Source organism: Phaseolus vulgaris, chromosome 8 (genome assembly GCF_000499845.2).
Source record: "Phaseolus vulgaris cultivar G19833 chromosome 8, P. vulgaris v2.0, whole genome shotgun sequence".
Taxonomy (NCBI): Eukaryota; Viridiplantae; Streptophyta; class Magnoliopsida; order Fabales; family Fabaceae; genus Phaseolus; species Phaseolus vulgaris.
Genome location: NC_023752.2, coordinates 8,409,241 through 8,481,329, shown reverse-complemented (window position 1 = coordinate 8,481,329; position 72,089 = coordinate 8,409,241). Strand labels below are relative to the sequence as shown.

Sequence of the window (72,089 nt, the reverse complement as noted above, 5' to 3'; positions counted from 1 at the left end):
ATAAAAGTTAATAAAGACTAGAATAAGAAAAAACAAATTAAAAACTATACATAAATATAAAAAGAAACAACTAAAAATTATAAAAATAAAATTACTATTAGTATCTTTCTAAAATTTTTGTATCCGTATATTTTGTTAATTAAATTATTAAAAAAGGATATTTTAAAAATATTTCAATCCTTATAAAAAAGTAGTACTACTAAACTTTGAACATGTATAAAATTTAGAACGATATTATATTAAAAATAGGATTGGCAATATTAAAGACCAAAATAGAACCTATTAACCTAAATTCTTTATAAGTTTCAAAATTCAATAATAAATTACAACTACACACCAATAAAATCATTTACAGTTTCAAAATTCAATAATAAATTACAGCTACACACCAATAAAATCAGAAACAAAACCTTTTAATTTGTCTCACTAAATCAAAACCTTTTTAGCAAACTTAAATTATAACTATAATTTATTTATTGTAGAAGATTTAACATAACAGCCTTTTAATGCTAGTAATATGCAACCAAACACGTTATTTTTTTGTTAGAAACTCTAATTTTTTAATCTTTTTAATGAATTTTTATTAGAACTTGTAAAAAGTGTTAAAGAATAAACACTTCTCTTACTCTAAACCTCAGGATGATTGATAATATACATGTTTTTATTTGCTTTTTAATATTATTGAGATTTTGGGCTGCATATGGCTCTTGAGCCCATTTTACTTTTTTCACCTCTCCTTTAAATATCTTTTACTTGTAACATAAAAATACAGATATAATATTTTCGTTTTTTCCTTTCTTCTTCATCTCTGTCTCTGCCTCTTCGCGTTTCTGTTCTAGGGTTCTTTATATCCTTTTGCTTTTCTTGTTTTCTTGCATTCTCTATTTAATATCAGATGGGCTAATAGAGTAATTTTAACATTAACAATATCTGTGCAGATACACAGCATTAACTGTTTCTTTCACATAGAACAGATATATGATTGGAAATTATTGCTGAAAAGATTTTTCATGAAAACGATCTATAATAAGTTAATCCAAAGAAGCATATGTTTGATGAGTGATTGATGAACAAAAAATTCAAAAAATTCACACAAAGTTCAGATCTTGAACTTAATTTTACGATTGAACTTGATTTTAAATCGGTTTCCATAATTAATATTTGAAAATTTTTAAGTTCTCAATTATATATTATAGGATTCATATCACATTTAGATGATCAAACTTACTCACCAAATGACAGGATGTTTAAAACATCTTTTGGAAAACAAAATACAATGATTCCAATGACCTTTATTATTTCAAGATTCATAAAAACTCTTGTTAAGAGATTTTATCGTTATCTCAAGCAATGATTACTCATAAATAATAACTACAACTCAAAGCTTGACATAAAACTATAACCATTTTCAAAATGCTATCTATAAAGAAAAACAAACAAACTAGCCTAATGTTAATATTATTTGTTTTTGTATTTTTATTTTCTTCTATGTACTTCTTTTTCCTTTCTACACCTTAGTTTTTATGTTTTGGGCCGCACCTCTGTTGGGCCCATGTTTTTATCTGCTTTTATTAAAGCTTCTCTGTGTATGTGTAAGAGAGAGATACATTTTTTAAATTCAATAATATTCGTCTTTTTCGTTCTCCCCTTTCTCTCTCGATTCGGTTGTATTTTGTGGGGTTTCTTCTCTTCTCGTTGCTTCTTCTTTCTCTATGTGCAGTTTTCGTTTTCTCTTTTCACAGCAACTGTGCCATTTCTCATTGAAAACGGGATCTTAATATGGTATCAGACATAAATCGTTTTCTCTATATTAATTATATATGGGTATATATGGGTTTTTTTATGACCTAGAGAACTATTGAAGTCTTCTTCTCCTTCCTTCGGTCGGTTAGGTTACTGAGTGATGAGCTGGGATTCCTCTCTCGTCCTCTTGCTTCTCCTTCGGCACTCGGTCTCGGGTGTCAAGTCAGTAAAGCGGGTAGTCAGCTCTCAGGTAGGTGAACAGTAATAAATGACATAACCTTACTTCTTGAGATGCGTGCTATTTATATTATTCTAATGGGCCTACCTTGTTGGGCTCGCTTATCGGGATGGATATTGCTTAGGATTGTAATTATCTCATTCTTAATGATGAATTAACTTCACTGACCTTGGTTTGAGTGTTAACGGTGATAGGGGTCGGCCGTCGGCCAATTTCCCCTGGTGTCGGTCGTCTCGGCCAAGTCTTTTAAGGTCTCGCACAGGTAGACCATCGGTCTTGTCATCTCGGCCAAGTCTCTCAGGTCTCGGCCAGGCTCCTTTGGTCTCGGTCAGGTAGACAAGATCTCGGGCAGTCACGTGGATCTCGGTCAGGGAGACCAGGGGTCGGCCTCGCCCATATCGGTACACTTTATATTAATTATTTTGAACATTCTATATTGGTTAATGAATTAGTGTAAATGTCACTGCTGTAAAACGTGTGTTTCAACATTGGTTAATAATCAATCTAAAATGTAGGTTTCTATAATAATTGTAGAGTGTCACTGATGTAGAATATTGTGTTTTTTTAAATATCATGTTCTTGAAAATTTTCAGCAGATAGCGAATCACTTCGAGAAAAATGATATCCAAATCTGTAAGAATGATAAAAACAAGAAAAGTCCCAAAATATGCAATAATGATATAACAGCAATCAAATTCCAAATCTGCAGTAAGAAAAATCAAACTCCCTAAATTTGCACACAAAAAAACACATGAAAGTAGTTCGAAACTCAAAGCCTATAAAACATAAACAATGAGAATTATTTAATAGAGTAAAAAACTTGAATTGAAATACATGAGTGAAATAAAAGTAAATTTAAAACAAAGATGAGCATGTGAGATTAAGACAAGATTATCATTAAAGAATTTTTTTGATAGCGAAACATTGATTATATATTAATCATTTTCGTAATGTCATTTTCTCAAGAAACTTGCATACTATCTATCAATTTCACTCAAGCAAATGACTAAATTCTAATTTTTATTCTCTCTTAATATTGGATCTCTGATTTTGATTTTAATATTTGTATTTATACCGAAAAGGAGTGCTCGTGTCCTCGGGATCTTAGTCCCAGCATGTTGGTATGGTCAACTTGGTTATTGGGTCCAAAGGGTGGGTCATGAATTTGGCCCAATTTCGTTGGTAAGTCTAATAGAGAATAATTAAAATGGAAAAAATAATAAGTTTGGTCATATATTAATATAAAGCTGATTAGTTAAATATATATGTTGATATATATTAAGATGTTAGAATAGAATATGTGTGAATATATGCATAAAGTTGTTAGTTGAATATATAAAGTTATTAAATAAGTAGAGAGAACCCGAGAATAAAGATGTACGAGATTCTTTTCTATTGTTAACACTGTGAGTAAAGGTGTCCGTGGACAGAATGTTTTACTGTTGTTAACACCCAAGCATGAAAGATGCATGTAAGCAGGTGATTTTCATGAAAGATGCATGTAAGCAGGTGATTTTCTTATTTTATGCTTTCAGCTTTCAGTAGAGATTATATTTTCATGAGTGAAAGTTGTTAGAGGAATAACTATAAAATAGGCTTGAGACCCCAATAAAGGTACACTGTTTCTGAGACTTAGACTAAAACTGATTACTATTTTTGAATACTCTCACTGACTTAATCGTCAGAGTGTGAACAACAGGTAAAACCCCTATATCCCAACAAAGCCATTTTCTATAGTACCAAGAAGAAATAGATCAGAAGCATAACTCTCCACTCAAGTCAACCGAGATCAGGCAATAACATTATTTTTCAGTAATTTTAACTTGTTTAATCTCAGCAAATAAATAAAAAAAACTCCAACCCACAATTTTGTATACATTTATATATATATATATATATATATATAATTTTTACCTTCTAATTAGTTAAATTATGTTTACACTTCCTTAACGGAATGTGCTAAAATCAGTATTTGGTTTGACCAAAATTTAAATATATATGTAGTATTTTAAACTAAAATTACTAATTTACTAACATGTAAAGACTAAAATTGCAAAAATAAAGTACCACAGTCACGGTTCAAAAATGAAAAGATACCCAATAAATTAAAAAACCTTTCAATTCAATACTTTTTTTAGGCTTTTTGGTTGGAGTATCTATGTATTTGGCCTCAACTTCATTGGGTGGGGACCTAAAACAACAATAGATGGGGTGTCAAATCTCAAGAACTTTCTTTCTAGTTCAAACAAAACTTCTTACTCCAATATTTAAATGCATCAACCTACTTTTTCATTCAATGTAAAAACGTGTCCTATGATTTGTTCGCATCAAGTAGAAACAAAAATAAATAATAATAATAATATGATAGCGTAAAACCACTTTAAAATTGTTATCCCATTCTCGTATTATTGTATGACTAAAAGAAAATAAAAAGTATTATTTTAAAAATAGTATTCAAAATTTGAATTCTAATTATTATATTAGATATAGAATAAACTATATTGGAAAAGAATATTCAAATGTTAGTTCTAAAACCAGTATACCATAGAATAATTATCTACTTCTTTTTAAAAAATAAAATAAAAAATAAATATAGAATACTTTAAAAATGTTCCGATATTATATACTAAGATTATAACGTCAACCTAATTTTCCAAAAAATAAATTTAAAATTTTATAATAAAACCTAAACATCATATGACCAAATTAAACCCTCAAATCTTTAAAAAAAAAAAAAACTGGACTTTAACTCTCGGCCTAAAGCGAATAAAAGATCATGAGAAATCCTAACTAAGTCTAATCCAAAATATAAACTAACAACATTTATAGAGAAGATAAAAAAAATGTTATTAGTTATCAAACAGAGGCTATATCACACAATATTTTTTACGTGTTGTGAAACAGTTAAGGAAAACAACTTGGCTCTGAATTATTCATCATTATACGTAATTAAATATTATAATCATCTAATAACTTAAATATGTGTCACTTAATTAGTCGAAATAAGGAAACAGATGGTGTTCCATACTACTTCCTAATTGCTTTCTCTTTTCTTCATCTATCTCTTATATGACATGTTCAACTATTATTATGTGGACAAATCAGTATACATCTGAAATTAATGCATTAATCCCAGGAATATGCATTTCAGTTACCGTTTCTGTTCTCTACTGATCATAATTTTTCTGCAGTACTTGAAGATTTTTCCCATTTGGTTTAGAATTTTGTTTTTACTGTTGTTAGTTATTCATTTGTACTTTTGACATTGTGAACATGCATCTACATATACCTATACCTATATCTATATCTATATATTATAGCAAGAGTGATCCATGTGCTGGTGGGAACCTGGTAGTTCCTATGCAGACAAAATAGATTAATGAATGATAAAACTAGTGTTTGGTTGTTGGGTATCCCTTAATCTTTCCTTTCTGGCAACAAGAGTTTCTTCCCATTCTTTTGCATCCCTTAATCTATTTCATCCATTATACAATATAGGCTTATATATACTTTTACCATGAAACTCTTAAGGATAAAAATATTTAAATTATCTAGCTTTTTCGGATAAATATAATACTATTTAAATAGTATTTTTTTTTGAAGAACAATGGTTGTGATTGTAGTATACAAAATATATTTCTTTATATATATATACATATATATAAAGAATTACAATGAATCACAACAATTTAATAGCGTGTTTGGTCACACTCTATAACCATATGTAAAGCAATTAATAATTAATGTCAAGCAACTTAAAATCTACTCGCAGCTTCTTGTTGAATGTCACTATGAGACGTGAAACCAAATAAACTTAAGGCAATGTTTCTTTGGTTAACGTTTAAAAAAAATCATAAAAGAAATTTCAAAAATATTCTATGATAGTTTGATGTGACAAAATATTCCAAAAAGCAGTTATAAAATAATTATGTTTACTATTTATAATGTCAAACAAACCTCAATAATGAATTCCAATATATTATATATAAAAATGGTTGCTTGAAAAAAAAAGTAGTTTTGTGTCTTTCTACTAAGATAAAAATCTCGATAAAAATTACTCTTTAAAAACATCATATTTTTAGAAGAGTGCAAACTTAACCTACAATATTTTTTAAACAAATATTAATTATTAATTAATTGATTTTGAAAACCCAAAATTCAAATTCATAAAAAAATTTATCAGCAAAAGAATTAAACAGCACAAAGAGTGCCCCAATCCATGTATAAAAAGGGGTGCAGATAACAATGAATCCAAATATGATAACAAAACACAAAAAAAACTCCCCCCAAATACATAACCCCTGATTTATCCTTGAGAAAGATAAGAGAGCTTCTCTTAGGCAAAAGATTGCAAAAAAATTGTACAAAACCTATTGAAGGACCATAGAAAACAAAAACATAAGTGAATCCACATAGCCTAAAGAAGTTTCTTTGAACCCTGTCGAGCCTATCCAGCTAATTGTGATTGTTTGTTTGTGGTCTGCATAGTTTTGCATTGTTTTTTTTACTGTTTGTGTACTTTGTTCCCTGCATAAACCAACACACATATGCCTTTCCCAGCTTAACAACCACTAAGTATTGATTTTTGTTTAGCATTTTGATTAAAAATCATACGTGGCTGAGAACAAGCAAGCTAAACATATTGGTCAAGTAAGAAGAGTTCTTAGACAATGAGATAGAACCAAAAATCTAATCTATTGTACAACATTGCATAACAGGAATCCACCTCCTATAAAGTGTTAATTACCTAATAGTTCTCAAACATTGAACAGTCTATATTTTATGAGTTCAGCCATATAAAATAGATCTTAACATCTGCCATCCCTTCTTTATTACTCTATTCCTATGATCTCAAATTCTCAAAAAATAGTTACAATCCACAATCTTTTCAACACCATGTTCTGTTTTTGATTTAATTAAAAAAAGTTAAAGTGTAGGAAATGACTCATAGCCATGTTATGGTGGACAGTTTGAATTGGTATCCAACTAAAAAAAGTGTTTCAAATTGTAGATGCTATGTGGCAGCTAAAAAATAGATGTCGAACTATTTCATCATGTTCCTGGCATAAAGGATAGGTAGTTGATGAGTATATATTTATTTACACTCAATAGATTTGATCATATATTATTGGACTATAATAATAAATAAATTTTTATTATTTTAATTAATATTTATATAATTGAGTTTATTTGGGCCTTAACTATTATTTTTGTTAATTTTGTGTTTTTAGAGTAAATGGTCTGAAGGAAGTGTTTAACTCTGTGAATGGACCAAATATTCAAAAGTCCAAGTTACTTCTTTGAATCAAAACAGAAAACAAAATTTGAGGAGAAGAAGGATGAAATAAAAGCTACAATATCTCAAAAATGAAATTGGAAACAAATCTTTTGCAAAATACAAAAATTACAAAAGTTGGAAATTGTTAACAAAATCTAAACTACAATATTTTTTCAAGATCCTTGGAGCATAAAAGTCTATAAAAGGACACAAGCATCAAGGAGAAAGGAAGAGTTTCACAGGGTTTTCTTAGTTTCTTTTCTTCTTTGTAATTCTTTTGTTTTGCCCCGCATGAAAGACTAAACCTTTTTTGTTGTTTCCTTTATAATTTTCCACTGAGTTATGAGGTTTTATTCAATAAAAGTTTTTTTTTTTAATTCTCTATAGCAGTTGTTTTAATATTCTAATATCCTGGAAAACTGATTTTTGAGAGAGGTTGTACCTGAACGTATGATTTATAGTCTTCCTTATCTTAAACTTTGGTTTCTTAGTTAGTTCGCATTGTTCTAACTAATTTCTTGGGCTCATGATTCAAGAGAGAGGAGATAAGCATTATCATGGAGTATACGCATGGAACAAAGTGGGTATTGATTAAACCAGTAGGCGCATTCGTTACTGGTGAGCTTCAGTTGAATTAGATTGACGCATGTTCAATCTGGTTTAGCTTTGTTGGAAGATTGAGAAAGGATTAATCTTTAGGAAACTTGTGAAGAATTCAATGGTGAAAGAACTTAGGGATCAATAACTTTTTAATTGCTATTTTAATCTCTTTTTATATTTTTTGTACAACTATCTCAACTCTTTTTTATTTTTGTTGTTATTGCTAACTTTTATTGCATGCAAATAGATTCTAAACACTGATTTTTATTATTGGATTTGTTGGGAGACGACTTGGGATCATTTGGCTACAATTATACTATGTTCTCTCCACGTTAAACAGGTATACGTTGGAATCATTTTAATTTGACAGCAAAACAATAGACAACTATCAATAGTTCTACTTAAGTTGATCCCTCTCCTGACTAAAATCATTTTTGTGGCATTTTCTCTAGCATAATCCTCCACACTAGGGTTTGGGCATTGGTTATGCTTTAATCGGCCAAAAAAATATTAAAACCAGTAGTGGTATCAATTCTGCTACAGTTCTGCATAGAAACATTGGCAAATTTGACTAAGTTCCATCTTCTTCTCCTAGTCATGTCCATATGTCTTGGTTATCTATGTTTAGATGTACCCTGTTAATTTCTTCCAACAATTCTAATTCTTTTACACTTTCCATATGAAAGTATTTCTTCTCCATGTAAGGACCACTCTAATCCATTCTCTGACCAAATAGCTAGTTCTCGTACTGTTTTCTTTTGACAAGTTTAAATCGAGTAAAACCTAGGAAACTTATGCATAAGACTAAATCCTCCTAACCACTGCCCACCAATCTTCCACACGCCCTCAATAATAGTAAACCCCTCTCCATTCTTTTTATTTTACCGGCAAGAAAAAATAAATAAATATGAACCACTTTAGGGGTGACCCAACCCTTATACAAACCATAACACAATAAGTCCCCGCACCCCTTCTAAACAACCTAACCCTCACAAACTTAGAACAACAAACAGCCCAACCAAAGGATTAAACCTTACAAAAGCTCACTTAATTGAAAACATACAAGACACAAGATAAATGCACCACTCAAAGTAAGTAAAACAAGCATAAACAATTTTAGATGTTACCTAAGGTCAAGCCTTTAATTGTGCCACAGTGAACACTTCTGAAAGGTTGATCACTCCACCTTGGAAAATATGTTTATTCCTGTGCTTCCGGATTTCACTAACTACAACAATCCAAACACTACTCCAAACAACATTTACCTGGATAGGAGCATTTAACAAATTAAAATGCAAGAAGTGAGAAACTGGATCAACATGATCAACCGACGTTATCCCCATCCATGCATAACACTGATTCCAGACTAGCCAAACAATCTTGCATTCAAAAAACATATGTTTTGTCGACTCCACTGCCATCCTGCAAAAACTACATATATTGGTATCAACCAAAACCCCACGCCTTTCCAGATTAACTTTCGTGGCAATCGAATTAATCAACACCTTCCAAGTGGTAACCTGGGTTGAGGGCAAAACAGTAGTCTTCCAGAGGGAGACAAACATACTATTTCCCTCAAAGGGGCCTCTTAATAAAGCATAGACAGATTTTACCGAATAACCACTATCCTTACCAACCTTGCAAACTCGACTATCTTCAATATTGAAGACAAGGGTCTTTCCATGCACTTCTTGTAACAGCTGGACTTCCTGACAAATTTCCCAATCAAACATACCTCTCCTCCAAACTAACTTCCACTCCCATCTATCATGAACCCATTCCCCACAAGACTCTATCTAAACTACCTTCTTTATTACCACACAAAGAAAACAATCTTGGGAATTTACTTTTCAAATCTTCGTTGCCCACCCAAACATCTTTCTAAAACAAGACATCATTCCCGTCTCCCACTCTCCACTCGCAACAGTTCTCAAAGGTTCTACCCCATTCCTCCATCCCTCAAACCCCCTTCAAGTCTCTCCACCAGCTAGATTCCTTAGCATTACTCCTTTGTTCTTGCAAATTTCTCCAACCTCCGTATTTAGACTCAATGATTTCTTTCCACAAACCACCCTTCTCAGTCTCCAGACGCCAAATCCACTTTCCTAGCAGAGTCGCATTGAAAAACCTTAAATTCAAAATATCAAGACCACCACCTTCTCCACAAGCATTTTTCCATGAAACCCACATACGCTACTTTCCTTCCTTCAGATCCCCAACCCCACAAAAACCTTCTATGAACTTTTTCAATCTCCTTAAACACAACAGCAGACAACTTATACATGGATAAATAGAACAACAGAATAGCAGAAAGAACCAACTTAATAAGACAAACTCTCCCGACCAATGAGAGAAATCTACCTTTCCATCTACCCAACCTGCTCTTAACTCTTTCTAACACACCGTCCCAGAATGAGACTCTCTTGTGACTCCCCGCACGAGCAACCCCAAATATTTGAAAGGAGTTTTCATCACTTCGCAGTTAAGGATTGCAGCATACTGCTAGATCACAACATGGTCAACCCCCACCCCTCCAATTCTACTCTTCGAGAAATTAACCTTCCAACCAGAGGCTAATTCAAAACAATGCAGAATGACTTTCAAATTTAATCCCCACCCCTCTTCATTCCTGTGATCCGTCAATTCAAAAGCATTCTTTTTTCCACATAGTTAACAAACCTCCTCCATTATTTACTGCTCTATTTTCAATCCAATTGATTTCATTAAACCACCATAATTGATAGCAAGTCTCCTTACTTACTTGCTCGCTTTTAGTCTCTTGGAGACATACAAAAGAACTTCTTCCTTACTAACAAGATTGCTTATATATTTTTTCTTTATATTATTGTCCAACCCCAATTATCTTCATCAGAGACGCCTATCCCTCCCTTACTAAAAGACTCCTTTCTAACGGAACTTATTTGAATAGATTTTACAACACCTTCATCATCACTCATATATGTAAAGTCTAATTCTTTTTCTATATTCCAAATTCTAGCGGTCTCCTCATGTTCATTTTTAAGCCAGAATAAAAGATTACAATTTTTTATAGCATTATCGGAAATAACATTATTGAAAAATATGGATTCTAAACTTGTTTTTTTGTCTCTACTTGTCTTTTCGATCCACGACTAATACTTTTCTAAATCCTAAACCCTAAATTCATAACTAGTATTTTTCCATACACTCAATAAACCTTAAACTCACCTTGCTCATTGCTGCAGCCACCCCCTCCAGCGGAACCAATTGCACCCGCCGCACACTATTTCACTCTCTTTAGGGCTTTTCTTTTGTACTTTAACCTCTAAACTAATCTTATATCTTTTCTAACCTAGGATGTAAAAGGTGGTTGAGACCTGCCATTTGCATCTGCATTTTACGGTATACTTGACAGCATAAGCTGTCCTAATTAAATTTCCTAGAAAGAATAACTAACTACATACAAAAAGTAGTTACTGTTGGCGTATCTGACATATATAACAGACTCAAAGGAGTTTCCTTAGCCGAAGTTCACCCTAGTTATTTATTGCAGAAAAGGGATATATATATATATATATATGTATATATATATATATACATATATATAGACACGTACGTATATGACTAAGGATATTTTGTGTGTGAAGCTGTAAGACACGAGAAAAGTTGAAGCAAAAAGGTAACGCTAATACACAATTGCGTCCTTTACCTACACGACACTACCACAAACGATGCCACTTGAAACGGATATCATTTCAAATGGAGCAGACTTCGTCAGCTTCTCCGGCCAATTTAATAGCATGATAGTTACTTTTACCTGAATTTTCTTTTTGCAATGAATAATCACGTTGAGAAAGACAAAATGACACGTAGTTTATATAGAATACAAATATTGGCCTTATTTGGGAAAGAGAACAAAATATAAGGTTTTTTTTGTCAAAGATTGATGTTTCTTCTGTTCTAATCCGTTTAGCCTTCTGAAAGGACAGCAAATGCATATATAAAAGCTCTCATGCAGCTATGGGAAAATCTTCAGATTTTCTGCTACATACCGATTTGTCTACAAATGAGATTGCTGATTTTGACCCAACTCAAACTCATCATAAGTGTTCTTAATTATAATCTCTCTATGATTAGTTAATTACGTTTTATTTAGATACTAAAAATGAAGAGATAAAATAATTTCCTCTTATAAACTACATTCGTTTTGTATGTGTCAAAATTAACTTTCTTGAAAAAGTTTCGTAGCCTTTTAAAAGTATTTATTTTACGTTATTAATTTTAGTTCATTAAAAAACTTATTTAAACATTTTACCAATAGAGATGAAGATCTTTATTAGAACAAACTCCTTATTGTCACAAAACAATAACAAAAGCCAAATCAACAATAAGCCATAGATGATGGTGTTGTTCTTACTTAAAATTAAGGTCCATGAATGTTTTGCCACATTCTAAAGGCGAAGAAAACCAATATTTTTTTTTAACTGCATTATATGCTTAACATGATAAACCTGAGAAGCAGAACTTTTATTTGAAAGAAACAACTTAAGAACAGTTCTATCCTAAAAAATTGGTTGCTCTTTAAACATGCATGAAGAGAAAGAAGAAAGAACATTTACACATAAAAAACTCTAACGGACAACACAGCACCTTGGCCACTAGTCTTGAAGCTGAAGCTATTGTGAAAATTAAAGGCTTAATTACAGTGAAATTCATGACCTCCTGCTTGAGCCTCGGAAGCTAGCCAAAGTGCTTGTGGAACGAGAAAGGCCGAAGCAAAGTGTTGAAGTGGGTGAAGTGGCACCCTCATCTTCATCCTCTCCCCTAAAGTCAAAAGATGAACCAAAGCTTAGGAAACGCTTCCTAACATGCTTCCCAACCGGGACAACTTTGGAAGAATCTGAGGGTAACCACAGAGAGGTTGATGGAGCAGAAGATGAGGAGGGTGAGAGGATGGTTTTCTTGAGATTTAGCTTTGGGAAGAGTGCTAGGAAGAGATTGGATCTTGAACGCTTCTTCACTGGCTTGTTTTTCTTGGTGGATTTGGCATAGTAGGAAGGTGGAGGAGTGAGAGGAGGGAGAGTGTCCTGAGAGAAAGTGTATTTGGGAGTGCCAGGTTGAGACTCCCACACAAAGGGTACTGCAACAGCCATTCTGAAAGAGGGTTTCGACATTGAATTTTCCTTTGAGAGAAGCCTGCTGAAGAACTTGTCATCTTGCTTGATTTGGAGCACTGTCTTTTGGGGAAGCTCAGTTTTGCCACTGAACATCTTTGAGTATAACTGTGTGGTGGTTTCACTGAATCTAAAATGGGTTTGCTGAGGAGAAAAAGCAAGGATGGAGAGGTTTTGGACCTTGGTTTTTATTTGAATAATAGTATCCTATACATATAGGGTGAAGTCAGCACTTGAATAGCTTTTAATATCCCATTATTCACTGGAATTCATTATATCATACTCTTTATTTTATATGACCAACCTCATTTTTACTATTTTCTTTAGCTTATTAACTTTGAGTCTTAAAATCCTTAAATGAATGCATTATTTAAGAAGATTAATTCTTTTAAATAATTTACACTTGTTGGCTAACAGTATAAAAAAATCCACTAACATTCCATCAAATTCTGCAGTAGGCATGTGCCTAGAGCAAGTAAATTAATTAACAAATTTAAACTCTAACTTCAATTGGGTCAATTATGAGAGCCTCCTTAAGGTTATATATATATGCATATATAGATATAGGTTATGTGGACCTTTACTTCCCGAAATGAAGTGCTTGATCAGGCACGATACAGCCACAAAACATGCTATATTTACGGCTGCAGATCTTCTACCTCCCAAGTCAAACTTGAAATTGGCACTAGAAAAAGCATATAGCCCTTAAGAAGTGAGACATTGTTTCAATAAGTAGTAAATAGATAGACCTAACATGGGGCACACGTGCCACATTAAGGGACACCCTTTGTATTGTGTGCATTATTGTACTGTATTTTTCTTGTAGTACGAGCTATCTCACATGCTGGTTCCAGGAATTTACGTAATTTATTGCAAAGTGGAGAAACCTATGGCCATCAACAGTTTATTCAAAATAAGGTAGAACAGGGTACTAGACAAACATGTTTAATAGGAGTGACTGTGAATGGGACTGAACTAAATGAATTGGAAAGAAGATCACCTACCTGTGGTCCATCTTCATCATTTATGACAGAAACTGTGTCCTGTATCAGAGAGTATTATATAGGGTAAAGGGCATTGCTCTTGGTGTTTGAACGTGACACGATTGTCTTTAGGGTTCTTTCAAGTTGTTGAGTGTGAATGTCATTATTAGCTACCTCAACTTCATAATAAATGGATGGGGATATTTAAGAATCCTTCACCACAAATCTCTTTCCTTTTCAAAACAAGACAGACACAATGTAAAATTAATCACTCAAATCAAATCTCTTTCCTTCTCCTCAAACACTTCTCTCTCTTAAATGTTGCAATTGATGGATTTAGTGATTTGAGATTCAGGTGAAAAGTTAATTACTTAAAACTATCTTCTTCCTGGGAATTGGTTTCTAGAGAGAAAGAGCACTCTACTAATGAAAAAATTCTGGACTTGTCTACTTCGTTTAATTTTATCATGGGTAACATGTAAATTGTGTTGGTTAGCGAGATTTAGAGTCATAGAAATAATTGTTGTGGTTGACCATTTTGAAGTTTTCTTCCTGACACAGGTTAAGCTTTGGTCTTAAATCTCATCAAAGATATTGTCACCTAATTTCTCATTTTCTGACAGGTGTCTAGAACTCTTGGTATGTATGCACTCGATATAATATTTTTATAAGGATTGATAATTTATATTCTATTTCTCTTTAATTGATAGAGTTGGGGTACACAGTAGGAAGTCATATTGGTTTATATGTAGATGGATAGATACTTTTTAAAATCTAAATTTCTGAATAAGGGTTGGATCACCCATAAAATAAGCTCATTTAATTTCATTGTTATTTGCTGATAAAAAAAAACTCTAATACAGAAAGTTAATTGTGTATAGAGAAAATAATTAGTGAGTTTCTTTATTAGAGAATTTTTTTATTGAATTACCTAAACTAAAAAATAAGATTATTTAAAATTATAAAAAGGTATAATATTGTAAAAATGGTATTTAGAAACACAATATAAAAAATATTTATGGGAAATGAAGCTTTGAATTTAAATTTAAGAGTATTGAATTAGATAAACTAGGGTGAATATTTTCGAAATTAATGCTCTACAATATATTTGACATGCCAAATACTACTTTGGAAGGACATATGCTGTGACATGTCTCGATAATGTCATATTACTCACTACATTATTTTTAGTGCTGATAAAAAAAAATCACTACATTTTTAGTATTTATAAAATTTAATATAAAAAGATAATATTTGAAGAATTAAATTAAAACTTGCGATATTTAGAAAGACAAAATCTATACTAAATTGACTTGTGAAATCCTAGATTCAGAGGGTGAATGTTTCCATATTTGTGAAGTATTTTATCATGAAAATAATCCCTTAAAAAAACACAAGAAAGATCAGCAGACAATGAACTATTGCCTTTAGGTGTTAGTATCATTAGTTTAAAAGTGCAATAAAACAATTGACACCCTTATTTGTTACCTTCCAAGTGTATTGCATTGATCCTATTTCATACTCGTAATTATATTGTTGCATTAGTTATTTGTAGCTTCTCATATGATAGTCTAATTCCTTTGAACTGTAGGTTTTCTAACCATTGTTGCCATAATGTATCTAATATAGCATCTATACATTCTAGAATAAATTCTACACTATTTTAGAGCCCATCAGATTATGTTTTCCATCTCTAATTAGGGTTGATTTGGGTTAAAATTTCTCATTCTAAGGTACTATTATAGTATAGTTTGAATACATGATTTCGGACATATACACCATTTTGAACCATTTTGAATATGAGAAAATTTATTTTGGACATATAGAATTGATCAAAATATTGTATTGTTTTGTTATGTTGGATTGTTGTTAATCATATCTATTTATTGCACAGGTTAAACTAGATACCTTACATTCATAAAATAAATGTTGAATTGATTATTCAGTCGATGCACACATAAGATATTTGAATCCCTCTATATTCTAAATTATTTTTTTGGCCACACAATTCAATCTTGTTTTCCATAAACCCTAAATTTTAAACCCTAAACTCTTCCTACAAAATGTAGTGCAATTGGAATTGCTTTTATTTTTCATATTAATATGCAAAAGTCCAATTGATCCCATTATTGTTATTTTGTATAATATTATATGTATAGTTAAGTGTAAATTCTATAGTGTCCTCCCCTACCTCTGTCATGTATCATGTCCCTGTTTTGTTGGAATATTTTGTGATTACTCTAGCATCATTACATTGGCATATGGTGTTTCCAATTTAAGTCATTCCCTCCTCCGTATCATTTTCCATTCTCATTTATTTTGATTCCAATTACTCATCTTTGACACCCAAGCTTGCTTTAATTTCGAGTTATTACACAGTCTAGGGTATTTTTGTAAATAAGTTATTTTCCATTTTTCCTATCATGTCAAAGTTTAATTTGTGTTTCATTTCCTTATATTCATTTTACATTATTATCAAACTAGCCTAGATTTTCCTTTGATCTTGCTATTTTCTTTAAATCACTTCACCGCACCGATTCATATTTAGATTTAGTAGCTCTGTTTAGTTGTCTCCAATCTCCATTATATTGTAATATTTCCATCCACATTCCATGGTTTTCAGTTGCATATCTCCACTTCGACCTTGCTAAAAGTGTATTATTAAATACTTCTACATCATTTATTCCTAACCTTCATATTTCTTTTGTTGCATATTTACGACCATTTCCAATAAAGCTTCATATTAGATGTTCTGTCATTATATAAAAATATATTATTAAAAAAGAAAAAAAGAAGAAAAAAGAATAAACAAGTATGGGAGGACCTCAACCAAAACTCCTACATAAAAAAGAATTACAAATCTAGCATTTCACTCATGCAATTTTCTTTTCTTATGATCTCTCCCCTAAAATTGTCTTTGTGTTTTCTTAATGTCTTTAACACCAGTTTTGGGACGTTGATGGCAAATAAGAAGAACAATGGTATAATAGTAATTACATATTTAATCATATACTAACCCTACTAGGAAATGATAATTGTCTACCTTTTCATTTTGACAATTTTTTCATATTTTAGGGATCATAATTTCCCACATCTTCACAGTGGAATTTCTAGATATGTGAATGGTAATGTGAATTTTTCACAATTCAAAATTGTTTTAAAAAATGTTTTTTCTATTAGTAAAAAAAAAAAAATAAGTATGACTCACTTTAGGAGCCAACCCAGTGAACGACATACATCTCTCCTAACAAGACACTACCCAACAAAATACCTAAATCTATCTATCAAACAAATAATTCGAACCAATTCAAAATTGCAGTAAAATGATTCAATTGATTATTTGTAACTCTTATTTCTCCCAATTTACTCTTATAAAAAATCACTCTTAGCCTTAATACTAATTTAAAACATCTTAAAATACATTTTATAATAATAATAATGTGAATGTTGTCCTCACCTAGTATAATGTACAAATTACAACATATTTATTTATTTTTCTCTCTCTCCTATATTTTACAGTTTGTCTTACTATTCTTACTAACCCCTTAACAACTATAAAAAAAAAAAAAGGTAAACTGTAAGGGAATTACCTTGTCTAAGTCACATGACACTAAAATAAAATACTGATTTATATCATTTTAAGCATAGAAGGAAAGAACAAAAAAAAATGTATTTAACCTTTTACTTTTATCATCTTGAAACTCTTAACAAGTGTCTGAAAACATTAGTTAATTTTCTTTATCTTCTTTAAAAATTAATTCATACAAAACAGTAATGACTTGCTTACTGGATTGTAGGACAACACAACACCTAATGCAAGATATTGGGAGTGCCAGTGAGGCAAATGTCAGAAGTGTCCTAGAAGGGTACCCAGCAAAGGGCCCCCAAACAAGTCCTCAACTACATTCAAATTTAATTTGTAACACTTTCCCATAATATACAACCCACATGAGATAGTACAAGACAAAATGTCTTTCCAACACTTAATTTATTTGCAGTTTATATTTATCACACAGATATTTGTGTAAGTATTTCAGAAAATTTATGAAAATGATTATTATATGTTTACAAGTTTTTTTTTAAAAAAAAAAAATCAATCAATTATTCATATATATTTTGCATTGTCAGCAAATGGAACTTTCTCCCACACATAATTCACAATTAAAACTACATAAGGAGTAACATTATTATTTATTCTTTTGTATTTTAGGTCACTTTTCACATATTATGGGTGGTCCGATAGCGGGTGGCCTGATAAGTCCAACAAAATACTCGCTAAGATAGGTTCGAAATGGTTTTGATACCATATTACGAAGTGGACTTTAAATCTAACTCAACCCCATAAAACTGGCTCATGAGGTTGAGGTTTGCACCCACTTATATACAATGAAAGGCTCTAATCTCTAATCGATGTGGGATCTTCAAACAGACTAGAAGAAATATTCTACACATGTTATACTTTATAAAAGAATAGCAAAAGAATATTATGAATTTATGAATGGAACAAATACATGGCATTCCTAATACGTGGTATTTACAACAGGAATGTTTGTTATTCTGTCATTTTAATTGCATTTTGCATCAGACACAATACATTCCAAACATTCTAGTTAAAACATATACTATATATTTACAAAAAAGACTTAACAGGATTTTAAATTGACATGTGTTTCTAATTGATGTGTTGCATTTAGTCATATTTACCCTGTATTTAGATGCATGCATATACTTTTTTTTTGTAAATTACATATTTTATATTTCGGAGTTTATATTGCTATTTAATTTCTATTTTTTATGTTGAAAAAGAAATATTAATCTTTGAAAAAAAAATAAGGTTCTTTAAGATCAACAAGAAGAAAAAAAAAAGGAAGTCAGAAATCATTACATTTTCCTACAGAGTGCACAACATTTTTGTGGACCACAGAGATTAATTAGAATAATTCAAATTTTTATATTTTATCTTATTGGTCTTTATTATAAACTATTTATGTTTTATTATATTTGGACACTCTTGTGGAGCCTATATATTGTTTATATAATGTTTTAGGTTCACTCTAGAAACCTTATAAAGTAAGGCTTACAAAGACTTTGGATTTGTTTGATTTCTATTTCCACACCAGTAGCATTTCTAAACCTATACAATCTATTACAATTATTAATAGAATCACAGAATTAGAACACTAAAAAAAATCATTAAAAAAAATTAATTTTGAAAAAAAAAAATTAGTTGCTATATTAACTAAATTAGATATTATTCTAGAAAAAAATATTAATTTTTAATATTGATAAATAATTTTTAAATTGATATAAATTAGTTAACAATTTTTTTTATAAAATTTAAATAATTTAGTTATTATTAAGTGTAATTTTGTGTCTAGGTTTTAAGATTTTTTGGGTTAATCTTTAATTATTATATTTTTATTTAATTCATCGCTATAATTATTGTTTCTTTCAATTGCCTACTCAAATAATTCCTTCCCCCTCCCCTATTTTTTTATATTTTATAAAAAAAAGTAAGTTTTAAAAATCTATTATTCGTTTTTTATGAAAAAATTGTATAATCTGTTGGTTTAACACTCATTACCTTCTTTTCATTGTTTTAATAAAAATACTACGAGCTTAGTTTTAAATGTTTATATCAACTTAACAAGTTAATTTAAAAAGCATATTATTAATATAACTTTTAATAATCATTTTAATATGTTTTTATTGGAGATGTCATCATATAACTAGAAATAAAATTATTTTATAATATAAATAAATACAAATTTTACTTTAGCTTTAGCTTTATAAGATTGAGTTAAATTTAAAATTAATTTTTTAATTAATTTTTTATTCTGTAATTTAAACTTTGGAGTCTTTAGAAAATTGCAGTATTATTGTTACTCCTTTGTCAAGTATTATAATATTCTTTTAGCATCCGAAAATAATAATTTAATATATAATACATATTATACAGAAGCACAGTATTTTATTTATTTTTTCTATTTTAATCTGCATCTAAAAACATTCATAACATTCTCTATGAAGAGGGCTAAGTTTTCCATAGAAAATGTTGAGTTGAAGTTTTATATATCTTAAATTAAAATGAACTATTTAATAATTAATTCTGAATAAGGTGTCCTTATTAATATGTGGTGGAATACAGAAGAAAGTTTGAATAGGAGAAAATCGTGGTCATGCACCATCAGCACCTAATTTCACACTTCAAAGTTTCAGAAGCTCGACACGTATCATGCCATTATTAATTATATCTTATCTTTCAAGTTATTTCTTCAATCAACATTATTGATACGAAGCTGGAACATAAGATAGGACAAAACATAACATTTGAATTATAAACAAAATTAATGGGACAAAAATTTTATTTGTTTCTTCAAGGTTTTCCTGCACCTCCATATCTATATCTTGTAATAGCCCATAAATTTTATAAAAATATTATGTGATAGAATATGAAAAGAAAAAGTGACACTACTAAGAAAAAAAAATCAATTTTATATTAAACTTTTTTTTTTATCGATAATAAAAAATAAATTAATAAAAACCACTTCCGAATAGTTCAATCCTTATACATGGTACACAATATCTACTTCGGCCAAAATTTTCAAACTAACTAAAATTCTTTGCCCTAACTACATTTAACAAATAATTTAAGAAAGCAACCTCATACACTCCACAAATTCTAAATATCAATAAAAAAAAATACAAAATAGAACGAGTTTTTGCATAAACTCATAACCCAAAGTATTACTTTATTTGAAAATAGATAAGATTTTTGAGTCCAAATAATAAGAAGGTATTTTGACTTCACACATTACTTAAGAAATGATTTATGTATTAAAAAATGGTATATTATATAAAATTTTGTTGAGCTAATCGAAGTTCCATTATCACAAATAGTGAATTAGGGAAATTCCATAATAAATAAAAAGCTTCTACGTCATGTAGAATAGTTTGGTGGTGAAAATTATTAGAGAATAGAATTTGTGGGTGTTAATGGTTGTGAATGAGTGGGACCTTCTCACATGCATGCTCTTCTGCAACTAAATCACTCACTGTGCCTTCATTAAATCGTTAATTCCCTTTTTGTTTAGTTTTTTATTTAAAAAACAAGGATAAAGATATAAGTCAATAATCAAGGGTCCAACTCAATTGAGTGACATATATGAATTCTCACAAACATTAAATAAATGTGTTCAATTTCTATCCATGGAAAACACACAAGGATATAATTATCATGTTGCATTACAAATTTAATTTAAAAAACTAAAAATTGTTACACACATATATTACTTATTAGTTTGTATTAGTTCGTATGTAATTATATATGGATCCAAAATCCGTATCTAATATTTATTTATAACAGTTTTATATATGGATTTTTGCTCGTGTGTAATCTATATGTAACTTTGTTTTACATACAAATTTTTGATCTTACATACAAATGTAATTTCAAATTTTCTTATAGTGTAAAACTTTAAAAATAGTAATAGTATTCATCATCTTATCTTATGTTACATACGGATATTACATATATATTAATCTGTATGTAATTATATATGAATCCAAAATCCGTATATAATACTTATTTACGACAGTTTTATATATGGATTTTTACTTGTATGTAATTCGTATGTAATTATGTTTTACATACAAATTTTTGATGTTATATACGAATTTTGACTGTACATAATTTCAAATGTTGTTGTGTAAAACTTTAAAAATATAAAAGTATTCATCCTCTTATAATTAATTACATTTGGAACATATGGTTAATCATATATTTAAATATCGTTTTCATTTGATCATTTATATATTTTATTTTAACAGTGACACGCGACAGTTTTATGAATAAAAAAGTGTTTCATTGGTATAGATAATAAACAGGAGTGAAATAAATCAAATATATGATACATCTTTTTCAATTTTGTTAAAACTTTCTCTATCTCCCATATATGTCATAATGTCCCATATATCCCATGAGGTCAAATGTCATAATCTCTTTCTATAAAATATGGCTATGAATAATTCTAAATCCACGTAATTGACATCACATGACATATAATCCATCATAGAGAAGGCTGATATTTATAGTGTTGCAACTTTCACAAATATAATGACATATGCTTAAAAAAAGTTTAAATATTTCTTTAATATATTTTAACATCTTAATCTATATTTAAAATTTGTTTATTACATGAAAAAATTATTGACAATAAATTATTGTTTTAATTTATTTATTACAAATACTCATCCTAGTCCATACTTAAAATCTGTTTGTCATATAAAAAAATTCACAATAAATACATTCTAATAATTGTTTATTACAAGTATCCATCCTAGTCATATTTAAAATTTGTTTCTCACATAAAAAATTTGACAATGAATCATTTTAATAATTTATTTATTACAGGTATTCATTCTAGTCCATACTTAAAATTTGTTTGTTACGTAAAAAAAGACAATAAATCATTCCAATAATTTATTTATTACAAGTACTCATTGTAGTTCATACTTAAAATTTGTTTGTCATGTAAAAAATTTTAACAATACATCATTCCAATAATTTATTTATTACAAGTGTCCAGGAGATCTAAAATTTAAACTAATTACAAGAAACATATTTAATCCTTAAAAAAATAGGTCTATGTTAATAAACTTCTTCACAAAAACTTTTAAAGATAAGATAAGGACAAAATCATTTATAGAATTTTTTTCATGAGTTGATAAACAAATTATGTATAAGTTTATTTTAGTTTATGAAAAAACTATTTTATTTTATTTTCGTAAAATAACTTTTCAAAAATTATCTAAACAAATTTTTAGTTGTTTGGTAGGCTTGCCATGACTTGTTGATAGAAGCACGTTCTTACTTAGTCCATCATCTTTCCGAGAAGAAAATTGACTTGTTTATTTGAGCCGATTCTCCCTTCACCCGATCAATTTAGACTGGACCCAATTGTGTATGCGAAAATACTAAAATGTCCTTAATGAAATTGAAATTAGGTTAAGTGAAATCTGCCCTCAATCACAGCACCCAACCCTCTTCATTTTCGCAGGCAATGCAGCAGCCGTCACCGCCTCCTTCGTTTTCGTTCTCGCACTCAATCTAGCAGCCACCGTCGTTTTCCCATTCTCTCGTTTTCATTTCTCCTATGAGGCAGCGGAAGCTTCACTTGAACGAGCCCTTCAATGAACACGAACCCAGGAGAGAAGGATGTCAATTGTTGTGGTCACTGAGACATTGTCTGTGAGGAAGTTCAACAGCGACAGAGAACGAAACTACCGGAGAAGAGAAGGTGAGTTTTAACATGCCTTGTGCGTTCCGGATACTTTTATGCGGAAGTGATTTTTGACTTCTGGATTTTCTTATCCAAAAGTGATTTATGTGCTGCGGATGGCTTCGTCCGAAAGGTTGTGTGTATACTTCCACATCCCCATATCCAGAACACATTTAACTCTTCTGAATATGTACATCCAGAATGCAAAACTCTATTCCAGATGATGATATCCGTAAGCCATTTTCCTTCTACAGACATGGGCGTCCGAAAGCTTCAATTGCAAATGTTAAAAAAGACAAGGGCAGAATGAAGTTTTAAAAAGAGTTTGTCAGGTGCAGGAAGCAATTGATTGGGTGCAGGAAGTAATTGCCGTTTATTTGTATTCCATATTCAGAAAGCATTTATTATTGTTTTGAATTTACTCTTGTCAACATGGTTATACTATCTGGTGTATATAGTCTGGATTTCCCATAGCTTTAACCAAGATGAATGAACTACAAGATCATGTTTTTGGAAAAAAAAGTGTTTTTAAAATTGATGAAATAATGTTGAAATCAGAAAAAACTGTAAAGAAACTACAGATAATAGTTGACAAGGATGTTTAAAGTATACGCAAGCATACACTTGGCATGCTGCATTTTAATTACAAGTACCATTGAGAAACATAAAATAGTGAGCCTCGTTTAGAATAAATCTGAATGACAAATACATGCCTAAAAGAAAAATTGGTACTTGAGAAAAAAAAGTACACCAAGGAGAAAGTGAAGTGAAGACAATAAATTGAAGAGAAAAAGAAAGGGACAAGTTCAGGGAGTGTTGGATGTTAATGATATGTATCCTCAGGTAAATTCCCCAAAACCCATTTTCTACAAATGTGTAAGAATGTGGAGCATTTGGATAGCTGCACTTGCAACTGAACTTCTTCTCTATTTGGAAGTCTGGTGTGAAAGAAAAGCATTCAGCCCCAACGAACAATTGCTGAACCCCATGTCAGACCGGCGCCGAAGCCGGCAGTTGCAATAGTCTGGCCTGCCTTAACCTTACCACTTCGAACTGCTTCATCTAAAGCCAAGGGAATGGAAGCTGCACTTGTGTTACCATAGTTAGCCAAATTTGATATCACCCTTTCTGAGGGGAGTTCTAACCGAGTGGCAACTGCATCAATAATCCTCTGGTTTGCCTGCACTTATTATCAAGTAAGGCACCCTAAGTGAATGTAACATCACAAAATTAATCTTACCACTTAGCAAAAGTGATTATATAGATAATTTCAGCGTACCTGATGGAGAAGTAGCCAATCGATGCTAGAAGCAGGGAGACCAGCTTTTTCAAGGGCAGATTCAATTGACTGTGGTACACATCTCACAGCAAAGCGAAAGACTTCTTTGCCGTTCATTTGAATGCATGAATATGAGGATGGCTTCGGAGGAAAGCCAAACACAGAACCGTTTGATTCCAATGCATTACCTGACTCGTTTTCTCTAATGCCAGCATTCAAGTGCCTACTCCAAGGAAGAGTCTGTGCTTAGTTACATAGCTTATAGGAAGACAAAAACTCTTTTGAGTAATGTGAGAAGCACAAACCTTTGACCATTGCCATCACTATGCAAATCAAAACCTAATAAACCATCTTCTTCACTGTTGCAGCCCTGCAATGCAATGATGGTACCAGAGCAAAGGCGTCAATTTATATCCCTTAACTATAAATGACTTCTTCATGAATAAAAAGTATCAGTTCATTGTCCTTCTTAAGAAACAATAAAATCTAGAGAGGATTTAGGACGGAAGACTTCTTTTCAGAAAATTATCTGATATTATATTTGCAATTTTGAACTTTAAATAAAGATAAGACAAACATAACCAACAAAGCTAAGTGTAATAGTCAAGAAACAAGATACAAATTTCTAACTGACATTTGCCACAATGTTCAAAAATGCCAGGAAGATATATAATTACCTGTACCAATACAGCACCAGCAGCATCCCCAAAAAGAATACAAGTCCCTCTGTCAGTCCAATCAACATATCGTGAAAGAGCGTCTGCTCCAATAACTAGAACATTATTAAATCCACCTCCTGCATTTACACAATAAAGAGCAATGGTTATTTTCACCATATTTAGGAATTATTAAGCCAATAAAAACAACCAATTCATACCCCTAATGTGACAAGCAGCTGATATTAAACCCAAGACAAATCCACTACATGCAGCTGTAATGTCATAAGACAATGGATTTCTTTTGCAGCCAAGTTGTTTTGAAATCTGCAAGTTGTAAAGACAATAAAATTATTGGAAATTTCATAAATGAAAAGAGATACCCAATCTTGGAGAGACAAGAGTGCAATAATATACTATAATCCTTTCTGGAGCAATTTTGCAGCATCATAATTGCTCAAATATGCCACTAATCCTTAACATGTGGCTATGTATACACACACACACACAGAGATTACAAGGAAAGGGTAAAGACGACAGCAGAATTGAGAATTATTCTCAACACAATACATCTTAACCCGTACCTGTGGAGCACTACCAAAAAGATCCTCTGGTGTTGATGTGCACAGCAATATTAGGTCAAGATCATCAGAGTCTACCTTTGCCATCTCAAGTGCTTTCCTAGCTGCCTCTACTGCTAAAGTTGTCAAGTTATCTTTGCCTGCAAACACAGCATCAAGCAACAGAAAGCAAGCACATCACTATACTATAAAACTTCCAAAACCAAACAAGTTTCGACAGGATTATCTTTTGAAAACAAGAATTGGGTTTATACAGAAGGCAAAGCAACATAAATTGAAGCTTCACCCTCTTGAGATGCTAAACTTTGCCTTGCCAATTTATCATAAAGAGACTAAGTTGAGATCAGCAGCGTAATCAAATCAAACTCTAACCAATGTACTGTACCTATCATCTGTTTCTAGCAACTATACTAGAATGAAAGATGGGACTAATGCCACTGCCATTTGCCAGTGACTAGCCTAAATTGCATGTGGCATGGTGAAGGCATATGAGACAAAAATAAAAGCACATAAAAGAAAACCTCTTGAGTCACATCTCATCTTCATGCTTCAACAGTTCAACCAATATCAGAAATGCCTAATAATAACTATAATGTAAAGTTCCCCCAAGTACAAAAAGTATGACACTTTCACTTGTATTTAGCATCCCTTTCCTTTTCTCTCCCTCGTCTATCTGATCCCAACCAATCATTTTACTTCAAAACTTTCTCTTCAGTCAAAAGCACCTTGGATCACAACCACTCATACAAAAGGTGGCTCGGGCACTGTTTTCAGATGAATACTTAAAAAGGGCAAGTTGATTGCCATTACACGTGTTGTTTCCCAGTAAAAAGCCTCAAAAAGAGCTGCAGATTCTTGGAGGATTAAAGTCGCCATTTCTGATGACCCTTTTTGGTTACAACGTGGAAATTGCTGTATGAGTATATGCCAAATAGAAGCTTGCAGGAGTCCCTATTTGAACTGGTACTGGAGAATAGAAGGAAGTAAAGAATTATGTAGTAAAAACTATGTTATAGGGTGGACAGGAGTCATATTTGTCCACCAAACACTGATTGGGATGTTAGAAAGAACAGTGTTCATGAGAAAATAGCGACATAAAATTCAAGTCCTAATGATAAAAGACCATGATGCTATTGCACCCCAATATAAGACATACTTAGTGCAAGAAAGTCTTGAAAATGCTCCATTTTTTAGTTGGATACAAGTTTGAAACTTTGCAGACATAAAAGAATGGAGAGGAGGGTTGATATGAAGAAGGCTGGGTAATGGCAAGGGTGGATAGTTGGTTGAGAATGGAATCAACTTTTTCTGAAAGGTCTGTCTGATTGATTTCGGGTAAGATTTTCACAGTTTCTTCCTAATGAGGAGAACAAGTGTCGTCTGCCCTCACCAAATTGAGATGAACACAGAAAACAATCCTTGGTTTCAAGGACAAGGAACCTCTAAAAACAGAATTGAAATCTACTGATATTTTCTCTGCCCCTTCATTTCTGTTCAAGGCGTATATATGGGTTCAATACATCAAGCATTGCCCGTAAAAGGAGGAACAGAATAACAGAATACACATGCGGCAAAACAAATATAACAAACTAAGAATCATAAAAAATTTAATCTCTATAACATATGGGCCTGACTATGGTTCTCTTGGGTCTGTTTTCAACTTCAATCCCAACACTTCAGTAAGTTCTTCAATATTGGCGACAACCATCTCTCTATCAAGGGTGATAATGAGAGTGATCAAGATGGGGAGTTCAGCTTCAGAAGAGACTGGACAAAGAAGCACTTATTCCATCAAAAAGGGAGAGGAGAAGTAGAGATTTTTTCAGCCACAAGCTCGGCAGCACAACTAGCATGAGAGGAACACTGAGTTATGTCGCACCAGAATATGATGGGAGATATGTATAGTTTTGGAGTTTTATTTCTTATAATTGTGTGTAATGGTCCACGTCATTGTGTCAGGCACGAGACTAAAACATGTTTTTGCATCACACATGATACTAGAGAAAGCTAACTTAATAAGTTGGTATACACACTAGGTTCAAGCTGGCAACATTATAGAACTAGAGAATGAGCTTGAAAGAAGATTACAAGAAGGATAAAGCGAGCATTTTTATGAATTTGGAATTCACTTGCTTCTAGAGCTGCAGCTAGATATTGGGGATATTGTTAAGATGGAGATGGACCTTCCACCATATCCATTTAGTTCTCCCATTCTCCATCTTCCATGTATACAGCAAATCAAGGAAGAAAAGATAAGGGCATGGCAGATAGAATTGTAATGATGAAGGTTTCTTCATAAGTCCTCCGCTCACCGTGTTAGATCAGGTAGGATGAATGCACTATGGGATGGATCACTCGGATATGTTTGTATTTGGTGCCTGAATACACTTGTATTGTTAGATTTATGTTGAATACATACAGATAAGTTATTTGTGGTTTTCTACAATAGAAATTGCATTAAAATGATTTGATGACTCAATTTCCACTAATTTCGTCAGAGTGGTTAGTACTAGACTGCCTCCCCTTATGGCACATGGTTGCGGCTGAGCTGTGTATATGATGGTTACGGGTTAGCTTAACTCTTTATCGTGATGGATAAGGGGAAAAGGGTATCTCTTAGTTGCAGTTAGTTTTTAAGAGGCTAAGTTGTTTGGTAGACTTGCCTGGACATCTTGACAAAAATGTATTCTTAAGCTGTAGCTTATCAGAGATGGACTGACCTTGTTTATTTGTTTTCCATATTCAGAAAGCATTTACTTTTGTTGTGATTTTTACTCTTGTCAACATAGGTGTCCTAGTTGGTAAATTTTAGAAGCAATAGTTCATTTGAATCAAGATTCTAATATCCATGATCCACCAAAGATTTAACCAGTTCCTATTGATGAAAGAACTAGAAGATTGTTGAGGCTGGAGGCCAAGCATAATTTCTGTTTTCTTTTTAAATAATAGTTCCTTCTAAGAAGGTAGACTTTAAACCTAATTCATCTTACAAAACCAACTTGTGAGGTGGTACTATAATTTAGTCATATCTCTATTCAAAGTAGGATCTCCAACACACACTCTCATGCCGAGGATAGAACTTTTTGAGCATGAGACTAGATGTATGTGGATTGTCCAGTAATAGTCCAATAGCGAGTAGCATGATAGACCCCAACAAACCTCACTAGGATAGGTTCTGATACTATCTTAGAAAATGAACTTTAAATCTAACTCAACCCTAACTTCAATGCCATCTTATCAATGAGGACAATACAGCCCAACATAAACCAAATTTAATTAAAGGTTCAATAAGGACCCATTTCACATCGCAATCTTTTAAATGTTCAGGAACCATCTAACATCAAACCGATATCTCCCCTAGCCCCCACAAAGACACAGGACAACATGAAGGGTGGACCCCTTCTGAATATTGTAATTAGCAAGGTCCTCCCATCCTCCAAATGCTTCCTTGCAAAGATCAACCTTTGTTGGTCCGGTGGGATGCCCTCCTTGTACTAAATTTTCAACTTCACATTGTCAATGGTTTCAGAGCTCTCCACCTCAAGGGTAATGGTCTTACCCGTAAGAGTCTTAACCACAACAGTCTAAACGATAATCTACATTCCTCCCGTGAGACGGAGGACAAGGTAAAGGGTAGACTCCTTCTGAATGTTATAGTCAACAAGGGTCTTCCCACCCTCAAGTTGTTTCCCAATGAAGATCTACCTATGCTAGTTCGGGGAAATACCCTCCTTATCCTGGATCTTGGCCTTGACGTTGTTTGGAATTGAACTATATTATTCCATTAATAAGATGGTATCCTAGCAAGGGTTAAGTTAAGCTTAAAAATCATTTTCTATGACTATGAAATCAGCAGTTTATGAAACGCCAGTTGTGACAAGTGGACAAAACAGTTCCATTGCACCACATCACTTTGAATTTGATGGCCATAAAGCAACTAGACACAGATTCATTGCAACACTGATCTGTCTGATATAGGAAATCAACAACTAAGCTGGTTTTTCCAACACCTAATAAATGGTATGAAATTGGCTGACGTTAAAAGGCTAGGTGTTTATAATTGATTTGTCGCAAATTAATGGAGCACATAAGTCACAATAAAAGACGAAAGTGATTGGAGCAGCACCATTAACTCCCCTGCCCTCACCCCCAAAGCTGTGTTTGTTCTACTCCTCAGTAAAAGTATGACTCATAACATCGTTGACACAATTCTCTTTTCCATGATTTTGCATGACATACGATTGAAGTATTGAAATCCCTAGACTTCCCATTTCAATCATTAGATAAAAACACAAGCAACTACAATAAAGTATTGAACACGGTTGTTTAAAGTACAAGCAAGCACACACCTGGCATGCTGCATTTTCAATTGCAAGCAAAGCAGGCAGTGTAATCTAATCAAATCCTAACCACTGTACCTACCTATCCGTTCATAGCACTAGAATGAAACATTGGACTAATCACTAACGCATTGGCAATGACTAACCTGAAAGAACCCGTCGTCTACGAATCCCGGTTCGAACAGATATCCATTCATCAGAAGTATCCACAATTTGCGAAAGCTCATCATTAGAAATCTCAAGAGCTGGCACAGCAGAGCCACATCCAACTAACTTGCACCCTTTGCTGACAAGCCTGCACACTTCAATTATACGAATGATAGGAAAAACAAACAAAAAAATTATTGTGATCCCAAACAGCATTAACAAACCTAGAACTAGAACCAACGTTTCAAAGTCAAAAATGGTGCTAGCCTCAACAGATGGCAAAGAAAACCGAGTTGGGTGTGATTCAAAATCGAAACTTTAACAGAAATAGATCAAGCAGAGGGTAAAAAGCGACCTGGGTATGGAAGATTTGGAAGTAGCATGTTTGTCAGCTCCTTCGATATTTCCAAAGCAAACGACTTTGGCGGAGAATCCAATGGCAGTAGCGAAAGGCCGAACCTTGACTCTGAAGTGGGGAACCGAAGGCGTGAAGAACCCAGATGCATTCGCCATTTACAAGAAGACGAAGAAGAAGCAAGTATATGTGTGGAACACCAACAAGAGAATATGCGTGATTAAATGTGTTGAGATTATGGCTTCGTAGTATATAAATGAAGCGGTGGAGAAGAAGGAATAAATGAATGCATCGCAGAGAAAGAGAGGGGCCAACAATGATCTTCGGCAGCGAGCGATTAAGGATGGGATTTGAGGAAACTCCAATGTTGTTTCTCTATTTTTGACGGTAACTCCAATGCTCTTATTCTCCTATTGTCTGCCAATTTTATTTTCACATCTAAGAATTTCTGCTACTATCTTTTCATCAATTATATTATAATTATAATATTATCAGTCACATGAAATAAAATTAAATAAAATAAAAAAAGTCATCACAATTATCATCCAAATGAAACTCACTGAAAGTTTTAAGTTTTTTCAATAACTATGATACTCATACCAATTTTTTTATCAATTTGCTTGATAATTATATCATCAGGTTATGGTTATGCAGTATTATGAAGTTTTCTAATTTGATTTTAGTTCACAAATCTTTTAGAAATTTAACGTTGCATAAAACTTATATATTTTAATTTATCTTATGTTATGGTTGCTCTTACATAAATAGATTATTTTCACCCCAATAAATATATATTTATTATGGAGATAAAATCAGAAGAAGAAAAAAAGTACTGAAAAGAAAAGAATAGTTGTATTGGCATATCCTAAAGTTGGAGCTTTACATTAACGGGAACCAACTAAGATGGCAACTAATTAATGAAAATTAAACTGACCGAATTATTGGTGAGTGAGACTTTGAAATTAAAGTTTAGTTAAATATTAAGAAAATAAAAAAGGACAAGAAGTTGGTGAATTATAAGACATTAGGTAGGTTAAAAACTGAAGAAATTTGAAAAACCCAAAAATTGTTGAATGGTGTAAATTAGGTGAATTAAGTCACAATTGAATCGAATGTTTGAGTTACGTTCTTAAATAGAAAGGGTTGTGTCTGGACTATCAATTATAGTTTTTGACTTAGTGACAAGCGTTCAATCAAATAATTGGTATTAAGGATTTTTTTTTTTATATATGAAAGTTTTTATGTTAGTTATCATTATGCAACTTGACATCTCAGTTAGGTTGACACCTCAACTAACAACAATCATCTGTCATCACATGAAAAAAAAGTATTATAAAAAAAATAATAAATAAACAAAATACAAAAATATGGGGGGATTATACCAAAACTCGTATGTTAAAAAAACGATACATAGGTAGACTATACTTATTCATAAAGAATTATAAGAATAGAGTAGATGAAAGTCTATTATACCAATAAAATGATTCTTTATGAATAAATTCTAAATTAACCAACTTATTAGCACATGCATTCCCTTCACGAAAAATATGAGTAACTCTAAACCTAATTGTCCCTAAGGACGAATATTGAACTCACAAGGAATAGTCGAATTCTCAAGTATAAAATTCACTAAATAGAAAACAATAAGTAAAAGTTTGTTGGATGTTTGTTGTGTATGAGATTGCAAGAATGTAAATAAAGCAAATTAAAGAGTTGTTTGATTTTATTGGGAAAATTGATATTCGGGTTCATCCTTCTCACTCTTTTGTATTTTGAAAAACATGTAATATTCTATCTTTGATTGATATTGATGCTCATATAATCGATTCTTTGCATATAAAATTATTAAGATAGTCTCCTAAATATCGATTATTCGCATATTTATAAAAACTCCTTATTGTTACAAGCAGATGTTTATAGCAATTAACATTTCAAATTCATTCCTAGCATTCAAATATGTTAAGCATTATCATTTAGGTCAGATGCTTAAAAGTACTTTTCAGTCAAATCTAAGGATCAAAATCATGATAAAACAAGCATTAAGAATAAAATGACAATACCAATCATCAATCAAGAACAAACTATTATGTTTAAATATCACCTCAATGAGTTTGAACATATTACTCACAATCCCAAATGATAGAATTAGCCACTCATGTTGGCCATTACAAGCATGGAAAGCAAGAAAATAAAATTCATGATGTTTCTCCTTGACAATTGTCTCCTCTAGGGTTTTATATCTCCTTTTATTCTCCCAATGATGTTTAGGGTTATGCCTCACGCCTTATATTTAACTTAATTGGCCTTGGGCTATGTGACTTCACGCCTAGGCGAGTTACAACTTGCTTGGACGAGTTGGACGAGAAAAAGCCCAACCTCTCTGGAGTGATCTCGCGTGGGTGAGATTGGACTCGCTTGGGTGAGTTCCTCTGGAGTGCTTCTAGCTCAAGCAAGTTTGGGTGAGTTTTTTAGCATTCCAGCTTTTCCTTTTCATATTGTCTATTCTCCTTTAGCCATTTCATCTACATTTTCCCATAGAATCCTGAAATTAACATAAATTTGGGAATAAATCATTCTTATTCATATTATAATCACAAAATATGTAAAAATGTTTGAATTCATAAATTATGGGTTAAATTATAGTTATTTTATCAATAAATATTCATAAGTGATTGTCTTTTAATATGAAATATTACTGAAATATGACACTTATCGCATACTAAGGAGACAATATGCTCATTTTATAACATGAAAAGTAACGACTAAAGTAAATTCTCCCATATGTAAGACTTCTTTTCTCACATTCTACCACTTGAAGATTTTGATGAAATTAATCAAATTTTCACACCATACTTTATTATTTACCATCATGTTGCTTATTTTCCTGACAGGTCATAGTAAGATAAAACCCACATAAATTTATCAATGTTAACCGACTTTGTCATAACATCTGCTAGTTTTCATTGGTGTTGAATCTTTTGTATATCCACACTCCTACTACTTCTCGGAAAAAAATGGTAGTGCGTACATTTGTGCTTTGTCCCGGAATGAAAGGCATAATTCTTTGCATTGTGCAAGACACTCTAACGGTCATAATATACAACAAGTTTTTGTTGCTTATGCCCAAGTTCCTCCATTAATCAATCTTTGAATCCAAGTAGCTTCCTTGTAAACACATAACCAATAGTAGATCTCATGTTATCAAGATCACATGTAAAATCATAACTAGCATAGCCTTTATAGACTAATTCTAATCTTCTGAAACATAATGCAACACCTAAGGTTCCTTTGATGTATCTATGGATCCTCTTAATAACACTCAAATGCCTTCCACCTGAATTTTCCATGGATATACTAGCAAATCCCACTGCTTGTGCAATGTCTGATATTGTACAAATCATAACATACATAAGGTTTACCACTATTAATGCATATGGTACTCGAGACATATCCATCCTTTATGCTTCATTGCTAGGACTCATACTTGAGAATAACTTACAATGGGTAGAAAATGGGGTTTAATTTGTCTTATAATCTTGGATTTTGAAGCTCCACAATATTTTTAGTAAGTAATTCTTTTGAGAAAGCCAGATCTTCCTATCTTTTCTGTCTCGATGAATTTGCATCCCTAAAATCTTAGTTGTTGGTCATAATCCTTCATATCGAACTCCCTAGCCAATTGTGCCTTCAATTCTAGGATTCGAGCTTTCTTGGGGCCTACACCAACATGTCATCCACATACAATAATAAGATGATAAAATCATTCTCATCAAACCTATTGTAATAAGTATAATGGTTTGAACTTAGTCTGTTGTAACCAAGGCTACTAATAAAGGAATCAAATCTCTTGTATCCACACCTAGGCGCCTATTTTAGAATGTATAGAGATTTGGTCAACCTATAAACCAAGTTTTCTTGTTTTTTAAAGCCTTCTAGTTTGAGAATATATATTTCCTCTTCAAGTTCTCCATTAAGAAAATTAGTTTTTACATTTGATTGCTCAATATGCAAATCAAATGCAGCACACGAGGATAAAACAACTCTAATTGTTGTCAATCTAATAATTAGAGAGATTATCTCATCATTGAAGTTAATGTCTTCTTTCTAACCAATGGATTTATTACCTTTTGGAACTTCAAAGATCTTCTAGGTCTTGTTTTTGTCAAGGGCTTCTACTTCTTCTTGCATCATTGTCATCCACAATGAAGCATCTAAACCACTCACAACGTCTTGGAAAGTTGAAGGCTATCTTTCTTCATTTAGAAGACAATATACATCATGTTTTTTCGTAACATATTGTGAGTGCTAAGATGCTTTAACATTTTCTCATGTTCATGCCCTCCATTATTGACTTCATTTGGCTCTTGTTCTTCATGCTCCTGGTCTAACTCAAAAGAATTATTCGAAAGTTTTTTCTCTATCAGTACTATTGTAGTTCCCTTTGTAAAGTTGTCATTTGTCTGGTTATTTTGCAATTCATTTTCTACAAAAACTACATCCCTTCTAATAACAACCTTGTGCAGAGTTGGATTCCACAAACGATACCATTTCACATTATCAGCATAGTCCAAGAATATACATTTCCTAGATTTTGGATTCAACTTTCTTATTTTTTAGAGTTGTACATCATGTATACAAGACAACCAAATACATGTAAGGAAGAATAATCAGTCGGTCTACCATTTCAAATCTCCATTATCTTTAAACCTATTGTTGATGGTGATTGATTTATCACATGACAAACGGTTTTAACTATTTTTGCCTAGAAAGACTTAGCCACTCCGGTTGTACTCAACATAGCTCTTATTTTATCCAACAAAGTTTTGTTCTACACAATTCTGTTGAGGTGTATGTGGAACAAAAAAATTTCTCATAATACCCTCTAGCTTGCACAATGCTAAAAAAACTTCATCTACATATTCTCCTCCATTATTTGTCCTCAAGCACTTAATTATTTTCCCAATTTCAAGTTCTACTCATGTTTTGATTTTCCTAAATAATGAAAACACATTTAACTTTCTCTTTATCGTTTACACCAACAATCTTCTAGAGTAATCATTAATGAATGATACAAAATATTTTGCTCCTCCGAGGGATAATACGATGATTCCCACACATCAAAGTGAATCAAGTCTAATATGTATTTGCTTTTGGTAGTCACTCTGGCAAACTTTAATCTATGTTGTTTGTTTATCACACAATGCTCACATAAAGGTAAATCAACCTCTTTCACCCTGGGTAAGAGATTACCTTTCGCAAGAATTTCCAGACCTTGCTTTGAGATATGACAAAGTCTACGACGCCACATCATTAATATTTCTTCTTAAATTATTGATGCAATTTTTGCATTCGCTTCTTCCTATGCATCTCCCAAAAACACATACAAAATTGCATGATCTTCTTTACTTTCATTATTACTAGATTCCCGCTCACCATCTTTAAGATTTCACCTTTAGTATGGATAATACACCCGAGGTTATCTAATTGTCCAATAGACAATAAATTCTTCTTCAAGTTCTTTACATGTCGCACCCCTTGAATTGTACGAATAGTACCATCATACATTTTTGTTTTGATAGTATCGACTCCAGCTATCTCTAAGGAATGATAATTTCCCATGAAGATTGATCCATCTGAGATAGGTTCACACGTGCAAAACTAATCTTGATGTGAAGTCATGTACCAAGTTGCACCTAAATCAACTATCCATTTATGCTTTGCTCACCAAAATATCTTTGTCTTCTAAGGTACTTGCAACACAACCTTGTCAGGTTGATGCTTCAAAGTTCTTTCCTCCATTCTTCCTATGCGAATAATATTTCTTTACATTTCCTCTCTTGCCATGCGTCTTACTTTGAAGCTTTGATCTACCATGAGCTTGACTCCCACTAGAGCCACATTCTATTGATCTACCTCTCATCATCATCAAAGCCTTCGCTTACTTTGAACTTTCCATTCTTTCTACATTCCTTTTTTTGCTATTCTTCTTAAAGAATAACTCTGCAACATTCTCAAAGTGTAAGTGCCAATCAATATTGTTATTTTTTATATTGATGATGAGTTGATCAGACGAATCAAGTAAACTCTGAAGTAGAAGCTTCACATGTTCATTTTAAATTATGTTGATATTTTCCATTGAAAGTTGGTCAAATAACGTATTTTGATTGTTGATGTGGTTCATCATTGATGTAAATTCACTCATTCAAAGAGTATAAAGTTTCTTTTTCAAGAATATTCTTGTGTGAAGTGACTTAACCTCGTACAATTTGATGAGAGTGTTCCAGATCTTCTTCACAATAGTTTTCTCCACAATGTTGGCTAAAACCACATTTGTCATTGCTAATTAAGTGCAAATTTACTATAGAATTCTCATTAATTTATTTCCATATTTGATCCGTTATGTCTAGAGATTTGTCTTCAATTACATCTGCATAATTGTCCTTTCTCAAAATATCCTTCATCTTCAATTTCCGCAATGAGAAATTATTCTTATTGAAGTTTTGTATCTCAGTTTGTTGTCATGGCTTTAAAACCGACTTAAGTACTTCTCATTTTGAATAGTACTATCTACTAGAACAAATATTATAGACCGTGAATCAATACACTAGTTTAGTTCATAGGAAAAAAAGGTGGATCACCAATAGACACACTTAAATATCAAGTTTCTCCTTGTCAACACTTTTCTATACTTGCACTTTCACACTACCACACTCTATATCCAGTAATAAAAATAACTTCATTTTTTATGTGAAAGGTCATACTAGTTGTAATCATAGACCATACTCGATTTTTTCTATAGTACTATTCTAGTGAGAATAACAATAAAATACAATTAGGAACCAGACTTTGATACCATTGTTGGGTACCGAAGTAACACCATAAGAACTCATAACTAAAATAAAAGATGAAAAGAGTAATAAAACAAATAATAGACAATAATGTAATTTACTTACAAAAAGAAAATTACAGTACCTTTCTCTTTAACTCCAAGGAGAAAACAATGACACCTTCTCCTGAAAATAGGAAAAACAACTACAAGAAGAATCTTAAAGGAGAAATTAATTTCCTCTCTTAATTTTTCTCTCAAGCATAGAAGCAACATGAAAGTAAATGAAGAGATTTTGGTATGTCCTACTAAGGAAACATTGTGCGTCTTTTATAACATGAAAAATAAGCACCAAAGTAAAAAAATTCCAATGTGAAACTTGTTTTCTCGTAAGTCAAGTCATAATCAAAGAATTTGATTCCAAGTGAGACAATTACTAATTAAGGAGAAAATTGTTGCAAGGTGCATCAATTGTCCCGTGGCGTAGGCCAGATGGACCAAGTCACAATCATTTTGTTTAGTTAATTAAGTTTTCTATTATGTTGATATGTAGTATGTTACAATTGTAATTAGTTTAAATATAAATGGGAATGTCTAACTTATTGAGAGTTGAATTAATGTGCCAGTGTAATTCATGTTGATCATAATTATTTCTTTTCTATTTGAGTGTGTGCTCTAAATTCTTTATAGTCACATTTGTTTGTTCTTGTATATGTTCATCAAGAAGGTTTTTTGAGATCATCTTTATTTCTTGTAGTCTCCTTGTCTTTCCTTACTTGTTATTTTGTGTTCACTAGACCACCCAGTATTTAACGTGTTTATGTTCGTGAACTTACCTAATAAATTGTATTATAGTTTTAGTTCTTCATGCAATTTCGCTTTACATTTCATGTGTAGATCTACTTCTTCAATATTTTTTATTTGAAATTCTTATACGGTAAATCACACAAGAAAACCACTAAATAGCAACAAAATTTAGAGACAAAAATGACTAAATTAGATACTATTTTAAAAACTAAAAAATTATTGGTATCTAAAGTGATTTCTATTATTAATAAAAATTTATAAAATGATTTCTAAATTGGTATCTAAATTAGCTACCATAGTTTTAACTACTAATATTTTAGTTTATAAAAGACTAATAGAGACTAATTTAGAATATGAAGTAGTAAGTAACTAAAACATTGGTAGCTAATGGTTAGATACTAATTTAGAAACTATTTATAATTTTTTATTAATAATATAAACTACTTTAGATACTATTAATTTTTTTAGTTTATAAAATGGCCTCTATTTTAGTTAAATAGTAACTAATTATTTTTGTGTATAAAATTAGTTTTTATTTAAAGTTTTTCTTAGAATGAAAACATGTAAGAAGTATAAAAAATTTTAAGAGGATATAAATATATTGTATCCTTATTTTCTCATGTTTCTAAAGGCACAAAATGTTAATGATATCTAGGTTATATTATTCTTCCATTGATTTTTCGTCCAAAACTATGAAAAAGTAAATTTTCTTCCATTTAGATTTGGTGTCACTATTTCATGTAATTAAGTTTTTTTTTATTCAATTATGAATTGTTTTGATTGAATAATTGAACAAATTATGTAACTTTATAATGTCAGTTGTAATTGGAAAACTCCTTTAAATTACAAACTATCAAAATAAATAATTATTTTTATTTTAATAATTACTTTTATACATAAGATAGGGTAAACACATTTAATTATTGTTAAAATTCTTTTCCTTAGTGCAATTAGTTGAATTACTCAAATTCAAGTAATTAATATTGTAATCAAGATAAAGTTATTTTGATTATCCTATTAAGACTTGGATAATTGTGATGGATTAATTATTTTTGTAGTTTAATTTTCCAATTTATAAATTATATTTGAATAATCCAAATAACATACAAGTTCACACGTAAATAATTTTATTTATCACTTTTGTTATTTGTGTTTGTCACTTTGTCATAATAAACCTATAATCAACACAACTATTTAGAACATATTTGGTAACAATGTGAGTTATACTATGAAAAATTTGTTGAAACAATAAATATTTATTTTTGTAATCATTTTACTATATTTTTTATTTTTATTTTGACTGGACTCTTGTTACCAATTACTTCATCCATCCAATAAAATTTGTTGCAGTGAGAAGTGACTGTAAAAATGTATTATGAATTTAGTATTTTGAGATCATTTTTGGATTTGAGTTTCTGTAACACTTTTTTATAAAAGTTTTTTAAACAATTTTTTGGAATATGTTTTCAGATTTTTGTTTTCTAAAATCCTTTTTAATATGTTTACTAGAATGAGATTTTAGTTTCTCAATCTGAAATTTCATTTTTGTAACATAAAAAATTTATTCTAGATTTCTGAAATGTATTTTTAATTTTAAATTTCCAATTTTGAATTTTTAAAAATTAATTAGATGCAGTTTAGAATTGATTGGGTACAAATGTAAAAAATGTGGGATTCCATAAACTCATGTTATTATAAACTCACACGAAAGTACAAACAAGTCAATTTCACTTTTTTTTTTCGTTCGTATCTTTTTTTTCTAAAATTTATTAAGAAATTTGCCCAAATATATCCACAATCAATTACAATAATTACACATTATTCACTGAGGAAAAAAAGTTAATGTGCAGCTATTTTGTTCTTTTAGATATAATCAATAATACTTAGGGAAGTTTGTTTCAATTAACACAATTATATCATCACGAATCATATATCTAGGCTAAAAATATTATACTTGGCAATATTATTCTTATAAACATGTTTAATTGATGTTGAATAATTATACATAATTAAAAATTTATGTCACTACAAGTTGAAAAGTTAAATTGAAAAAATGTAAAAAAAAAAAGTGAAGATAAAATATTATTGTATTCCTATCTTTCTCCATTATGAGTTATAGTTGAGCTTGATAAATTAATTTGAGGACTCAAATTAGTTAATTATATTTATATACTTAAAATTTAATATTAATAAAATTATATTAATTTGTACTTGTAAATACACTAATGTCAAAAAAAAATGTTCAATATAGGCCATAATCTCTTAACTACTAAATCAGAACTTTAGTAGAAAGGACTAGTAACAAAGACTCTTTCCGTAAAATTTTACAAAAATAAACAAATTTTATATTTTCTTTCATTGGATATAAAATCAAATTGAAATTAAATGAAGTGAAATAATAGCTAACATTATTATTCTCCTCCTAAGAATTATTTGATCCATCAACTATTCCGTTTAGGAAAATTAAACAAATTGTATTAGAATTTACATCATATTATATCTCTATTTCTAATTTAAATACAAATTTAAGTTTTTCCTTTACCAATTTAGAGTTCTCAATTTTTTAATAATTAAGTATTTTTTCTAATTAATTCTAGTTTGTAATGGTGTTTACAAAAGGAACGCACAATATTAACGATGGAAACCAATTTTTTATTTTTTTTTTAAAATGAACTAAAACAGTGTCTTTTTAGACAACAACAAAAGCAAATTGTAATTCATCGTCAAAGCAATGAACATAATAAGCCTAAGAATTGTTGTAGAAAAATAATGCTTTTAATCAATTTACCCAACTACAATTTTAACAAAAAGATATTTTTCAAAACTTACGAACCAATTTACCCAACTAAGTTTAATTGGACAAATTACATTAACTAAGATTAAATCTAAAAAAATGCAAATTTTCTCCAACATCTAGTTTATATTTTGATAAAGTCAATATCACCATAAATCATTCGTTCATGTTTTGGTTTGAGAAAAAAAAAGAATACCAAATCCGAATACACATTTATCAATTAATAGATACCAATTAAATAAAAACAAAAACCATCACTCACCAAACTGAATTCTTGTGGACTAATTAACTCCAAATATATTTAATTAAAACAACAATGTTTCTTAAATATAGGCTCAACTAAAAAAAATGAAAAAAAGTCAACTTTTAGAATTGCCACTCAGCGTTGACTACAACAATTTGAATACCAATTTTTAATTTAACAATGAAAGCAGCGTAGTCTAATTTTGAAAAGCACGGAAGCTTTAAAAAGTTGCAACGTCAAAATTTTCAAAATCAAATTCAACTAAAAAGTAAACATGCAGTTCTATGTTAGTTACCGTTCAACTCTTCAACTGTTCAGTTCTATGTTTGTACTAAATTTAGATTAATATAAATATTGGATGTGATAATTATTTTAATTTAACTTCATTATCAAGAGAATCAAATACATATCTATAGGTTGACTAATATTAAGTCAATTTACATATTTATATTTATCACTTCTAATTAATAAATATTAAATACTAACTTTAGTATTCAAAAATCTACTAACATTATCCCATAAAAACCAATAACTAAAATTTATTAAGTGTTGACACCACCGAAAAGATAAAGAATACTAATGACATAGAATAAGAGATCCAATAAAAAAGCAATTATAAATGGTATCATATTTAAATTTAAATTTAAATAATAAATAATTTCTTTATAATTAATAATTCCTTTATAATTTTACTACAAATAAATAAGAAGTGATCGTGTGGTAAAAATAAAAAGTTGAATTGAATAAAATAAATAAATAATAAATAAAATAATATAATTAACCCAAGATATTCCTATCGAGTGAAAAGTTATATTAATGAGAACAGTTATGTCAACGGCTAGATTTTTGTTAGTAAGTATAAATAACATGAACACACAAATATAACAATGTTTCAATGTGCACTAATTTAAAATAAATATGTTTTTTTTATGTATTATATTCATTTAAATTTAAAGTAGTGAGTAAAGAAAGTTACCGTTTTGTCTCAATAATCAAATCACCCATTGCTGTTATGGGTATTTTGGGAAATTCAATGTGAAACGTTCACTTGAACTTTTTTTCTGATTTTCTCCCTCACACTCTGATTCACCTGTCCGTTCCCAAGCACTTGACCGCGACACGACAACATCTTGTGTACTAAAACGCAACACAAACACTAAACTTAGTTTCTTGTCGCTTTCCTTCTACCTCTGTTTTACACTTTGTGTTCTTTTGTCGCGTGCTACAAATTCTAGCAAGGACGAACGAGGGTGTGTTTGTGCTGCTTTGCTTTTGCTTGTTTCCGTTTGTTTGTGCTGGTGGCCATGGAAATGAGAGGTGCTGACGTGGCCGAAACGACTACGAATCAAGGTGAACAGAGTTCGGAGAAGAAGAGTTTCAGAACGGAGGTTGATACTTCAGCACCCTTTGAATCGGTGAAGGATGCGGTCACAATGTTTGGGGGTATTGGTTACTGGAAACCCCTTCACAGTAAGATTATTACGTGTGTGCCTTCTCATTCTGAGGTACTCCCTCCCTCTCTCTCTCTCTCTCTCTCTCTCTCTCTCTCTCTCTCTCTAATTGAGTTGCGGCATTGCTACGTATAACACCACACTAGCTGAAATGCTGCCATTTCGTTGTTTTGGTTTGCTCCTCCCCCTTTTCAGTGGAAAAGGGGGTATCTTTGTGGATGAAATTTTGATGGGTGTCTCTGTTGTTTTACTTGTGTGGAGTGGGAGAAATGGGGTTCTTTTGTTTTTTGTTTGTTGTTCGTGTGGTAAGTCGTGATATGTTCGGTGTATGGACCCATTTGTGCTGTTTCTTTATTGTATGATGTCGAAAAATTTGTTTTTGTTGTGATTATAGGTTGTTTCTCTGCTGTCCAAAGAGTTAGGGACTCTTTCAAGATTAAGGTTTCAAATTGTGGTCGCAGTCTATTTTTGTTGTGTCTTGGTATTGCAGGAAATTGGGCTACAATTGTGGTCGGAAACTTAAAAAACCTTGACATTGCGGCCAAAATTGTGGCTGTGGACTGCTTTTTAAAACCTTGTTCAAGGTTTAGAAATATTTAGAGACTCTTTCAAGGTTTTAAAAATGATTTGTAGTTGCAGCTGCTATTGTGGCACAATTTCAAGGCTTTCTGGGGTCTCTGGTTATAAATGTAGCTGCATTAGGTTTATTTGTTTTTAGTTTTCGGTAATGTCATGGATTGGGACAAAACCATGACTGTAATTGCAATTTAGCACCTTGGAGTTACGGTTTAGTTCCGAGTGAGGGGAGGAACTGGAAAAATAAAAGCATAATGTTTTTTGGAAGAAAAGTCATAATTGGAGGGGAGGGATTTAGGGTCCTCATTTTCCCTTCCCTCTCTCCTTCCTTGTTATATTTCTGTTGTATGAGGATTGGATCCCATGAATGAACTGTAGTTTAAGTCATTTGTGGAGAATGCTGTCAAAATCTACGAAAAAAAGGATAAAAAGGCTATCTTTGTATTAATTTCTTGATTGGTAAATTGTAATAAAACTCTTGGTGTTTTATGGACAAAATTTAAATACATCAAGTGCTTCTGGTGTTGTTGGCCAATTAGGATTGAAGTTTCACTTCAGTAACTTGTGTTGATGTTTAACCTAAACCTTTATTATGCGGATTACTAAATTGAAACTTCTATTTTGATCAGAGAACACCAAGAGCACTTACGGATTTGTATCTGCATTTTGTCCTTGGCATTATACTTACTTTATTTGTTAATATTGCATTTTGCATTAAATTTCCTTTTCCAGTATTTGGTTGAACTAAATTGTAAGTTTCTCCTTATCCCCCCTTCTTTGGTTAGCAGCAGCACACAGTAGAGCTCAGTGCTGAAAAGTTGGAGGAGCAGGCTTCGGTATTGGAGAAAGAACTGATCTTGAAAGAAAGGGAAACTCTTGATGTGTTGAAAGAATTGGAAAGTACCAAAAAGCTTGTTGAAGAATTGAAATCAAAGATACAGAAGGAACAGTCTAAAGTGAATTTGAATCTTCAGCTTGGCGAGTGTGATAGAAAATCAGTTGTTGAAGAGAATGAAGAAAAGGAAAACCAAATGAGTCAATTGAATGTTCTTCAACCTTCCAACCAAGGTTTTGCTGCTCAACTTTCATCTACACCGGGTTTAATACTACAGGAATTGAAGCAGGCCAAGTTGAATTTAACCAGAACTACTATTGACCTGGCTGATGTCCGGACTTCTGTTGAATCGCTTAATAAGAAGTTAGAGAAGGAAAGAATCTCACTTGAGAAAACACGCGAGAGGTTAGCTCAAAATACTTCTAAAATATCTTCTCTCGAGGAAGAGCTAAACAATACCAGATTAAGGCTTCAAATAGCAAAAGGGACTGAAATTAAAGATGCTTCAGATGATCCTTCAGTTATTACTACAGAGCTCCAGCGATTGAGTTCTGAGGCTGAGAATTTCAAAATAATGGGAGAATCTGCAAAAGCAGAAGTTATGAGAACCATGTCTGAGATTGAACAGACCAAAACCATGATAAGAACTGCTGAAATCAGATTGGTTGCAGCCAGAAAAATGAAAGAAGCTGCTAGAGCTGCAGAAGCTTTTGCCCTTGCAGAAATTAACGCATTATCTAATCATGAGAGCGAGAGTTTACCTGGAAATCAGATTACTCTTTCATTTGAAGAGTATACCGCTCTGACATGCAAAGCCCAAGATGCAGAGGAACAATCTAGGAAGAGAGTTGCAAATGCAATGCTTGAAGTTGATGAAACAAATTTGTCAAACATGGACATTTTGAAAAGGGTAGAAGAAGCTACAGAGGAAGTTAAAACCAGCAAGAAGGCCCTTGAAGAAGCTCTGGAAAGGGTAGAAGCTGCAAATAGAGACAAGGTAGCGGTTGAAGAGGCTTTAAGGAATTGGCGCTCTGAGGGTCACAAAAGACGTTCTATACAAAACTCCACCAAGTTCAAAAACTCTTGTTCATCTCATCATTGGAGAGATCCTCGGTTACTCGATGTCAATGGATTGCATCTGGTAAACGATGATGCCAAGCCCGTTCTAAAGTCAACCCTATCAATAGGACAAATACTTAGCAGGAAGCTGCTTCAACCACAAGGGTTTGAAGCCGGAGAAAAAATCTCAATGCAACAGAATGTGTCTCTGGGTCAGATGCTTGGTAAACAAAACACTGATCCACCAATTGATAGACAAGTTGAGAAAGGAACTGGCCATAAGTTGTTTTCTACCAAGAGAAATAATAAATTTGGATTTGCGCGATTCTCTCATATTTTGTCAAAACAGAAGAAGAATAAGAAGCCAACCCTGAATTTGAGGTGATAGATTGTTTGAACAATTTGCTCAATCTGGCAGTGCCAAAAGCTAGAGTCTAGTTGCATCTTTTATCAGTCCTTGTCTGATTGATTCTCTTCTTCTGCTTGCTTGAATAGAATATTGTATTTTAACAGTATTTAACTATTTTTTAAGGTTGCAATCCCTGCTTGTATCATGTATATGCACTTCTATTGTTATGCTAGTTGTAGAGATGATTCATATGAATTCATAACCTCTAGTATTATGGTGTTATAGTTTTCATTTGCCTAATGTTTTTACTACTATATTTATACGCACTTCTACACAAGCTGACATTGGTTAGCAGCAGCTGCTTACAATGGATACTTACGTATCATATTACAAAATAGATTTTAAACCTAACTCAATCTTATAAAACCGGTTCATGAGGTTAGGTCCAACATAAACACTCGTCACTTATATACAATGAAATGTCTTCATCTCTAGTCGATGTGGAATCCCGATAGCGGGTGTCACGGGTGGTCCGATAGCGGGTGGCCTGATAAGCCCAACAAATACTCGTTAGGATATGTTTGAAATAGCTTTGATACCATATTACGAAGTAAACTTTAAGCCTAACTTAACCCCATAAAATCGGCTCATAGGGTTGAGGTTTGCACCCCATTTATATAGAATGAAATGTCTTCATCTCTAGTCTATGTGGATCTCCAACACATCATTCTCACAATAATGTATTTGATTGAAAAACGAAACGAAAGTAAAGATGGTGAAATGGCTAGTGCTATTAGAATATGCTTTACTTTGAGATTTTTCATATTTAGAATGAAAAAGTAATAATAAGGGAGAAATAACGTTTTCAATTATTTGGTTTTGCATTACGTACCCTATAGCTCAAGATGAGGTCACTTTGAATAAATTGTTTGGCCAGTTTGCAAAGGTTTCAATGGATAAATACCCTAAAATTTAGACGTCAATAATTTATTTTATTTATTACGTTTGTATTACGTCGTTTATAATTTGATGTTAAGTATAAATTAATTAATCTATTTACTTTTATATATTAATTAGTTTTTTTAATAATTTAATTATTTTGAATAATAATTTAAATATTCTAATATATGAAATTAATTGCGTTTAAATTTTGTTATTTCATTTCTAAATCAAATTTAAGAATCACAACTTTTTAAAATGATTTAAATGGATTATATTTGCATGAATACTTGAGTTTTATCCTCGTTTCCAATTCAATATATATATATATATATATATATATATATATATATATTAAATATTTATTTTTTTTTCAATTATTCTAACATTATTATTCACTATTTAAAGAGAATTTAAATATACTCTTTAAAAAAAGTATCTAAAGACTTATTAGTAATGTTTAATATAACATAATTTTATAAAGTTTTTTAGTCACATTAATCTAAACATAACATTAGTGAGGACTAGATATATAACGGTAAAAGCACGTAAACATTAGTGAACTGTAATATTATTTTAGTTCAAAATTATTGTCATATTGTCCCTTATTTAGTTATTTTTCTTTTTTAAGTTTTCGAACAGTAAATACTTATTTTCTAAATTTATTAGTTTTTTTTTAACTTTGTGATAAACAATATTTTTATTACTTTAATCTAATCTTTCCATTTTTTATTTTTTTTAATATTTTTTTATGTGATGATAAATTATTGTTGTTACATGATATGTCAGCATATCTGACATGTCAAGTTACATAGTATTATTTAACCTAAAAATTTTTATTTATAAAAAATTAAAATTTAGATTTAATAGACGTTAATACAATATAAAAGTAAAAGGAAATATTAATATCTTCTTAGAAGAATATGAAGCAAAACAAATAAATTGTAATAGACGTTCAATAAGTTTTGACTAATATATATACATGAAATAAAGTGTGGAAAATATTGTAAAACTTATTGTGGCTTTTACTGCCTAATTGATTTTGTATGTACACTTTTTAAAGTATTTGTTTAATTAGTATATATATAGTAGGGGGGGATTGTACATTAACGATTTTAAAACTTGTGTATTCATTTATTGATCATCATCAAGTCATTTAGGATATTTATCAAAGAAAATATCACATATAAAAATTAAATAAAAATATTTTATTTTCACTTTTTTCTGTTTTTAATTTTGAAATTAATTGAAGTCAAAATGAAAAAGATATTTTTATAATTAAAAATATTTTTATAATTGAAAGTATTAAAATTCATGCGTTGATTTATTCTATTTATGATTTACTTTTCAAAGTATAATATTAAAAAAATTGTAAATTAAAAAATAATTAAAGTTAAAAATAGTAGCTAGATGTAAAAATAAAAAAATCTCCCCATATTAGAGAAACTTCACATTTTACTTAGAATTGTTTATTTTTACTTCATATTGTTTGAAAAAAAAATATCATTATCTAAGCGTTATTCTTTAATGAATATTAAACAAGTCTTTTTGTAATCAATATTTTATTTCAACAATTAGGTAATGTGTTTTGAAACTGGATAGGTAATCTATATGTTATAGTTTAATGAATAGTTGAGAAGTCTTTATCATTATAATTAATGCATTTTGTTTTTAATATGAAAATAATTTACACACTGAATAATTGAGAAGTTTATAAAAAATATTTTAAGAAAATGTGAGCGGTTGTAATACTTAAAATATATATATATATATATATATATATATTAGATATTATAATTAGTATTCCATTAGAAAATGAGAGCATCATAATAGTTGAAAATTTTTAAAAGGTTAAAATTATCATCATTTTAAGATAGAGAGAGTAATTTTTTTATGCTGTTGTGGATTTTTTCTTGTTTATTATAAGTATGAATGTCACTTATGATATTATGTGACTTTTGTTTATCTAACCATAGAGGAATTAAATACAAATTTTCAGTACATAAATCATCCACAACATAATTGTAAAGTGTCTAACCATGACCCAATTTTTCTTATAAAAATATTTTATCAAACATATCTTAGATAACAAATTTGAAATTTATTAGCATGTGTTTATAAAAGATAATTAATTAATAATATCTTTAATGTGTGTGTTTTTTTATATATAAAACAGACCCTTAATTTCAAGCAATTTAATTATTTTTTTTAACTTGAATGAATTTAATTAATTTTTTTTTTCTGTAATGAAAATTTCTATTAACAAATTATTTAACTCTCAAATATAATTTTTTTAACATCTCACATTCTCTATCTTATACTTCATATAAATGTTTAGCATTACAAAAAATAGTTATTTATATAAAGAGTTTTCTATAATTTTAAACAGCTCAAAATTATTAACGGAATGAAAAATAATATTTATTAATAATCAGTTCATATATATAGTTAAGCAACTTTTGTTCTATCAGAACTAATAATAAAATTTGAACAATGTTTCTCATGTGTTGGTATATTATATTAGGCTAAAACTTTTCCATGGTATTTAAAAAAAAATGAGATTGGATCAAACCAAAAAAGAGTAACGAGTAAAGCATACGACAACAAACCCTTTGATTATGAAAAAGAGAGAAAACAAGAACATTTCAAAATTTGAATTAAAACATATAAGAAATGAAATTTTAAATTATTGTTTGTAAAATTTCATTTTATTTTTCTCTTTGATAAAATAAAAAACCCAATTTTGTATCTCTATTGTTTTTCCTCAAATCCAAACATTGAGAATTAAGTGGAACCAACATCCAAATTTTAAACTTTGCTAAAAAAATTCACCAATTTGTAATTGGGAAACTGAGAAGGGTGCTTTTGCACAAAAAGACCAAGTTTGGTAGATTTCTCATGTTTCATACTTCTCACGATGTTTCCTTTCGTTGTTTGAACATTATTTTTTTTTCACAGCATATTTTAGTGAAAAGTACTAAATATTTTTTAAATTTTAATTAAATATATTATACTATCAGGCATAGTAATATTATTAATTTTTAGTACATCATAAAAGTTATATCTAGAATAATTTTAGTTATTCAAAGTATACTAAATAAGACCGATAATACATAAAAATATATAAAAACTAAATTCTTATTTTTGTTATAACGTTACCACATTAAATAATTTATTCTTATAAAATATTAAAATAATTACAATTTTTTATCCTTTTAGTAAGGTGATTTTTTTTTCGTGGACGTACACATTTAAATGCATGGCTTAAAAGTACAATAATTTGTTGTTTTCTTCTCGACATATAAAGAAAATTCTCACCTTTTAAGCTTTGATCTACGTATACTAATTCAATCCTGTGTTTCTTAACACATTACCTATGGTTTTGTCCATTTACATTGGATTCTGTTAAACAATGAGGGACAAGTTTTCTATTTTCGAAAAAAATAAGGTGTACATTTTCAAATATAGAAAATATCAAAGTAGAAGGAAACCCCACTACCTGTGATTGCGTAGGAGTTAAGATCAATCATGTTTTTTTTTTCTTTTCACCTTTTCAGTTATCTGGTAACAGTCTTACACAGATTTGTATTTTTGCACATGAACATAGTAGATCATGTCTCTTGATTTTGTTCATCAGAGCTAGATTCCCTCCTTGATTATGCCACGTGATGATGAAGTGCTGAGGCACACAGTCTTCTCCTTGGGGCTCCCCACACTGGAGTTTTTATGAAGAAACTCATGTTGCATTAATATTGCTACCTACCAGTACAAGGGAAGATAGCAAACTAATCAACCATTCTTTGCTGCACCAACTAACACGACACTCCAAATTCATTCAAGGAATCACTACCATTTTATTTCCATTCACCTCACTTTGTTTTCAAATATAAGGTAACCTTTCTTCTCTTCATTCCTTGCTTGCTCTTTGCTTCTGAGGAAACCATTAAGAAAAGTAGTTATCTTTTTTCCCTTTAGTTACCACCCACTAATGACTAACCCTCAAAATGTTTCATTTCCCCCATTAGTATTTTCTTTTCTGTATGCATAAACTATTTTCGGTTGTCAAGTTAATTGGTCTTGCTTGTTGTTACTACTTCAGTTTTCTATGACTGTGTCGGATGACAACATGATTCAGCCAGATTGTTTGGTTCTTTTTCAGTTTCGATCATTGGTTTATGGTTTATCATTGCTGACAAAATATTCTCAACAGGGATTTTTCTGTTATGGGGGGAGGATGAATTGAATTGCATGTTTTGTTGTCTTCATTATACCGACTTTATTAAGAATTGTGTTGTCTATGTAACTTCTGAAGTACATTCAAGAGTTTCACATAAAGAAGGTTTATGGTCTCAGCTCTTGATATGCCTTTTTCTGCTTGTGTGTGTGCAACTTTGTGGTAAACATCAATATGATATATATTTTTGCAAGTGTCCGAGTAAATTATGTTTAATCCATGCTTTTGTTTCATCAGAATAGCATCGTACTTTGATATGCCCTTCAGTCAGTTCAATGTTTGGAATATCAGACCTTTGTCATTTAAAAAATAATTGTTTTGCTATAGGAACCATGGAAGGGAGGATGGGACTCTTGTTTCTTGTTGTATTGGGTGCTGCTTGGGCTTGTGATGCAAGAGAAGTGCCCAACCTTGATCAAATGAGAAATTATACAGCAAACACTGGTATTTCTGGTAACATTGTTCACTAATTTCATTCTTAGCTTTTTTTGCCTTGTGTTATTCTGCTTTGGCAACAGATTGGAGACATGTATTGCACATGTGAATTAATAGTAGTATAGATTTTTAGTTCAAACATGTGAATTTAAGTGAACCTCTTCAAATCCATCATTGCATAAAGTTTAAAAACCCATGGTAGTATGATCTGCTAATATAGTGTATACCTTAGATTTACCTATCAATGGATGACACTATTCAGAAACCGAAACCAGTTGATTCAGTTAAAGTAACTTATGTTTACGGAATAACTGGAAAGTTTATGTTATATTGTTTAGAGTAATAGTTATATGACACTTTTTCAGGGCAACTATAATGACAGAAATGATAAATAACTATGTTACATTATTTTGGTTGTGTGTGCATTATAAATCTGCAGAAATATCAAGTTAACCATCTGTGATAGGATAAGGAGGGATCTAAAGAATAAAGGTCTTGAATGAGCCAGCTCATATATGATCTCTTGAGTCCAGAAGCTCTTCCATTAATGAGATGGAACACCTGGTGTAAAATCAATATGGCTTTTCTTCCTCTGAGCTTGACTAATGAGCTTCAATTTTATTAAAAGTCTTTTCCATGAGAAGACATTATGTTCAAATCTTTGGAACTTTGTTTTGAATAATTTTCTGTTAAATATAGTTTTAAATGCAAATGTGGCATAAATCATTTCGTTGACCTAACTTCAACTTGCAGAACTAAAAACAAAACTGGATATGTGTGCACTTTGTGAGGAATATACTACCAAGGCACTTGAATATATAAAGCAAAACATGACCGATGAAGAGATCATTGATACCCTGCACAACACATGCCACCTGCTTCCCTCTTTCAAGCAGAAGGTTGGCCATCTTTTGCTTCTCTTATGTGGGGTTTAGATACTGTAGTTGTTCTCAATTGCTGTGGAAAATCAACTTTGATTTCTCTCTGTGCTCTCTAATATTTAAAAACATTATTGGCACCTTCATCAAGCTCAATGGATGATGGCCTCAAAATATGATACTCATAATAACTTGTCATATAGAACCAGATCCAATCCAATGAGCATGAAAGAGTTAAGTGCCTTAAGACGATATTCACCTGGCCAGACAACTGTCAGGCACATTTTAGACTTCAAAGGGAGCATAAGTGAATAAATAACAAACTATCAGATGATATCCTCTATGAACTTAATTGTTTCTTCTGTATCGCACAGTGCATTGCTTTGGTAGACTATTATACTCCTATTTTCCTCTCGGAAGTAGCTTCACTTAAGCCTAGAGAATTCTGCCACAAGATCGATATCTGTCAGCTCACTGAACATATTTCTCTGCAAGTTCAAGAAGATGCCTGTGAGTTTTGCGAAGAAACTGTTTCAACTCTGTTGGTTAAGTTGAAAGATAGTGACACTAAGGTAAGCAATTTCATCTTCATGCTATGAAGTGTGACCCTGGTGTGAAATTTTACTTCATCTGTCCTGGTATGAGCAAACTTTTTCATAAGTTTCAAGTTTTACACACCTTTCATCTTCTACAAAACTCTGATGGGTGTTGCGTATTGAATTGCTTCCACAGTTTTAAAACCATTGTATAAAGATTTTGAATGCAAATTAGACTCTTTTTTTTAATTTGAGAAACCATATGGTTGCAGAAAAATAAAAAAAAAGAATTTTATTATAATGGTTGCAGAATTAGGACGTATATGCACAATATTTAATTAGAAATAAAAAAAAATTATCCCAGTGGAAAAACAGGGGAAAATATATGTAACATGTAGATTTCTAAAATATATGTAATAGGTAGATTTCTACCATCTTTGTTCACTTTAGAGTCCTCTGCTATCTTTACTTTGACCCCTCCAAAGTGGTAATTCTAGCACTACCCCTGCTTGGTTTAGATTGTTTTGTTGAATAAACTGCTAACCTTTTATTTCAAAATGTCAGCTAGAGATAATTGAGACACTACTGAAGTTGTGCAATGCAGTGGAGAAGTATGCAAATAAGGTGAGCAAAATCTGACAAATTCCTCCATTTTCCTCAATTTGTTTTCAATCATATTAAGTTTCAATTTCCAACTTCTATCCTATTGACCAAATTAGAAACTTTCATTCTTGGAAATCCAGTAATTTCCTTGCATTAATAATAACTTCATGGACTAGACAACTTCCTTACCATCAATAATTGACTCTAGTGTGAAAATTTATTTCTGGATGCTCATTGCACCTCCCAGAGAAACAAACTCTACAGCAATTATCTTCAGATACTGGGAGAAGGACTTTTTGAATTAAGAATAGTGATTATAGTATTTGGATTGCGGATGTCATGGTACATAATGAACTAGGCCAATATGCATTCACAACTAAGAATTTGCAGTGTTGTATAGAAAGTGCACTAGAGCATAATTTTCCTAATCCCATTTTGACTTTGATTATTCATTTGTCTTCCAAATTGTTTGCAGTGCAAGAGAATGGTTTTCGAGTATGGACTCTTGGTTTTTGACAATGCTGAGAAATTCCTGGAGAATGTAGATATATGCACTGTAGTACATGCCTGCAAATCTTCAGAAGTAGCTAGCGAGCAAGCTCTTCTTTCAGACTCTTAACTATAGAAACAAAACTCTACCAGATTTATGGCTCCCTTGTTACTGTAAGATTTCCATATACAATGTAATAAGGAGGAGGGAGTGTACAATTTCGAAGCATTGTCAGTGTAAAGTTTTTAATACTAGTAATCATGTGTCAGCACATTATCAATAAAAAGTTGAAACTTTCTGTGTAGTGGTTGTAAATTTGTAATACTCAAGCTTGTTTAATTATTTGGAAATACGTAATCTTATGTTTGCATGCAGTTCTTCAGAAGAAAAACTTTATATTGCAGCAAATATTCTGCTTTTTGCAGTGGGCTGAACGATAATTTTGTTTTTTGAGCTCCATCAGAAAACACTAGAACCAATTATGAAATGGTAGTATGAAATATTTTTTCATATCATCAACCAAAATCTCCATAATAAGAGAAATTATTAAGTGGCCCACCTCTTATATGGTCCTAACTAATCTTTATTAAGTAATCCACCACCTTTTATTCATGCTCCTCACTAATCTTTAAGTAATACAGTTGAATATAATTAATTATTTTATCTTATATTGGTAAAAACTAGTCAATGTTAGAAGCAATGATTACTATAAATGGTTAAGGAACCATCACTAGTTTTGGTACCACATTACCAAAATCAATTGAGTAAATATTTAAATTGATTTTTGAAAAAAGAAGAGGCTGATTCATATGTTTCTAAATCATTTTTTTTTATAAATGAGTCATTATATCATAACTTTGTTGGCATATTACTCCTTCTCTTAATAGACAATGGTAAAATATTGAAACTTTATATAATGGATGATGTACTAGTTTGATTGAGAATATACATTTAACGTGCAGTTTAATTGTGTGATATTTGCATAATGACACTCAAACTAAATTTTATGTTGCACCAAGGTGGAAAGTTCATGAGGAATGACTTGGTCCTTTGGAGTACAGTGAGAGGGGTGGGGGAGGTTTGTGTGTGAGAAAATTTGGATGAGAATTACATCAATAATTGGCTAATGAAGTTGTAAAAGTATCATGAAGTTGAAGACATGTACTTTTTCATGGCAAGAAAAATATGAAAGATGACTTACATTTTATTATAGATTATGTTGATATTATTGTGCTTTTAAATAACTATTTAGCGAATTTAGGAAGATGAATAAATTGTTTTGATAATAAACCTGATCCAATACCTAAATTTTACGGTGAATCGGTTGATGATGAGTTTCATTTACTAACTATATTAGAAGTAAATGGTAAAGAAGAATAATGTGGTCAACAACCTACTAAGAAGTGAGAAAAAGATGGCCATCAAGAAGAAAATATTGCAGATCAAGCTATTAAAACTTGTCTAAGAGGACCTAGTTGATGGAGGTTTGGATGGTGATGAAAAGTATAGTGATGCTCTCAAATTCTTATGACTTTTTGAACATAGTATATACAAGCCACCACTTGGAATGGTGTGTCAGTGCTTTTAGTTTTTATAATAAGAGTAAAGTGAATGATGAATGAATATGAAGGCATATGGTTAGTAATAAGAGGAAGCAAGGGATAGAGATCCCAAGCATAGACCAGTACAAAACATACTAGAAAGTCACATAATGTTTGATTAAAACATTCAAAATTATGTATTATATTCCCTGTTATGTAACATAGGTAAGTAACCTATATTCTATTTATTCAAATTGAAAATAGAAAGTAAGAAAAAAGGTTCCTTCATTACTTAGGAGTTAAGACTAATAAAAGACTTTCCTTTTCACTTTTTCGGTTCTAGTTGAAGTCTTTGGCAGATTTTTGTTTTGGGAGAGAGAGATGCACAGAGCATCAAAGATGAAGCATCTTGATTTTGTTCATGAAAGCTAGACCCCCTCTTTCATTCTGAACCATTCCTTGCACCAACCACAAGGCACTCCCAAGTTCCAGCAAGGAATCACTGCTACCACCTTCTTTCATCATTCTGTTCATCGTTTCATTTAAAAAAAAATTAAAGTTTAGAAATCCAGTGTGAGATTAAGTTAGAATCCCTGTGAATCTCCTCAAAAGGCTCAACAAAAAAGTAATCTCTCTTCTCTTCATACCTGGTTTAATTTGTTTCTAATGTAAACCACTAAGAAATTTAGTATTTTTTCTCTCTTTAGTTATTTGTTGATTTTGGCTTAATCCCAAGTCCCACATTGGTGGGTTCATTGTTTGGAAAGGAGGTTTGAGGGTTATAAATTAAACTCTCCTCCAATAAAATTGGACTGTTTGGAGATTAGGTTAAATTGGCTGAACTTCGTGAACCATTTTCTGGTGTGTTTTTTCTCTTTTATTATTCCTCTGTTTTAGTGGGAAAATTACCCGTTTTTTCCAACATTATCACCCTCTAGTCCTCGAAATTAATGTTTTCTCGCTAGTCTCCCCCCATATCATGTCAGGCATTCAACTATTATAGGTTGTTATCTTATCTGTGTTGGATAACAATATGGTTCGGCCAGATTCAATTTTCTGGTTCTTTTTCACTTCTGATCATTGGTTTATGGTTGACCATTGCTGACAAAATTATTCTCCATCAGGATTTTCTTTTCTCGGGGGTGCATGAACTGAATTTTATGTTTTTTTGGCTTCATTATATCAAACTCAGAGCTGTGCCTTGTAACTTTTGAAGTACTGAGGTGATTCAAGAGTTTCACTGCATAAAGATTTATGGTCTTAACTCTTAGCACGCCATTTTCTGCTTCTGTGTGTTCACCTTTGTGCTAACAACAAATATGATATATATTCTTACTGGTGTCTAAGTAAATTATATTCAGTGTGTTCACCTATGTTCTATCAAATAACATCATGTTTTGATATGTTTTTCAGAAATGGTGTTCTTTATAATAGCCCTGAAATTTAATTAATTTCAACTTTTTCCCTGATGGATGTTATCATTTTTGAAAAAAGTTTTGTTATAGGAACCATGGAGGGGAGAATGACACTCTTGTTTCTTCTTGTATTGGGTGCTGCCTGGGTTTGTGATGCAAGAGAACTGGCTAACCGTGATCACTTCATCAGTAATACAGCAAACTCTGTCTTTTGAGAACTTTTTCACTAATTTCATTATTCATTTTCTTTGCTTTTTTACTATCCTTATTAGGAAGTTAATTAAGTGGAGGCATGTATTGTAGATGACATTTTCAATCCCCCATTTTTAGTCTATTGCTTTGGTGAACGTGAAAGTGGCAGCTAGGTTAAGCATAGATTAACCAACACTTAAAACAAATGCTGGCATTGACACTTGTCAATTGTCAAAAAGTATGATCAGATTGAAATAAAGGGTGGTATGAAAAATTTGTAGTGAAATTATTGAGGTATACTAATTTTGTGGGATAATATAAAATGAGACCAGTGACAAGAAAATGGGTTGATGTATTGAAGCGATAGTACTATAGGTCAACCATGTAAACTTCAGTGACCTTCCTCAAATTAGGCATTTCATAAAAAAGTCTTAGTAGAAACATCAGCTGTTAGTTCCCCTCAGAAACGAAGAGGGTAAAAAGCTAATGACAAACCGGGATTTGAAGATTAAAGGGCTTGAATGTTCTCAAAATACTTTTGTTAAGGACTTGTGTTGTGTGTATTAAGTGATGGATGTTCCTATACTCCATGATTTGCATCTCCCAACAAAATAGTGTAAGTGAAGAATTTTATTCTAAACACTCTTCTCAGGCTTAAAACTAATGGCCCAATTTTTCAAAAACACTAGTCCATTTGAAATACTTGCTAGTTTTCGTTAGTCCACTGAACCATGTAGGTTGATTGAGCATCATGTGCATATCTAAGAAACTGCTTTAAATAATTCTTTCAAATGTAGTTTGAAACGCTAATGTGGCATAAATAATCTTGTTGATCTATTTTCAAATTGCAGAACTAATCAGAAAACCAGACGCTTGTGCACTTTGTGAGGAATATACTGCCAAGGCACTCAATTATCTAAATGGAAACAAGACCCAGCAAGAGATCATTGATATCCTCCACAACACTTGCCACCAGCTTCCCCGCCTTCATCAGAAGGTTGGTCATTTTCTGGATCTCTTGTGTTTTTGTTTTAGATGTCGTAGTTGTTCTCAGTTGATGAAAAACATCAAATTTAATGTTCACTATACTCTCAAATGTTTAATCAACATTGTTGCCACCCTCTTCAATCTCAATGCATGTTTTGGTGCCTATATCTTGTTCCTGTTAGTCCATTCGGTGGATGGCCACATACTAGTCATATAAATAATAACCAAGCTCAGTTTTGATGTCCAATGAATTAGCTAACTTGTTGAAACTTGTACAAATTGTGTGTCATCAAGACAATACTCTCTTGGTCAGACTACCATAAAGACACTTTGGACTTCAAAGGAAGCATATCATAAATGAATGAATTACAATTGATCATATCCTAAATTTATTCCTCTGTTTCTTCTGTATTGCACAGTGCATTATTTTGGTGGACTATTATGCTCCTCTTTTCTTCTTAGAAATGGCTACAATTCAGCCTGAAGACTTCTGCAACAAGATCAATATCTGTCATCTCATTTCATATATTTCCTCACAAGTTCAAGAAGATAGCTGTGGCTTTTGCAAAGATACTGTTTCAACTCTATTAGCTAAGTTGAAAGATAGTGATACTAAGGTATGTAATTTCATCTTTCTGCTACTAAAATGAAGTTTGGCACTGTGGTGTGAAATGTTACTTCATCTGTGTCCTGATATGAGCAAACTTTTTCTATAGTTTCTAGTTTTTTTTTTTTTTTACCAGCAAAAAATGAAATTAAATTAGTTTCTAGTTGTACAAGGTTTTCATCCACCACAAAAGTTTGACGGGTGTTAAATGATTGCATGGAGATTTCATTGCAAATTATACTTTCTTTTAATTTAGAAAATCTATAGTTGCAGCCATATCAAAAGAATTTTGATTATAATGTTGGTGCAGCAGCATATGAATGTATAGGTGGAAAAACAGGAAAAATACATATAACCTAGTATTTTAGCACATGTAGTACACAAAAGTACATGTTTATTTTTTTATATAAAAACTATATTTTTGAATCCATAGTTTATATATATTTAGAAATGAGTACAAAGATACAGATGAAAGGAGGGTGACTTGAGTTGAATGAGAAATAAGTTTTTTAAATGAAATTTCAAAATTAAAAATAAGTAATATATTTCAAAAAAAATTGAAAACTGTCAATCAATAATTATTTTAAAAAATGTTCTCATTTAAAATACTTTATTTTTATCAAGAAGGATAAGATATACAGATAGATTTTCTACAGTTTTGGTTCTCTCAAAAGTCTAATACCTTTGCTTTGACCCTTTGAATGTCTTAAGCCTATTACAATTGTTTAAGTTTTTTTAACTATTGGTATGAAATATCATTCTGCTTGATTTCGATGATGTTTTGTTGAAAAAACTGCTAAACATTTATTTTAAAATGTCAGCTAGAGATAATTGAGACAACACTGAAGGTGTGCAACTCAGTGGAGAAGTATGCAAATAAGGTGAGCAAAATCTGGCTAATTCCTCCATTTTCCTCAATTTGTATTAACTCATATGAAGTTTCAATTCCCAACTTTTATCTTATTGAACAAATTAGATACTATCATGCTTGAACTCCGGTGATTAATTTCCTTGCAATGATATGAACTTTGCCAACCTCCTTATCATCAACTATTGACTCTAATGTGAAACAGAAAATTTATTTCTGCATTATCATTGCACCTCCAGAGAAACAAATTCTAAACAATTATCTTCAGATACTGATAGGAAGGATTTTCTTCACGTTAAGGATAGTGATTATAGGATCTGGATTGACCAAGTTATAATGTACATTATGAACTAGGCCTATGTATGTGCACAAATAAGAATTTTGCAGTGTTGTTGAGTAGAAAGTGCACAAGAACATAATTTTCCTAATTCCATTTTGACTTTGATTTTTTTTATTTATCCTCCAAATTGTTTGCAGTGTACAAGAATGGTTTTGGAGAATGGACCCTTGGTTTTTGACAGTGCACAGAGATTCCTGGAAAGCACAGACATGTGCACTGCAGTATATGTCCTGCAAATCTTCAACAGTGGCTGGCCAACAAGCCTTTCTTTAAGACTCTTATGGAAACAACGTTCTAACAGATTTGTGGTGCACTTGCTGCAGAAGATTGCCATATACATAACAACACATTGAGAGAGAGTAAAAGTTGATACATTATCAGTGTAAAATTTTCAATACAGTATATCTAATTATGTGTCTGCATATATCATTGAAGAATTCAAGACTTTCTATGTAGCGGTTGTGATGCTCATGCATGTTTGATTATTTGACAATACATAATTTGATGTTTACAAGCAGTTTCTCTAAAGAGAACCGATATATTTTTGTGGTGTCCAGGTTAAAGTTCTAAATGCAATTATTTTGAGCTGCTAATATTATTGTGAAAGAAAGTGAGGGTGACCACCTTTGATTTGAAATAAACTCCTGCATTAATTTAATTTACTTTAAATTTTAAGATATATATATATATATATATATATATATATATATATATTCTTAATTTACACATGTTCTCATTTTTATATAGGAACTAAATTCCTTTTATCCATATGTGCTTTGAATGTGTATTTGTCAAATAGTTAACCAAACCACTGATATATCCATAAATTATCATATATATAAACTTGGGGCATTAAAAGTGTAACACTAAGAGTGGGTGCAGGAAGAACTTTGTTGGGTGCAGGAAGAAACACTCCTAGTTATATCTTTGGTTTTTTACTATGGATCTTGTTGGATTAGGGTTGTTTCTCCTTTCACTAGATCATTTCAAACGTGCATCCAAAACAATTATATTAAAAGTTTGTTATGTTCTTAATGATTTAAAACCTAGGTTCATTAAGGTACACTTTAAGTCATTCATTCCATACACTTGAGCACGGTGGCGGACGAAGAGAAGGGTGGCGGAAGAGAGAGAAGGAGTTGTCAACGGAGGAGAAGAAGTGTGCACAAAGAAGACAGTGTTGACGGGTTGTGATACGCAGTTTTCATTGGAGAAGAAAGTGAATTTTCGTAAAAGTGTTGATTATCGGATCTGTATATCTAGAAGTGTTATTTTTATTTCGGATATCCATATCCATAAGCCAAATCACATAATATCAACAACTTTTGTCTTTTGGATATGAATATATGTAAGCTAAATCACACAATTTCATATATGAAAGTCCATAACTCATGTCACTTTCAGATATCTTCATCCAAAAGCTTAATTGGATAACTTAAATGATCTTTCGGATACATACATCCGGAACCAACTGACCTCATTTTGGATTTCGAATCAAAGTAAATAATAACCACCTCATTTTGGATTTCGAATCAAAGTAAATAATAACCACCTCATTTTGGATTTCGAATCCAAAGTAAATAATAACCACTTTTTCAGATTGTTTAATTTGTAAACAAACATGAATGACAAGGACAATTTTAGGTTTTGAATTTTATATTGAGTGCAGGTTCAAATGATCTGGTTTAAGGAGAAACAACTGGACTTTTTGGAATTATATGTAGGAAAATGTTTTGTTGGACTACTCTAAGAGTTTGAATATCCTTAAATACTCTTATTTGTTAATTATGTATTTATTGTTTATGGAAAAAGAAATGCGGACTCTTTGATTTATTTTTTTAAATGCAAGTAGACGTATTATAATATCTACTTCATAATTCATATTTTTTTATTTTTTAAGTTCCAATTTATTTGGGTAAAGACTACCTGCACCCAACAAAATTTTCAAATTCTGAAAAATGTCCTTTATTGTGGAAATGAAAATCCAGAATTGAAAATAATACATTTCGAAAATGTAGATTGGAAGAAATTATTTTGTTCTGAAAAAAAATCAAAATTTCATTCTAAATAAGAAAATCCAGAATTGAAAATAATACATTTCAGAAAAGTAGATACAGGAGAGATTATTGTGTTCTGAGTTCGAAATGCATTTTTATATCTATCACATTTTTTTAAGGGCATTTTCTTCTTTTTCCTCTAGAATTGGGTCCAGTGATATGGTGCAGGAAGCAATTGCCATTTATTTGCTCCACCAACCAAAAAACTGGCAGTGTAACAAATCTTTTTGATAACTGCATGGTGTCTTTTGTGCTAGAACCATTCAGCCCACAGAAATTTGAGTGCTCATATATTTTGTATTTTTTTGCATTTCTTTGTGGGAATTTGGTCTAGGCCCCAATTTTTTTTTCTTTTATGCTTAACATAAGTTTTATAACAAAAATTAAAAAAATATTTGTGTGGTGGTGACATTGCCATATTTCTAAGAGTTGGACAACATAAATGAAAGCAGGACCTAGGGTTGATTGGATTTGAAGCAACACTGTGTTTTCTGGTTCTGCTTACATAGGGTCCACCAAGGTGTGATTTTCACATTTTATAGTTAAAGATTATAACAATATGGTATTATATTTTATGTATGTGGATTTGAATTCTTCCTTTGTAATTAATAAATAATGTGACAATGACTAGTTATAAAAAAGAAACATAAAAATGAATGAATATGTGATACATGAAGGATTTTATTTTGCCAACCAATAACATACTAGCACGAATGAAGTGTAAGTTTGTTATCTTTTGCAATGAATAATGATATGAAAACCATGCCAATAGTGATTAGAGAGTAAAAGCATTTAATACAAATAAAGTATTATTTTAATTTGTGAAATTGTAAAAATGTTATCATAAAATCCTTAAAATTAGAAAAGTATAAATTTCTAAATTTTAAAGTATTATGTTTGAGTGTTATGTGGAGTAGAGGCATCCACTTCATGAAAGGAAAGGTTCGTATATTAGTGCAAAAATACATTTATTATACTGCATTGCGTATTATACTAATTTAAGTTTTGATTTGGATATTTATCTTACATCTACCTTTAAATGGTTAATCATCACATTCATAACTTGGCACTCTAACATAAGTAATACAAGAAATAGAATTAGGTAGTTAGAATTATTAATAATTTAAATTTTTTTTTCAATATAAATCATAATAATTTAAATTTTTTTATTTTTTATTGTATTAATAACTATTCTTTAAACATTTATATAATAAGAGTTTTATCAAAAGAAATATCACTCATGTTTATATTATTTTTTTGTAATATTTCTATTACTTTTTAATCTCTTACTTTTTTGGACAGTAATAATAACAAAACTTTTATTACTGAGTCCACAACTCAACACAAAAATTACATTCCTTTTAATAATTCATTCAAACATGTCTAGTTTTTCGATGGAAATATTTGACGTCTTACAACATCAAATATTGAACTTGTATAGGAAAAAAAAGTGTGGATTCCATTTAATTCTTATTATCTATACCTCATGGACATAAACACTTTGTTAAACTTATAAAATTAAAGAGTTTCAAATTCTAATAAAATAATGTAAAAAATATATATAGAATCTTAAATACAATTTGATTTTTCGTAAATTTATGAATTTTACACGTGAGCTGTATCATAGAAGAGCTTATTTTTATAACATAAACTATACGCGATAGAAGAATAAACAAAAATTATATAAACTAACGAAAACACATTCGCTTATGTTTACAAGTTTATTATATTAAAATATATACAATTTTATTTTTATAGCTTTATTATTTTTATAAATAATTAAAAAAATAATATATTTAAATATATAATTTTATAAAAAAATGTTAAAAAAGTTATACAACTCTTATTTTAAAAATATAAATTATTTAATTATTTTGAAATAAAAAAATGATTCAATTATTTATTTTATTTTTAAATAAAAACTTTTATTTTAGGCATCACTATACAACTTGACATCTCAGCTATGCTGACCTATGTAACACAGACACTGACACAAACACTGATAGGACACGAACACAGAGATATGTATAATATCTAAAATGTAAGACACATAGATATAAATTTATATATTGTATAATTATGAATTACATAAATTGACAATAAAAATTTATGTGCACAAGTATGTTTCAAAAAAAAAAATTTAGCGGAAAAATGTTTTTCATGACTGATTCAAAATGATTTGTTTCTTATTTTTATAATTATAATAAAAACTAATACAATAAGTTTGAGTTTTTATAAAATTAATGTATTTTTTCTTTTTAAAATTGTATTAAAACCGTGTTAGAATTGTCAAAAATCCAACAAATATTTTTTAAATTGGACACTTCACATATACGTGTCATACGAGTGTTATACAAGTGTCAGTGTCCGATATGTGTATCTAACACCAACACGCCATTTAAGAGGAACGTTCAAGCTTTATAGATGATGACACCTCAAGTAACAATAAAATTATTTATTTTATTAAATAAATAAATTATTTTTATTTTTAAAGAATAAATTATCCAATTAAAAAATAACATTAAAGAAATTATTAAATAATGTATACTCTTTATATAATGATTGATATAAATGAATTAGGTGAGTGAAAAAGTAAAATATTTAATAAAACATTGCTAAAAAGTATATTTGATAAAACACAACGTAAGTAAGTCGCTGACACAAATCCCACTTTGTTTTTGAGAGCCATATAAAACTTCGAATTCAAAGCGACAAACCCAACGGCACTATCGTAATATTTTTCTAGTACCACTGTTCTTTAAAACTAATAATTAGAGTTAGCTCCGATACCTTTTTTAAAGCAATGAATAATTTACGACAAATAAATAATTAGGTACCCAATTGATAAATAATTTAACTCTATTCTTTTAATAAAAAAATTACACATGAATTAAAGTATACCAGTTGCAGCTAAAAAAAATTCACAAATAACCTTCATTACTTCAAATAAATTATTCCAAACATATAATTACGTTTTACTCTTTTGTTTGTCCTTCTCTATGGATAAAGATGACTACGAAGCCAATTGTGATCGTCACTAAAAAGATATTTTCCAAAATTAATATTTTTTTATTCATTCTTCTCATACATATGGTTATATTTTACTTAATTAAATAATTTATCAATATATTTTTATCGAGTAATGATAGTTTAGTCAACTATTATTCATTAGATGTCATTGTTTTGGTGGATAAGATTAAATGCTCTTTTAAGATAACAGATAGATAATTACAATATTTAAAATCAATTGGTAATACACTCAAAATTTGATCTATAGCTTTGTGATTATCCATTATCCACGTTTCATTTGTTACTTTCTGTTTATGGATAACACAATAACATATTGGTAGCTAAAGTTCAATTTCTATTATGTGCTCACTGAATCATTAATATATACATAACCTTTTACTCATTTCTTATTTCAATTTATAATATATTTATAATCGTTGATTAAAACTTCTCATTGATTTTTCAAAACTTATATTAGTCAGTGAAAATTCGTCTAATAAAGAATCAATTTAACAATTAAAGAATTTTAGAAAAGTTTTTGAAACAAATTATTTGAACTTCAGAGAACAACTTCGCAAAGTATGTCGGAATTTTTGTCAACAAATTAAGAGCGTCAATATTTGTTCCTTACACTTTCTACGTTCTCTGCATTTGATGTTGCTTCCTTGATTTTTTTTTTAATTTAATTGAATTCAGTTTAATTTTTCTTCATTCGATATTCAATTTAATATAATATTCATTATAATTATCTGAGTAATTTATTACAAACAAATAATTTAATTAAATATTTTCAATATTTTTAATATTTATAAGAAAATATGTAACACCTGCATGATTAATATTTATAGGATAAAAATATTTTCTTTACAATAAAATTATTTATATATATATGTAAAGTTTTTCCAACAAAAAGTATACATAAAATTATCGTCAATTAAACACCTCAAATTATAACAACAATAAATAATATTTTATCTCGTGAATCATATATATACAAAATATTAATACTAGTAGAAATACATGGGCGAGAGCGTAAATGTATTCACATTTTTTACTTCTATCATTTATTTATATATATATATATTATTAAAATTTGAATAAATAATGTTATTATTTGAACATTTATATTAATAATATAAATTTAGTATATTTTAATAATATATTTTAATAAATATGATATACATGGAAAGATACATAGATTATTTTAGTACATCTACAGATATATTATGAATGAAAAATAACCAACAAAATTATTATATATAATAAATATATAAATATCTTTAATTTTAAAAATAGATAAGAAAATCAGTTTCAAACAGTCTAAAATAACAGTTTATCAATTTTTTCACTCTTTCTAAATAACTTGTTAAGTAAAAATAAATAAAATAATTTTTTAAAACTAAAAAACTGTTGCTTTAACTGTTAAAATTACAAAATAACTAAAATAATAACGTGATTAAGTGATAATAAATAAAATAAATTTTTAAAACTAAAAAATTGTTTTAATAACAGTTAAAATTACAAAATAAAAAAAAAACATAATAAATTGATAAAATAAAATATTAATAAAAATAAAATACTAATAACAGTTATAATTGAATAAAACTAATAACAATATAATAGAATAGAAAGTTTCCTATATATATGTATATAGAAGATTAATTCTACGTAGCTTTATCAGTAAAGAAGGAATGTTTTTTGGACAGAATCATAAGGAAGTAATATTTTGTATTTATTGAATATTAGTAAATAAAGATACAATGCATATCGATCACAGAAAATAGTTATTATTTAATACATTAATTGTGAAATGTGAATTATTAGTCAATTTGAATATTAATTTTGAAAGATACGCGTGGGTCACACTTTAACACACAGTGACTCTCGTCTCAACCACGTGGCACTTACCACAAACCGTCACACGTAACGTGTATGTTCACATCACAACAACGTAGTCCCGGTAACGTAACGCTTCTGCCACGTGGCGCCTCGACAACGGTTACTTCCGTGAACCACGATGCTGCGAAACTTCATTGTTGATTTCATTTTATTATACGTCCCCCAAAAACCAAACTCTTCTAAAATATTTAACATTTTATAGAGACTTTTTAAATCCCATTATTTTTAATTCAGATTCTTTTAAACTTTTCTTTATTAAATATTTTAAAAAAAATTATTTTTTTAATTAAATTTATAGTTAATCAATGAGACACTGTAGATGTGTAAATTATATATTATATATTATGTATGTCTACCCTTTAAATATATTTTTTGTTAGTGTGAATCGGTCCAGGTACTGATGTAGTTAAAATAGGTTTAAGATGAAAAATATGTAAATAGATTTTTTATAATTTCAATTTATTTGAAAACAAACCTAAGTGCGTGGCCCACCATATCCAACTCTAGCCATTATCCATTGCATAGCGTAGAAGAGAATACAAGTTTCATTAATTGATTATCATTAATTAAATTTTAAGGTACTCGTAATTCAGATATTTTTAGTTAAATTTTTACTAATTTGTTTGCTTTATTAAATATTTAAAAAATTATATTTTTCAAATAATTTTTTTTATTTTTTAATTGAATAATGTGATTATATTAGAATAAAATTTCATACTTTTTAACACTAAGATAAAAAAGATAAAATAAAAATTATTCAATACATATGTCCGTGTCACATGTGTATATGTATGTCTGTATGTGATACATAGCAATTAAGTTAAATAATATTTTTATCTAAATACCTCACTCTGATAATGAATGTTACATGGTATATGAAAGATGATTGGTTCTAAGAATAATACCATAAGTTAGTTTGGCATTTGATGGTGGTTGTAGTGTTCCACTTGCAACAATTTTATATGGTTTAAAGCAAAATATCTTTGCCTCTATATTATGCTTCCAAACACTTTAAACACCAATTAGGGAACAACTTTGTTCTTTAATCTTCATCTTTTTAAGCTTCCTTTACTTTTATAAAGTTGACATTAATTATTTTTTAATTATTGAATATAATTAAGACACGTGTCTATATTAATTTTAATAATAGATTTTATTTTAAAATGTATACGATGGAAATAATTGATTTTCTTACCAACAAAGCAAACAACTCCTAGTTCAGTTATTTAAGAAACTCGAAACTATAATTCAAGCTATATTTTAGGAACTTTTTTTATTATTCCAAATGATGCTATTCGATCAATAACTATTTCAATTAAAACTATATTGTCATTGTGAACAAAGTTACATTTACGCATATAATATAAATTTTAGAATATATAATTGTGATTCTTAATTTATATACTTTCTCAATTACACATAATATTTTTTCTTCTCTTAATATATATATATATATATATATATATATATATATATATATCACATATTATCAGAAATGGTAAAAAAAAGACTTTTTTTTATTAATGCATAGGATTTTTCTTAACCATCTGTCTATTTTAATCAACATTTTTTTTTATCTTTATCCAAATTATATTTTATTCTAAATGTCAACAACTTTTATATTTAAATATTTATTTATTATAATTTTAATCACAATATAATTTATATATTAAATCATATTTATCATGAAATTTAATTAGAGAAAAGTAATAATTTATCTTAATAAATATATAAAGATAAAATACTAATATTTTTGAATGGATGTGTGGTCTAGATACTAAAAGATGGTTAAAAATAAGAGTGGTGAATTAGGTAGATAATGCATTTGCTTGAATGGGAAAAGTTAGCATTGAAAACCTAATCACAAAAATTGGTAAATTGAGTCTAAAAGAATTTGAAAAATAAGGGGATTTGGAGAGCAGAAAATAGAAAGGTGTATATATGAATATTCACAATGTAAATGTTGGTATCAAGCAGGTAGATTATACAAGGAAGTATGATGGTGTTAGATTCTATCAAGGTCACTCTTTTCATTTGTAGCAAAACATATTTGGTTTGGAAAACGTGTTAGTTGGGTAAAAGTATGAATTGTGCTAAGCACAACCAAGAAACCATTTATAGGACCACTTGTTAAAAAATACAAAAGTTGTGTTTCCTTATTTTTTAAGTTAATGTATTTTTACTCATGAATATATAACTTGTGATAAAGTTTAATATATGATAAAAATAATGTATCAAAGAATGCTCCCAAATTCTAGTTATCCTAAATGTTAATCACTATCACAAATACACAATTTATTATATAGAAAGAAGATGAGTGTGAAAATCTACCCTAATTCATTATTTTCCTATATCTTATTTATTTTAATTTAACCTTAGGGTTGTTGATAAGATGAGATTACGCTGTATTATATTTTTTTTATATATAAAAATGTTTTCATGTTAGGTATTACTATGCAACTTGACATTTCAGTTAGGCTGACACCTCAAGTAATAACAATCATCTGCCATCACATAAAAAATGTATTATTAAAAAAAAAATACAAAAATATTGGAGGATTAGGTCAAAACTCATATGTTAACAAAAATGGTATATAGGTAGACTATACCTATTCATAAAGAATTCTAAGAATAGAATAGATGGAAACTTATTATACCAAATAAATGATTCTCTATGAATAAATCCTAAATTAGCCAACTTATCAACACACATTCCCTTCACGCAAAATATTAATAACTATAAACCTGATTTTCCCACTTTACACTGTATTATATTGTAACAACTTTAGTTATTTGAGAATTTATTTGGAAAGAAGATTAAATTTTTCACCTTGAGATACTCATGGAAAGTTATTTGAGAACAAAATAGGTAGATGGTAAGTGCAAAAAATGAGTTTTACATGGTAAGTGGTGACCTACTTGTATTGTCATTTACTATAATGAGACACACTTAATTGAAATATTTGTTAAAAAGATTTTTTATGTATGAAATCTTTAAATTTATGATTCTTCAACCACTCACATGTTTATATTCATTGGTTTGTTAGGTTTTTGTAAGAGAAAACATCGGGAATATTCAACACCAATTATCCATATAAGATATTAAAACATTACTTTCAATCCAAAAATCCAGTTTTTCACCTAATCAATGTTCATTCCACATTCACTGCACCAATTTGTTAGGTCCTTGCAAGGAAACGCTAAAAAATTTAGATATCAATAAATTATGAACATTCTATATAAGAGATCAAGACACCACCTCCAATCCAATACCTTAAGACAATGAGTTATATGTTTTCTTTCTTATTTATTGTTAATCTTGTTCATTCCTACTTAATGTGAAACTAAACTCTCACTTGAAATCCTAAAAGTTATTAACAGGATTCCAAATAACTTTTATCACTAACTTCTAGTTTGATTAAGAATTTTATATTTATTTCATCAAATACCAAGATTAATAGAACCTTGGTTTGAATATGATTTTCTAGTACTATTATAAATGTTATTATTTTTACACAAATACTTAATTAAATTTGATGTCAAAATAGTTGATAAAATACTATGCAAGTGTTTGTTGAAGCTTACATAGATATTAACCTAAAACAATTTATAGCGGAAGTTGTTTTAATTTAGAAAAAGTATTATTTAATGTAGAATATGAATACTTGAAAATAATCATTATAGTCACACAAATAAGTAGTTAAGTCATAGTTGTAGTTGTTCTACCATTAATTATTGATCCAACCACCACAAAGTTGCAAGTCAATGCTTGTACAATATAGGGCTTCAAATGCAAATCCTAATCCATAAATGTCAAGTGTTAATTATGATTATCAAAATTCTCATAGTGATGGTTGTTATGTGGGGGAAACAAATACCAAAAATGAAAAATAATTTATAAAAAAAAATGTCAATGATGTTGCCATTAATAAAAGATGAAAAAACAATATTTTAAAACAATAATGGTGGATCTAATGATCCTTTATATATGATAATGTATTTAAGAAAAAGAAAAAGATTACACAACTAGTCTAAAATATGAATTTTTCTAAACTAAACATTTAACATTTACAAAGAGTAATAAATACGTTCTAACTTATTATAACAATATCCCGATGACTTACATATAGTGAAATGATTATTACAACCCCTATAAGAACCATCCTAACACTAGTGAATTTCATCCTCACATCTTTTAAGTATGCATGAGCTTTAACTTCTACTTCCAATTATCTATGACATCTTAATACCCATGCATGTGTAGGTTATATGGGTTTGTATGAATTAAAGTTACTAGATAATCTAAAAATTCTTAATACTTATTAAAAGGTGACAATGAGTCAAACTTAATGTAATCATTAATTATATAAGTCATTTAAAGGATGATGAATGGTAATTGACAATTTAATATTGTAGCTAATACATACTGTCTTCTTTCACAAACATATGTTTTTTTGTTAAAATTTCTTAGATTCTCTATGAATTTCCTAATAATCATAACCATAAATATATGTATAAGTTGCTTCAAAAATTAAAATTAAAATATTCATTCTTATCTAAAGATTATACTTAATTATTTGTCATACTAACATTTTTAGATAATGAATAATATATAGTAGTTGGTTTGGAGGAACTTCATGGTTAGGGTTTGCATAATTTAGTAAAGTAACATCTCCTTTGAGTTGTTTGAATCCATGTCACAAGTCATGACTATTTTAAATTCAAATGTAGTCATACTAGTTATGTCTATAATACACTAGCCTAATATTTGATATTGTCATTTACGAGGCTAACTATTTATATGTTTTAAGGACTACTATGATTAATATTGAATTTTTTTAATGAAATAATCTCTTCAATGGAACATTACAAAGGTTTCTTTTCTATCACAAGAGTGATCATGCTTGTTTCCACATTTAATGATTTTAACATCTTGGTTGTGAAACTTTTGGAAATGGATTTACTAAACAAAGAACTTGCACAAGATGATACATGCAAATTAACTTCATTTTTGGAATACGATACTAAGTGTTATTGTGCTTTAAAAATAAATTTCTAGCAGTAATAGACACTGTCAACGTAGACGGACCAATCTCATCACTATACTTGTGTCAAAGTTCTCTATCACAAAAACAAGATTTCACCTCTTCCAACATGATGCAATCTTTATCTACACTCAAAGAATTAACAAAATTCTCAAACAAAAGGGAAAACTTATTAGCAGAATCATTGGTAAATCTTTATTTTTTATCTTCACATTCATATCCCTCATTTCCATAATAATTTAGTTAATCTCATCAAGATGTTCCTTTAGCGACAAATCCTCCTCTATGGTAAACCCAAACAATCGTTTCGTGAGAAACAATTTACTACATATAAATTTCGTCATGAATAATTTCTCCAACTTCAACCAAACTCCAAAGCATATTTTCAATTACAACCTCATAAAGAACTTCATGTAAGAGAGACAAAATGATTAGAGAA

General features: G+C 30.2%; 5 protein-coding genes across 13 annotated transcripts; 3 read left to right on the top strand and 2 right to left on the bottom strand.

Annotated features, from left to right (window-relative positions):
* Positions 1–12,346: 12,346 nt before the first annotated feature.
* Positions 12,347–13,227, bottom strand: LOC137826397 (uncharacterized). The gene has a single exon (XM_068632356.1). It carries the CDS (start codon positions 13,106–13,108, stop codon positions 12,551–12,553), a length of 558 nt encoding a protein of 185 aa, XP_068488457.1. The 5' UTR covers positions 13,109–13,227; the 3' UTR covers positions 12,347–12,550.
* Positions 13,228–23,876: 10,649 nt separating this feature from the next.
* Positions 23,877–31,087, bottom strand: LOC137824282 (beta-ketoacyl-[acyl-carrier-protein] synthase III A, chloroplastic). The gene is made up of 8 exons (XM_068629856.1): positions 30,635–31,087; positions 30,279–30,427; positions 25,796–25,932; positions 25,433–25,538; positions 25,233–25,351; positions 24,861–24,925; positions 24,556–24,778; positions 23,877–24,456 (listed from the first exon to the last, which is right to left on the bottom strand). Exons 1-8 carry the CDS (start codon positions 30,790–30,792, stop codon positions 24,235–24,237), a joined length of 1,179 nt encoding a protein of 392 aa, XP_068485957.1. The 5' UTR covers positions 30,793–31,087; the 3' UTR covers positions 23,877–24,234.
* An 11,105-nt stretch (positions 31,088–42,192) lies between these two features.
* On the top strand, positions 42,193–45,859 carry LOC137826191 (WEB family protein At2g38370-like). 2 transcript variants are annotated; one of them, XM_068632076.1, is made up of 2 exons: positions 42,193–42,810; positions 44,121–45,859. In XM_068632076.1, exons 1-2 carry the CDS (start codon positions 42,610–42,612, stop codon positions 45,609–45,611), a joined length of 1,692 nt encoding a protein of 563 aa, XP_068488177.1. In that variant the 5' UTR covers positions 42,193–42,609; the 3' UTR covers positions 45,612–45,859. The 2 variants fall into 2 exon arrangements, with proteins under 2 accessions (XP_068488177.1, XP_068488176.1); XM_068632075.1 differs by having other exon boundaries at positions 42,196–42,810; positions 44,118–45,859.
* Positions 45,860–50,093: 4,234 nt separating this feature from the next.
* Positions 50,094–53,994, top strand: LOC137825856 (uncharacterized). Of its 8 annotated transcripts, none has more exons than XM_068631646.1 (6): positions 50,094–50,405; positions 51,076–51,201; positions 51,937–52,082; positions 52,436–52,633; positions 53,162–53,221; positions 53,676–53,994. In XM_068631646.1, exons 2-6 carry the CDS (start codon positions 51,081–51,083, stop codon positions 53,817–53,819), a joined length of 669 nt encoding a protein of 222 aa, XP_068487747.1. In that variant the 5' UTR covers positions 50,094–50,405; positions 51,076–51,080; the 3' UTR covers positions 53,820–53,994. The 8 variants fall into 8 exon arrangements, with proteins under 8 accessions (XP_068487747.1, XP_068487749.1, XP_068487750.1 ...); XM_068631648.1 differs by having other exon boundaries at positions 50,100–50,405; positions 51,076–51,192; XM_068631649.1 differs by having other exon boundaries at positions 50,403–50,466; positions 51,076–51,192.
* Positions 53,995–55,690: 1,696 nt separating this feature from the next.
* On the top strand, positions 55,691–60,179 carry LOC137826427 (uncharacterized). The gene is given in 7 exon segments (XM_068632385.1): positions 55,691–55,856; positions 56,726–56,835; positions 57,690–57,835; positions 58,245–58,442; positions 59,254–59,313; positions 59,778–59,867; positions 59,869–60,179. Coding segments are annotated over 6 exon segments (633 nt in total). The 5' UTR covers positions 55,691–55,856; positions 56,726–56,741; the 3' UTR covers positions 59,914–60,179.
* Positions 60,180–72,089: the final 11,910 nt, after the last annotated feature.

What these genes read in the sequence shown, in the direction of transcription:
- LOC137824282 (XM_068629856.1), bottom strand. Translation starts at nt 30,792, where the DNA reads ATGGCGAATGCATCTGGGTTCTTCACGCCTTCGGTTCCCCACTTCAGA. An exon ending in TCCAAATCTTCCATACCCAG is followed by an intron (nt 30,428 to 30,634) that starts GTCGCTTTTTAC and finishes TGAAGTGTGCAG; the next exon opens with GCTTGTCAGCAAAGGGTGCA. An exon ending in CTGGTGCTGTATTGGTACAG is followed by an intron (nt 24,926 to 25,232) that starts GTAATTATATAT and finishes ATTGCATTGCAG; the next exon opens with GGCTGCAACAGTGAAGAAGA.
- LOC137825856 (XM_068631642.1), top strand. Translation starts at nt 50,763, where the DNA reads ATGTTTTGTTGTCTTCATTATACCGACTTTATTAAGAATTGTGTTGTC. An exon ending in TGTGTGTGTGCAACTTTGTG is followed by an intron (nt 50,911 to 51,075) that starts GTAAACATCAAT and finishes GTTTTGCTATAG; the next exon opens with GAACCATGGAAGGGAGGATG. An exon ending in TGGAGAAGTATGCAAATAAG is followed by an intron (nt 53,222 to 53,675) that starts GTGAGCAAAATC and finishes AATTGTTTGCAG; the next exon opens with TGCAAGAGAATGGTTTTCGA.
- LOC137826397 (XM_068632356.1), bottom strand. Translation starts at nt 13,108, where the DNA reads ATGTTCAGTGGCAAAACTGAGCTTCCCCAAAAGACAGTGCTCCAAATC.
- LOC137826191 (XM_068632075.1), top strand. Translation starts at nt 42,610, where the DNA reads ATGGAAATGAGAGGTGCTGACGTGGCCGAAACGACTACGAATCAAGGT. An exon ending in GTGTGCCTTCTCATTCTGAG is followed by an intron (nt 42,811 to 44,117) that starts GTACTCCCTCCC and finishes TTCTTTGGTTAG; the next exon opens with CAGCAGCACACAGTAGAGCT.